Here is a 64,039-nt window from a genome sequence, read left to right as displayed (position 1 = left end):
TGTTTCTAGCTAAATTTTCTTAATTTAAATTGTCCCACCTATCTTTTGTCTCTGGGCTTTTACCTTTTTACATATTTTTCTTTACTAATAACTCCTTGGATTCCTGTGTAGCTCTGTGGCTGGCCCCTGGAGTCCTCCTCTCCTTCTCCTTTCATGCATCGATCTCTTTTCTCAAATTTCTTCTATTTATTCTCTCTGCCTGCCAACCCTACCTATTCTTTCTCCTGCCTAGATACCAACTGATTAGCTCTTTATAAGACCAATCATGTGTTTTAGATAGGTAAAATAACACAGGATCACAGAGTTAAGCAAATGCAACATAAAAGAATGCAACACATAATGCATCATTAAACAAATATTCCACAGCATAAACAAATGCACCATATCTTCAACTAATATTTTAAAACGATTCTCTGTGCCTAGTGGACATATGTCCACCTAGAAGTTTTAAATCAAACACTAAGAAACATAATAAGGCTTGAAAAAAGATTACTACCTGGATGTAGACATATTCATATAATCCCAAAACCTGTGCAATAATTTTGGGAAGAAGGTGAGCTCAAGGCAAGCCTGAACTACACAGTAAGATGTTACTTATCCCTGTGGGTCAGAAGCTCAAAGACACACATGAGAGAGTTGAAACTCAGAGAAGAATTGAGATCCACACTTAGGAATGGAGTAGAACAGCATAGATGTTTGAACCTCGTGGTCCCAGAGCAGGAACTTTTTCCTACAGCACCTATAAGACCATCATTCTCCTCAGGAGACTGTGGAGAAGGGTATGAGCAGGTAGGACCCCAGCCTTGCTACCCTGACTCCTTCTGCTGCCTCTCTGGCAATCACACAACCACTGTCTCTTCCCTTGGCCCTTTATTCATCATTTCCAGGTTCAGCAATCACATCCTGTGTGGATCCCAGTATCTTCGAAGTCTCCTCAGAACAGCTCAGCTCACTGCATGGAGATCAGAGACCAAATCAAGTGTCAGATATCCAGACTGATAACTTGGAAACTGACAAGTCTGAATTCACAACCAAAGGTAAGCTGAGCTGGCAGCTGGGGATGTGACTTCTAGTCACATAGATGGTGGTTCTTCACAGGTGATCCTCCACCTGTATGGGGACCTAAGACAGGCAACTTAAATGGAAGGTCGGAGAAGCCTTTGATTGATGTTAAGAGTCACAGGCTAGAAATGATGATAGCTAAAGCTGCATTTGGCACATGAAGAAACTGGAACCCATGAGGGGTCAGCAGTGAGCCTAGCCCAAATGACACCTACAGTTCAGCTCAAAATATGAGTGGGTTCTGAAATTCCAGTGCTCATGCAGGTCCTGAAGTTCCAAGAAGGTCTCTTCCCTTGAGATGGATCCCAAAGAAAGAGAATGCTCCTGTCTCAGCTTCAGCCTGACTTCCCTTATTTCAACTTATGCATGCTAAACCCTTGCCTCATTTTCTTCTCAATAATGAATGTAGCCACCTCTCTCCACTGTACAAGGTTTAGACAGAAAGGTTAACTTGTCCTAGCTCACAGAACATAGAGACAGCTTCAGGGCTAGAATCTAGAACAGTGGGAGCCTTAGAAACGACTTCTTCCTCCTTCATCGTGTTGCTAGTCTGTGAAAGTCCTGTCCACACCTAACCCTTGTCTTTCCCTTCCCTATCATTCTTCCCTCCCACATAGAGCCTTGAGAATGTTGACTACACAGTCAGAAGCCACTGCTCCTAGCTGTCACCTTGGCTCATGTAATGTGTGTCATAGACAAAGTCATTCCACAGACTCTGTCTCAGTTTTGATATCTGAGCATTGACTCTGCTCACCCTTTGTTTTGCTGCCAACTCAGCAACAGGTACTGGTCTCACATCTTCAAGCTGCACAAGAAGGCCCTGGCACAGGGGGCTTAGGGAAGACTCAACTGATGATATTGTAGCAGAGGTTACACTGTGCATGTCTCTCTCCCCACGAAGGTTCCTCCTATGCTATCATCAGTCTCTTCCTCTCATTTGTTTTCATCAGTATTCCCTTCTTCCAAGTTGTTCCATTAAAATAATTCTGCTCCACCTTGAACTTCCATGCTCATTTTCATCATGTATCAAACTGTGTTTCCAAGACCCTCAGCTTCTTCCCTAGGATGCCAATTACTAACTGTCAGCTATTATCTGAAATATTTACCTGAGCCCCTAAGAACTTTTTCAGAATCTCTGTGACTTATACATTATATCCACCTTGAAGTTGTAGATCAAACACTAAGACAAATCAAAAGGCTTCAAAAATAAGATGACTAACTGGCCGTGAACATACTCCTATAATCCCAGAACATGTGAAATTAATTTGGGAAGAATGTGAGCTCAGGGCAAGCCTGAACTACACAATAAGAGGCGACCTATCTCTGTGGGACAGAAGCTCAGAGACACACATGAGAGAGCTGAGACTCAGAGAAGAATGGAGACTCACACTTAGGACTAGAATAGATCATCATAAGTGTTTGAACTTCATGGTCCCAGAGCAGGACCTTTTCCTGCAGCACCTGTAAGAGCATCATTATCTGCAGGAGACTGTGGAGAAGGGTGTGAGGTTAAGCAGGTAGGACCCCAGCCTTGGTACCCTGATTCCTACTGCTGCTTCTCTGACAATCACACAACCACTGTCTCTTACCATGGCCCTCTATTCATCATTTTCAGGCTCAACAATCACACCCTATGTGTATCCCACTACCCGCCAAGTCTCCTCACAACAACTGAGCACACGCCTTGTGAATTTCAGACCAATGCTGATGTCAGGCCAAGTCTCCTCACAACAACTGAGCACACGCCTTGTGAATTTCAGACCAATGCTGATGTCAGGCCAAGTCTCCTCACAACAACTGAGCACACGCCTTGTGAATTTCAGACCAATGCTGATGTCAGGTAAGGAGCTTATTAAATGGGAACTTTATGAGTCTGGATTCACAACAAAAGGTAAGCAGAGCTGGCAGCTGGGGATGGGATTCTAGTCCACATAGATGGTGGTTCTTCACAGGTGAGGCTCCACCTGTATGGAGACTTGGGACAGGCAACTTAAATGGAAGGTCAGAGGAGTCTTGGAGTGATGTGAAGAGTCACAGGCTAGAAATGATGCCTCTGGGCTCTGCATTGCTGAAGTTGCATTTGACACATGAAGAAACTGGAACTCAAGGGGGTCAGCAATGAGCCTAGCCCAACTAGCACTGATAGTTCAGCTCAAAATATGAGTGGGTTTAGAAATGCCAGGGGTTATGCAGGTCCTGAAGTTCCCAGAAGATCTCTTCCCATGAGCTGGACTCCAAGGAGAGAAAAGGCTCCTGCCTCAGTCAGCTTCAGCCTGACTTCCCTTATTTCAACTTGCCCAGGCCACCCTTGCCTCTTCCTCAAGCATCAAAGTAGCCACCTCTTTCCAGTGCACAAGGTCTAGAGAGAGAGCTTAACTTGTCCAAGCTCACAGAACATAGAGACAGATGCAGGGCTAGAATCTAGAACAATGGGAGCCTGAGAAATGACTTCCTCCTCCTTCATCCTGCTGCTACTCTGTGAAAGTCATTGTACTCTGTGAAGTTTTATTTTAAAGAGGGCACCTGGAACCCATACAGGTCTGCAGTGAGTCTGGTCCAATGTCACTGGAGTTCAGCTCATAATATGAGTGGGTTCTGAAATCCCAGAATTCATGCAGGTCCTGAAGTTGCAGGAAGGTCTATTATGTTGAGATGATCCTGAGTAGAGGGTAGACTCCTGCCTCAGCTTCAGAAACTTTCCTCTACTCACTTTCCTTACTTCAAGGAAAGATGTGGTACACAGGCCACATCTTGCCCTCTCCTCCTTTCAAGCATCAACATAGCCACCACTCCCAACTGCACAACATATATATATAGAGAGAGAGAGATTAACTTGTCCTAGGTCACAGCACATAGAGATAGATAGAGGCATTGCTGGATTCTAGAACAGTAGGAGTCTGAGAAATCATTTCCTCCCCATTCATCCTGTTGCTGTTCTGTGATAATCCTGCCTACTCTGGTCCTTGTCTCTTCCTTCGAAGTCTATTTTCCCACCAAACATTAAATTGTAGGAGCCTGAGATCAAGAACAACCTGAACTATATTGTGTATCCTATTAAAATGTATTAATCCAGGAGTATTAGTTATTTATCATGTTATTTTAACAAAAGTAGTTTAAAATATAAAGGATTCCTTTTTCTCAGAGATTGAGAGTATAGTCCTTCAGGACTGAAATTCATTTACTACAAGAGACTGAATCAGCTGGTCCCATTGTATTTAATTGTGAAACAAAAAGAGTTAAATGCTGTTTCTCAGCTCGATATTCCTTTTTATTTGTCCAGGACTCCAGCCTGCTGTTTCTGATATGGGAACTGTCCAGCTTCTGTTTCTGATATGGGAACAGCAAGCTAGGCTTACACACAGGATGTGCCACCATGCCTCAACCTTGGTTTAGGAAGAGTGCAGGAGGACCTCATCAGCCTGGGCTGGGGCCAAGTCTAGAGATTTAGAAAGATACAGTCAGGGAAGGGTCAGGCAGACTCACTAGACTAGACATAAGCATAGGACGTGTGGGCCAAGATGAACGTGAAGGATGGATGTGGTGTAAGCAGCCACAGGTTGATGGGAGTTGCTGGGGTGGCTGTGCCAGGAATACACAGTGTCTCTGTACCACATGGCTGGGCTAGAGGATTCTTGGTGGAGAAGGGTCTGTGATCTAGTGAGTTCCAAAGGAAGGAAGAGGTACTAGGAGGAGGTCATGGTCCCTGGGAAGCAACTGCAGGCCTATTAGGAATTGGGAGGGGTACTCCAGAGAATACAGTTAGAATATCTATGTCTCCACACCACCAGTATAAGTTAAAATGTTCTTGGTGATCAGGTGGGTCCCATGAAGAGGCAGAGCGTCTAGAAGGAGATCAGCATCCCTAGGAAGCAGCTGTGGAGTGAGCAGAATGGTGGGGTGCTGTGTCTGGGAGTGCAGGTCTAGAATAAGTTTTATTTATTTGTTTAAAAAGTTTATATATCGATATACTGTAGCTTATAGTATCCATTCCCAACTCCTCTCTTCTCACTCTGCCAGGACACCCTCCCAACACATCTGCTGCCATTTTCAAGTCTTCTCCCTTTATTTTGTTTTGCATTGTATAGTTTTTGTTGTTGTCATTGTTGATTTGCTTGTTTTTTTATTGTTGTTGTTTTTTAAACCTCTCAATCTAATTAGTGCTGCCTGATAGAATAATGGCTGACCTTGTTGGGTTGGTCTTGCGTAAGTCATGTACAAACAACTATAGCTGTAGTGAATTCATGAACACAACAGCCATGTAACATCCAGAAAAACACATCTCACAGGAAACACTCCTTCCTGTCCTCCAGATCTTTCATTCTTTCTGCCACCTCTTTTACAGTGTTCCCAGAGCCTTGGTGACCCCACTTAGATATCCCACTTAGAGCCAAGCACACAACAGACACTTAAACAGCATTTTGAATATGGGTCTCTACATTAGTTGCTGTCCATTGCAGAGAGAAGCTTCTCTGGACAAGGTTGAAAGAAACATTAATCTATGGGAATAAACACAAACATTCAGAAGGCAGTTTAACAATATGTTCATTTAGCAAAACAACAGCAATATGCCCTCCCCTAGGACCCAGGACCTCTTGAGTCAGGGCCTTTAGACCACATTTACAGTACCAGGCATGAATTCCCTCCCAGGAAGTTCAAATCTAATCTGAAATTATTCAAATCAGCTTGGTGTGGTAGTGCATCCCAGCACTCGAGAAGCAGAGGCAGGTAGTTATCTGTGAGTCTGAGGCCAACCTGGTATACAAAGTGAGTTCCAGGACAGCCAGGGCTGTTACACAAAGAAATTCTGTCTCAAGAGAGAGACAGAGACAGAGAGACAGAGAAAGAAAGAAATTCCTCAAATCTAATCAGAAAGCAATTGGTTACACTATGACCTTCCTGCAACTGTTGCACCAGTGAGAGTGTCTTGCATGGCAGGTCATTATTGCAGAATTCAGGATTCCACCAGGTAATAACATTCATAGATTTTCTCAGTGGCTTCATAACACCTAGTACTATAAAAGCTACCCAGGATGGAAGAAGCTGAATGTCTGTTCCAACTTGTTTTCCCTACATCCTGTAACAAAAGTATGTTCTGTCTTCAGTAATAGGGTCTTAACTTGAGTTCTGGTAGACCACCAAGAGCAACAGCAACAGGCTTTGCTGGTTTTGGAGTCTCTGCATCCTCTCTGACTAGTAACTCTCAGGGGGGTACTCCATGCTCAGCACTGGGATTTCCCGTTAATAACTCATGTCTTCTGAGGAAAACACAGTGCACCCATTGCTCACTAGCCTACATTATTTAAATTATATTATGATTAGCTTACAAAGTGGTGTGTGTCCATACCATCTTCCAAACATTATTAGTTTTGGTTAACTCATCCCCACACACTCCTCTTCCCTGTTACACCATTTCTATCCTCACTTCAACCTTGAACCCCATTTTCATATCACAAGTGATCTCTGCCCACACCACTTAAGACCACTTCTCCTACCTGTCTCTTGGGCTCATTATAGTTTCCTGATCTCTAGAGACACTCCAAATAAATCTAACATGGTCCCACCTGTAGCATGAATCTTAGAAGGTCTTATTAATAAAATCAAACCTGAGCCAGGCATTGGGGTGAATTGGAAGATCAGAGAACCAGAACAAGCCACAGCTACCTCACCTCGCCAATTCCTCAGCTGGTCTTGTTTCCTCAGACTGGAGGCCTCTGAGTCCCCATCCAGAATGGGTCTCAGCTGAACTGTGCTGCTCAAAAGCCTGAATGCTTAACCAGCCAAATGCTTAACCAGGCCAAATGCTTCTAGTTTCTGGTCCTCACACCTTATATACCTTTCTGCTTTCTACCACCACTCCCTGGGGTTAAAGGCTCACTTTCTGGGATTAAAGGCATGTGTCACCATGCCTGGCCGGTTCCAATGTGGCCTTGAACTCACAGAGATCCAGAGGGATTTCTACCTCTGGAGTGCTAGGATTAAAGGTGTGAGTGCCATCATTTTCTAGCCTTTGTATCTAGTGGCTGTTCTGTCTCTGACCCCAGATAAGTTTATTAGGATGCACAATATTTTGGGGAACACAATACCACCACACCCACCTCTAGATGAAAAGCTACAGGCAATTAATAGATGATGAGAGAGAGAGACTCAGTCTTCTCTAGGGATGAGTCCCTCGTAGGTTATCCAACCCCAAGTGGTCAACAAGTCTAGCAGCACTAAATGGACTCAAGAGAATGTATGTATTTGTGCATGTGTGTATGTATTTATGCATGCATGTATGTATGTATGTATGTAACAATCAATAAAGAAGAAAAAGTAAACTTAGTGAGAAAGAGAGGACACGAAGTTAGAGGGGGTAGAGAAGTTAAAGAAGGGTGGAAATGATATAAATATAGTATGTATGTAGGAAATTCTCAAAAATTAACTCAAAGTAAACTTTAAAAAACAAATTAAACATATAAATCTAAATATAACAAGCTAGGGTCCACATATGACAGAGAAAATTTGGCATTTGTCTCCCTAGGCACAGGTTATCTCACTTAATAGGATATTTCCCATTTCTATCCATTTTCTGTAGATTTTTTTAATTCGTCTTTTCATTTTATGTATGTGTATGTTGTGGATACATATGTGTATATATATTTGCATATGTTGGGCATACATATGTTGTAAGTTGCACTTGTGTGTATATGTGGACACCCTGAATTGATGTTGAGAATTTTCCTCAGTTGCTCTTTCTTTATTCATTGAGGCAGAGTCTCCCATCATCCACATCCAGAGCTTGTCAATGGAGCAAGTCTAGCTAGAGATATTGCTCTGGGGATCCCTGTCTCGGCTTACTGAGCTTGAAGTGATGGAGGACCACAGTGTAAACACAGCATGTGCATGGTGTCCTGGGATCCAAATTCTAGTCCACATGCTTCTGCTGATAGCTCTTTAACTTCTGAACCATCTTGCTGCCCAGTTGCTTTTGAAGTGTGACAGAACTGAAGAGGATTTACATGTGTACCTGGTAACAGATACATTCCAGCTGGAAGGTGTTAGAGAGCATAGCCAAGGAAAAACTGAGCCATCCCTTTGCACCTAGGGCAGACATGGCCTGAGCCAGGTAGACCTTGGCCACAGACATGAGTGGCTAGCCTGCTACACTCAGATGTTGGATGTCGTCCTACAGAAGACAATGAAAGCAGATCTGTAGATCCTGATCTCAGAAGCAAGTTGGCCCCTGAAGCCAGTCTCTCAAGGGCTAATTGTGTGAACTGATGCTACACTTTGTATCCTAACCAAATTTTCTTCAGCACCTTGGCCAAGACAGAACAGGCAGCTGCCTTGTATTTTGGGCAACCAGAAGGTGCTGAGGTGTGAACTTGGATTATGGTCCATGGAGCATCCTCCTATCTGCCTTATATTGAGTTTCTTCCAAAGATGCTAAGATGAGATTTGTGATCAGGTCCATAAGTGAAGAGAGGACTCCTCAGATGCACTGGTTGGAGGAAGGGGGAGTAGGGAAGGAGAGAGGAAGCCAGCAAAGTGTGCGTGGTGAACGGTGGGGCAGGTTACATCAAGAGCAAGTGTGTTCGTGTTTTTTTCCATTGGCAGGACAGGAAACAGAGACTGGGAAACTTTTGTTATTCTTGTTGTTTGATTGATTGACAGATTGACTGACTGATTGATTAATTGATTGATTTATTGATTGATTGATTGATTGACAAATTGATGATTGTAGGTTAGGAAGTTTCCAAACTCACCATATGGAAAAGCTGGCTCTAAGCTCCTAATTCTCCTGCCTCTATCTTCTGAGTGATGAATTACAGGACTACACCACCATGCTCAGTGGTGTTTGGGTTTTTGTTGTATGTTTGTTTAGAACATGTATATTAAATTGTAGTTCTGGAGTCCAAATAGAGACTATGACTGCTCAGCTTAAGAAAAAAACATTATATAGGCAAGCGGGTACCTTCAAGAGAGAAAGGGAATCCCTTGCCTCAAAAGCTTGCCCATTCCTAAAAGAAAAGTATTAATCAATTAATAGGGGACCTGCCTCCATGACTCCAAACACTCACACTAGATCCTTTTCCCCATACTGCACACTGGCAAATGAGTTTCAGTGGGGACAAAAAAACATCCAAACAGTAGCCACAAATGAGGTTTCTTATTACCAATGACCTCTGGAAGGCAGTACAAAATAAGCCTGGGATTGCCAGTCCTGAAGACAGGGACAGGTCCATGTCCTGACTATAAACTCTAAGGCATCCCAAGACCATCCCAACAGACCACGAATCTCAGGACTTACAGAATGATGTTGTCAGCACTGCAATGGGGGGGGGGGTGTGTGCCAATGAGATATCTCAGCAGAAGACATTGACTCCATTGTCTGTAATCTCCACAGTACTTCATGGCCTTCTGCAGTAGAGACCACAGCCCCCAAATTACAGAAGGGAAGACTGAGCTCATTGGAGCTACTGGATCATACCATAGATTGAATGAGGACAAAGCTGTGTGTGAACTCACCCTTTATGCTCAGCCCTAAGAGCAGGTCAGGCACAGAGTAAGACATTTATAAATATCTGGTATGTGGATGAAGATCTTGCAGCTTATTATAGGGCAAGTAAAGACTTGAACTAGAACCTTCTACTCTAAAGCTCACATTCTTTGCACTGCACTGTGCAGAATGACCCAGTGCCCACAGGCAGTCTGTTGTACAGTGTAGGCAGATGCCTACGCATGTCCAGTTACTGAAGAATGAAAAGAAGGAGGAAAGAAAGGAATGGAAGAACAAACTACTGTGTCCACCTATGCTCCATCTTTCTCTTCCCTTGTTTAGGAATCATTTCAGAAGACCATCAGAGTGAAGGAAGAGGGAATCTTTACCACACAGAGTCCTTGGAAACAGAAGGTTTGCTCCAAAATTTCACACAGCTACTACTTCTACAAAAATCTTGCCCAAGAGGCTGGGAGACTTTGGTCAGGGAAAGCTGGCATCAATGTGTAGCAGAACAGAGAGGACATCTGATTGAGGTCCAAGACTTATTTCGCCCAAGCCCAGATACCCAGAAGAGACCTCAATTAGTTGTATTAGAAGGGGCTGCTGGGATTGAGGAGAGCGTGGGGGGAAGGCCAGCTCTACAGGAATCAATTCCGGCATGTCTTCTACTTCAGCTGCAGAGAGCTGGCCCAGTGCAAACAGCTGAGTCTGGCTGAGCTCATAGCAATAGACCAGACTGCACCCAGGTCTCCCATCAGGAAGATCCTGTCTCACCCTGAGAAGTTCCTCTTCATCTTGGATGGCATAGATGAGCCATCATGGGTGTTAGAGAAGCCAGATCCTCCACTCTGTGTGCACTGGAGCCAACCACAGCCCGTGCACACACTGCTGGGCAGTTTGCTTGGGAAATCCATCCTGCCTGGGGCTTCCTTGCTGCTCACAGTTAGGACCACAGCTCTCCAGAAGTTTATTCCTTCCTTGGGGCAGCCACGTTGGGTGGAAGTTCTGGGTTTCTCTGAATCTGGATGGAAGGAATATATCTACAAATATTTCACAAAGAAAAGAAAAGCAATTACAGCTTTTAGCTTGGTTGAATCAAACCCAGTGCTCTCAACACTGTGTATGGTGCCCTGGGTATCCTGGCTGGTCTGCACTTGCCTGAAGCAGCAGATGCAACAGAGAGGAAGCCTCTCACTGACCTCACAGACCACCACAGCTCTCTGCCTGAAATACTTTTTCCAGACTCTCCCAGATAGTGCCCTGGGAACCCAGCTCAGAGGACTCTGCTCATTGGCTGCTGAGGGAATCTGCAAAAGAAGGAGTCTGTTCTGTGAGAAAGATCTCCAGGAGCAAGGGTTATCTGAGGATGTCATTGCCCTTTCCTGAAGATTGGTGTCCTTCAAAAGCAACCCAGCTCTCCAAGATACAGCTTTGCCCATTTGTGTCTCCAGGAGTTCTTTGCAGCAATGTTTTGCATCTTGGGGAATAATGAGGAGAAATGTGGTGATATGGAAATCTACAGAATTGTGGAAACACTGATAGATGTGTATGGAAGTCAATACCTGTTTGAGGCACCCACCATACGCTTCTTATTTGGCCTTTTGAGTGAACAAGGGGTAGATGAAATGAGGAAGATCTTAACTACCCACTTGCGTCTGCACACCTTATGGGAAATTCTGGATAAAGCCAGGGCATTGCCCCATCACCAGCATCTCTATTCTCTGGGGTTGTTTCATTGTTTTTATGAGACTCAGAATGAAGAGTTCCTGACACAGGTGATGCACAATCTTCAAGAAAAAAAGGTGTGTGACCCAACAGATATGACACACCCAGTGTTCCAGACAAATGTGAAGCACCTGGTGGTCCAGACAGACATGGAGCTCATGGTGGTCACTTTCTGCATTAAGTACTGCCACCATGTGAAGAGGCTTCAGCTGAATTGGGATGGACATCGGGGACCAACCCTGACAGCTCCCAGAATGGTTCTGTGAGTATCCAGACACAGCCCTCTCTCCAGCTTCCCTGTGGATCCCATGAGCACACATGTTCTGAGCACCAGCAGCACTCTTAGCTGGTTCCAGGGCAGCAAGATACAGGTCACCAGTGACATCTAACTGCTGAATCTGACCACCTTTCTCTATTTGCCACTTTGTGCCTGACTATGCAATGAGGCTAGGAGCTTTTATCTCACCCTCTGCCTCGGTGAGGACCACCCAGGGTAAAATGGCCCACAGTGACTGATTCTCTCTTACCATGCTTTCTCTCTGAGAAACTGCTCATTCAGCTCCTGCAGGCACCATCCTCCTTCCCCTATGACTGTGACCTTGGCCATGAGGTCTTCACCCATCACCTCAGAATGCACATGTGTGAGAGTCCCTGTTTTCTCTGCCCAGATGATTTTCTTTTATGTGTCAATGAAGGCAGCATGGCCCTGGTACTCAGTCTGAAGATTTCCTGCCAATCCCAGCAACAAGAAAAGACTTCCCCTTCCAGGGTCCCTTTTCACTGTGCTGTATTGGTTACTCAGTATCAGGGTGTATCTATCTCCCCTCTAGATGGTTCACACCATCAATATTCAGTAAGCACTCATTTCATGGCAGGAGGAAAAATCCAGTTGCTGCTATTGGGGGCCTCAGAATTGGAGCTAAGGCAGTCAAGTACACTAATTACACAGGGTGTGACTCCTGCAATGATCAGGCACACACCAGGTATCAGGGAAGGGAATGCTCACTCAAGTGGACCAGAAAGGGAGAGATTCTCAGGCGAACAAATGTTTTTCTTTGAGTCTTCTGTTTTTACACATTGAAGCTTTTCTCTGGATAAACTGAGCTGGACTTACTGTCTAAGTTTGAAATCCCATCATTCAGAAGGCTAAAGCAGATTTCTAGAGTTCTGGCTTTGACACCAATCTGAACAACTCAGCAAAAGCCCACATGAAAAGTAAATGACTTAAAAGTAGTGGAACAGCTGTTAGAGAATGGGAAGGAGAGAGGAGAGAAAATGGGTCAGAGAGCACAGACGTGATCAAACTGTGTTACACACGTATGGGAAGTTGTCTCAATGACTCATTTTCTATGATTAGGATGACCTAATTGAACTGACGTTATTATTGTTGTTGTTATACTATATTATTAAACATACTTGTTGTAGAAGAGTGAGGATGTATCAATTATCCAAACAAAATAAATTAGTATCCTCCATTTATTAGAATTCATTTATTAGAATTCCATTTATCAGAGAGGACATCATTAAGAATTGGGTTAAATGAGCTTGGTCGTGCACACCTGTCATCCCAAACTCAGAAGGCTGAGGCAAGAAAGTCAGAAGTCCTGGTCCAGCCTGGGCTACATAGTGTGACACTGTCTCAAAATATTGTGGACTAAGGATGGAACTCATTGATAGAGAGATTGCCTAGTGTATTGGTTAATTTTTTGTTGCTGTGATAAAACACCATGGCCATGAGGGCATGGTCCAGAGGGATCAGGGTTCATCGTGGTAAAAGGGAAAGGATGTGACTGGAACCCAGCTGAGAGATCGTTCTTGAACCACAAGCAGGAAGCAGAAAGAGTGTACTGGGAATGGCTCAAGACTTTGCAATCTTAAAGTCTGCCCCCTGTAACATACTTCCTTCCACAAAGCCTCCTAGGCACTCTTAAATAGTACCACCAATCAAGGACAAAGCATTCAAATGCTGTGACTCTTGGTTATATCTCATTCAAAACACTTCATTTAGGAATCCCAAGATCCTATTTTCTACACAGCATGAAGTAAAGAATTGGGGAATACCTATTAATCTTTTTTTCTATATACTTTTCTACAATATAACTGAGAAACAATGTATCTGTTATCTTATATTCATGTTTATTTTCTTACAGAATTAATACCATTGTCTCCTGTTACTAAATGTCTAGTTACCATTCTGAATAATATTATGATATTCCCTATGAAGAATACCTTGGCCAATGGACTATTTCCCTGTTCTTAGTCATTTAAGGTTTTCACTAAGTGTCTATGGTTATAAACAAGTGAGCCTTAAAGGACCATGATGCAGATATTGCAAACAGAAGTGGTCTGATGTGGACCTTCAGAGGAATTCTAAGTAGGTACAGAGACAGGCCAGATAAGGAAAGAGAAACCAGGAACACCATCCTGCTTGCAAAGGACAGTGGCCTTAGGAGCCTGGGACAATCCCATGAAAGAGGGAGAAGCTTCAACCGCCAGTGAGAAAGTAAAGTTAAGAGGAAATGTCAGCCAGACAAGGCAGGGAGAGAAGCAGGAGGCCATCACTCACAAGGGAAACACTTCAGAGGTGGAGACTGGCCAAAGCCAAGGGAACGGAGAGGACCAGCCCAGGGAATTAAGGTATCAGAGGGAGCAGAGTGAGCAGCTTCTATGTATGAGACTCTTAATAGCATCTCAGGATTTTTGAATAGTACATGCTGAAACTCCATTTTCAGTCAGTGTAAATACTAGCCATGCATCAAAACTTTCAGGGCTGGAGGAGTGGTTCCATGGTTAAGACCAGTTGCTGGTCTTGTAGAGAATGTAGATCCATTCCCAACACCCACATCAGATGGCTCACAACCACCTTTAACTACCATCCCAGATGATCCAAAGCTCTGATTCTATCCTCTGCAGGCTTCTGCATGTATATAATGCACAGAGACAAGCAGGAATACCAATGTACACATAAAGTAAAAGATAAATAAAGTCTTTAAAAAAAACACTATCCTTCAATGTTTAGTATTTGGTTTCCTTGACATTCTTTGGTTTTGTAAAATTGGAAGTAAATAGCCACACTTTTTGTTTTAGTTCAAGGTGGCCACTGTTCAACTGTGTTTCTGGAGTTGTAGTTTTTCAAGTTTGTTGTTTTGTTTGTTTGTAGTGTTTGGAGTAGAATGTTGCACAGGCCAGGCTTGGAGTTGCTCCCAGCCCCTTCAGATTTATAGCTTAGGCTGCCCTAGAACTCACTATTTTCCTGACTTCATATGCTTGGTTTTTCACATTAAAGGAATGCACTACCATTCTGAGCTGATTTCTCTCTCTCTCTCTCTTCCTCCATTTTTTCTCATTCTCTCTCCCTTCTCTGCAGTCTTCTATTCTTGTAAAGATGTAGGGAACATGTGAACCAGCACATCTGGATTGGTTATAATCATGCTCAACATCCCATCACAGTCAGGCTAGCCATCTCTGATGAGCTCTCTTACAACCTCCCCTTTCCAGTTTTCCTTCATGAGACTCTAGAACTCTGTTCTAAAGGAAAGCAGGTACATTCACATCAAAAGGAAGAAGACTGTCTGAGTTACCAAGGGCCTCCTTTGTGCCAGGCTTTGTGATTAATACTGTAGATTAAAAATAAAAGATGCCAGCCACCAGTTCATACCATGTGGGACACCTATACTGAGTCAGAAACAGACACACAAAATGAGAACACAATGTGCTATGATAAGGATGTAGATGGGGAACCACCCAGGGGACAGGATCCAGATGTCAGAGCAAAGGAGCATGTAGAAGCTGGTGAATCCTGGGGATGGCATATTGAGTCCTGGTGCTCAGGCAGACAGAAATCTAATCTGCTGTGTATCTCACACCGTGCACACATGACTCACATCCCTCATTGCCTCCCCCACCCCATATCTCTCTCCTTCAGGTCCAGGTGGAACCCTATCACAGATACCAGTTGGAAGATTCTCTTCTCCACTCTTGAGTTCACAGGAAGCCTGGATGAGCTGGACCTAAGTGGAAATCCAATTAGCTACTTTGCACTATGGAGTCTTTGTAGGACCCTAAGATGCCCTGGATGTCACCTTAGGACATTATGGTGAGTCTGGTCTGGGTTCTCCCCTGAAGCAGAGAAGGATGGAATGGAGACCCTATACAAAACCTGAGTCTAGGGTGAGGATTGGTATTCACCAAATATTCACCAAACTGTCTTGACTATACCTGTGACATGCCAGATTGGCTATGATAAACAAATGGGATTCTGTTCTTGGGGATCATGAAGACTGATATTAATCAAGGATGTCACTGTCATCAGCCCAATGAGGACATCAGTGGAGCAAACCTACTACAGAAGTGACTACAGGAGAGGTGAAGAACACAGAGGAAGAGGCTAAATGAAGCAGGAGAGGAGAAAGCTCCAGGCCCAGGCAATGGCGTCTCCCCATTCCCTCCTGCTCTCTGCCCTTATAACCAGCCTTCTACTCTGTTTGTATGGACTCCATCATTACTAAGATTTCACATAACAAGTGAGATCATGCCCCAATCTATGGCTGGTGAATTTCTCTTTGGATAACTCTTGAATATAACAGGGAGCTGTCCTGGGCCTTGTGGAGCTCTGCCACGGCCAGTCACAGTAGAGCAGTGGTGCCCAACCTGTACTCCATTGCTCCTGCTGCTCAGCTGTGGGAAACATGGAATTATCCACCCAGACTAGAAAAGGCACTCCAGAGAGCTAAACACTGCTAACACAGCACACCAGGGCTCACAAAGGTAGATCTGAGCTGAGTTCCCAAGAGCAGTGAGCCCTGGAGAAGCTAATGGTGAGCATCTTCCATGCAGGCTTGTCAACTGTGGCCTCACATCCAAACACTGTGTGGACCTGGCCTCAGTGCTCAAGGCCAGCACCAGCCTGGCTGAGCTAGACCTGCAGCTGAATGACCTGGGAGACCATGGTGTGAGGCTGCTGTGTAAGGCACTCAGGAATCCTGCCTGCAAACTCAGAATCCTGTGGTAAGTAAAACCCTGAGATTCCCTCTGGGCAGGAGGCAGAGGAAAGGACATGGAGGTATGCAGAACACAAGATTATAGAAAAGAAAAGGGACAGATAATGCACAGTCAGCCTGGCTCCTGACCAGCTGTGCCACTTATACCTCATGACTTGAGCAAGTCACTGTCTTCTCTAAAACTCAGTTTCCTCATCTATCAAATGGAACGTCATATCCACCTTGTGAATTGTAATGACATAAAATGTACATATGTAAAAACAAAGATAATACCAGGTAGGTAGCTGGGCTGAGTGCAATCTTATATTAAGAAGACTATTATCCTAACAGACTCCAAGTTTTGCCTTACTCCAGAACAGGACTTCAATCATTTATTCATTCATGAATCTGTGCATGCATTCATATCAGGACCCCTGTGTGCCAAGTACTATTACAGGCCCTAAGAATACAATGACAAACACACATGGCTCTGTCCTCCTGAAGCTGTGTGGAAAGAGAGAGACACAGATCAACCACCAGCATATGACTCTGTACTGACAGGCTCTGCTGAAGGCTGTGGAGTCAACAGTATTGTGAGAATGTCATGTTGTGAGAGGTACCACTTTATTGAATGGCTCAGGATGATTTTCTGAGGCCTGAAAAAGAAGTAATACTTGGTTGGGCCCAAGCTGAGGCAAGACTCAGACAAAGGCAGAGTTGGGGAAAGGTCTAGAACAGAAAGAGGCTGGAGCCCTGGAGAGTCACTAGGTTTCATTACAGGAACCTGAGATAGTCCTCTGTACCAGAAATGGTGCTGTTTCCCCTGCACTACAGTTTCACACAAGCTCGAAAGCCTCAAACTACAGCCCTGGAGAACCTCGTCTTCCAATCAGCTCCTTCATGCTGTCTCTGAACTTCTCCCTATCCTGTTTTTCCACCTCCCCAGCACAGCCCACAGCCAGTTTCTAGAGGAACTTCCCAGAGTTTGCTGGCCGGTGCCCTTCATGGGCTCAGAGAACCATGGAGGCTCCCAATCCCTGTATCCAGAATCTTCTGGTTCTTCCAGCCAACAGAAGTCCAACAGGCATGTGCCCTGGGACTTCCCTCTGTTAGACCTTCAATTCTATTATTGTTGTTATTATTATGTTAATCTTGTTTATTTATATGTAGGTGGTTCTCAACTTTCCTAATGCTGTGACAATTTAATACAGCTCTTCATGTTTTGGTGACCCAAAAGTATAAAATTAATTTTCATTACTTCATAACTGTAATTGTGCTACTGTTAGGAATTGTAATGTAAATATCTGATATTTCCAATGTTCTTAGGCAAGCTCTGTGAGAGGGTCATTAGACACATTCCACACACACAAGTCACAACCCACAGGTTGAGAACCGCTAGTATTTGTGAGTCCGGTACCCTCAGAGACCAGAGGAGTCAAAATCTCCCAGAACTGGAGTTACAGGTGGATATGAGCTGCCTGAAGTTGGTTCTGGGAATTGAACTCAGGTCCCCTAGAAGAGCAGTATGTGCTCTTAACCGCTGAACCATCTCTCCAGCTCTCTGGTTTGAATGCACAGAAGCAGTTGGACAGTGAAGAGTTTTCTTTCCACTTCTCTGAGAGCTGAAACCGGCCCAGCTGTTGGCACCTTTGTTCCCCAGCCTGCTTTCAGCCATGACTGTTTCTCATAGGCTGAAGAGCCTGTTCAGAGCTGGCATCTGCTGCATGTGACACGGCACAACCTCTCAGGTGCAGGAACCTTTTCCCTCCTGTTCTTCACAATAGGCAGATGGGAGTGATATAGCTCTGGTTATGGACTGAGGATGTGAAAACCCAGAGAAGGTCACTACCCTAACACCAGAAATCCTGGAACTTGAGGATCACAAGAATGGGACCAGCAGACCTCTGGTTATAGCTGCTGTGTAAGGACAAGGCTTCTTCCCTTAGCACTAAAGGAAAGGAGGGGAGGTGAGCATGGAACCAAGGCTCTTTCCCTCAGAGTAAATATCCATGATCCCAGCACTATGTCTTTGCTTTGAAGAGCTGCCCATATATGAAGCATGGGAACATGGCCATGCCCTCCAGTTACTGAGACTGCTGATGGCTACTGTGCTGCCCTTTGCCAACATGAGTCTTCTCATCTATGGCCATGTTCCCTTCCCTGGGACAGTCTGTCTCCAATGACTGACCTGTGGGAGAGGGTTATAAATGACAAGGCCCTCATTTCAGCTCTGGAAAGTCCCAAAGGTCATCATCCTTACTTCAGATCTTCCTGCACAATGACCAACTGACCCGTCCCACAGGTCAGGTTATTGGGTGAGACCCGAGGAGGCACCTCCTGAAAGATCAATGGGGGCGAGAGAGAAAGGAGACCAGGCGCATAAAGAAAGACAGAGTCAGTCTGAGTCGCATCGAGGTCTCGTTTATTGACTGGGTGTTGAGGCTTATAAGCAGGGCTTCAGGCAGGGAGGGGGAGCAGGGGAAGCAAGGGGAGAAGAATGGAAAATTCCTAAGGGAGGGTGAGGTCAATTTGGTCCCAGGCCCCTGCAGCTGGCTGATTAGCACATACTCCAGGAAGTTTATCTAATCGTATATCCTGCAGTTAGGCCAGGAACCTCCTGCTTTTGTAAGGCTTGATAAAGCAAGGAAGGTCACACAAAGTTCAAGACACAGCTGTCCGGAGTCGGTCCCCAACAGTTCCCCCTCTTTTCTCAAAAATGGACCAAGTCCATGTGATCGGGGTGGCTAGGGTCCGAGAGAGTTCCTGTCTTAGGCTACACAGGGGGCTTCCCACGCTTGGCAGCATGCCTTGTTGAGCCGGTCTCGACGACCTCTGTATGCTGTTGTCTCCGGCGTGGGCCCTGTACTATTCCCGTCATTGAGTACCCTCTAGCAGGACCGTGGGGATGTTAGGGCCTTAGGACACTGAATCTGAGTCCTTGATGGGGCTCCTGGCCGGCCTCCTCAGAATCTACTCTGTGATAATGAATCGAGATGTGTCGTGGTAAGGCCGAATCAATCTGATTTTTGATAAACCGAGTCAACCACTGAAAGGCCCAGGGACCAAAGGTAATGAGAAGGAGAAAAACAATTAAGGGAGCTAGAATGGTAGGTAGCAAGGCAGAGAGCCAGGGGGACCCTTGCAGCCAATCTTCAAACCACCCATGCTGATTTTCAAACTCCCTTTTTCTTTGAGCCAGCCTTTCCCTTAATTTTTCCATCGATTCCCTGACAATACCAGTATGGTCAGCATAAAAGCAGCATTCTCCCTTCAAGGCTGCACATAATCCCCCCTCCTTTAAAAATAGTAAATCCAGACCTCTTCTGTTTTGTAACACAACCTCAGAGAGTGAGGTTAAAGATTTCTCCAGGGCAGAAATGGATCTTTCTATGGCCTCTAGATCAGTAGTCATAGCCATTTGTAACTGCATAAGGTGGTTGCTCTGCACGAGGGCAGTAGTTCCTGTACCAATTCCTGCAGCAATACCCCCAATACCTAACAAGAGGGCAATAGTCATAGACACAGGTTCTCGAGTGTATCTGCCTCTCTGCTCAAAGAATTCCATCACTGAGCTCTCTTGATGATAAGTGACATGAGGCCATAACTGGACTGTCACACAAAATTCATGGGAATCATTAAATATCTGAGCAGATATGCAAGGAGTCAATCCTGTGTTACAGGCCCAGTAGGACCCATTGGATGCTTCAAGATAATAGCTCCCTTTATAGGGTGTCAACGTTTGTTTACAGAGGTGGCTATGGGTCAATGAAATTTTGCCCAAACAGGAACCTCGTCCGGAGACCTCAGGGAGTGTTAGCTTATGTGGCTTAGTCTGACACCTATTGCTCGGGGATTGAGGTTATTGGCAGTAGACTGAAAGGCGATTCCTTCATAATAAGGGGGATTGGGGGAGTTTTGCACGGGTGCAACTCGGATTGGCTTATTTTTATCTCTGTTTTCTTTTAATTGGGTGAGGGTACGTAACCTTTGAATTTACTGGTTGGTGGTTACAATTATCACTTTGGGGGCAGTCCAGCACAAGTCCCAGGCTTTGTCCTTGAGCCACCATGGGGGCTGGCTGGCCAAGCACGTACTGTACATAACTCTAAATTGGTGAGGGTCCCCAGAGAGTAAACATCTGGCTGAACCTTGAGCAGTCAGAGTACGTGCAGAAAGGGAGCTACTACAAGGACTATGTCTTTTGTTCATGGCTCTCCCAGAAACTGCTTGCTCAAGTCTCAGGAAACTGAAATTGAGGCCTGATCTCTGAGAGAAGACTGAACAGCCTGTTATGGCATCTGCTTGGTCTTTTTATTCCCCCCTTGAGTTGTATATCATCTCCAATCATGGAGATGTTGCTTTTTTGGTAAAAGACTTTATCACCAGGGTAGTAGATCATATCGGAGACTAATTAGACCAGAACATAAGCGTTTTCCCATTATCAATGGCAAAGCGAGCTTCCCCTTATTCAGTTTTTGCCATCTGTAAGTGTGTCATGGGTTCAGAGGTGGATATTGGAATTCTAGCATCCTCAGTTTAGTGGTACCCAGACATGAATCATCATGTAGTTAAGACATCAGTGATATAAGAGCCAACAGTAATTAGCCCTAGCAGAAGCACAAGGGCCAAAAGTCTTGTGATGGCTGACAGAGTTCCTTATCCTCAAGGAACTTGGAACTTTATCTCAGGTTCCCTATGACAAGAAATTCCCTTTTGATCTAACATTCCAGGGTGGGGGGGAAACAAGGGCGATGTTTTCTCTTTTGTAATTACTTCCTGCTGACATTGGAACATTGTTGTCAGGGCCCTGGAAAGCCAGAATGTTAGTCAAAGACAAGAGGGAACGTTTTATGGACCAGCTGAAGAGATGGTATGCATATCGGCTGAATTGGTCCATATCAGCTTTCAGCAAGTTCAGGGCTCATAGTCATTTGCAGTAGGTTGTCACCAGCAAATGATGCTTGGATGTATCTGTCAGCCAAGTGGAAACCTGTTGAGATAGATATAAACTAGGAACAGGAGTTAAAACTTACGAACTTATTTGGAACTTTTAGACCCATAGTCTTAGTAATTGTAGTATTATCAATTTGCCCTGAAATCCATAGTGTCTTTTCTATCTAGAAAACCAAGTATAGATTGGACTGAAATTTCCTTGGCCCAATGAAAAGCATCTGTAAGTCTATATTCAGAACTTGTTTATCTTTTTTAAAGAGACTTATTAGCTTTAATTAATTAATCAATTGATCAATCAATTACTAAGCTGAGAAAGCTATAGCTAGTCCAGTCATCAATGTCATCAAAGATCTGAGAAGGATAAACTTTACCTGAGTGCAGACTTTTAAGTCTATTTAAAAAACAACAGAGACTATCCATTACCCAGACTGCCATCATCCCAGGCTCCTATAGTCTTCATAGTGTTGGCAGGACAGGTGTCAGGACAGCATCAGTCTTGGCTGCTGGGCCCATAATGTGAAATTCTCCCTGTGGAGGAGAAAGACTGACCTTATCTTGTCAGTGTCTCATAGGCCAGATCCCTGGCAGCAGGTGTTGAGTCAGAACGTCTTGCCCAGTGGTCGGTGTTGTCCACAATTCAGGTGGCATCTTCTTGTCATTGTTCCATATCTTTTTTGGAGACCTTGGGAGTCATTGCTAGGAGCTGGGGAGCTCGGAGTCTCTGTATGTTATAGTAAGCTTTTTATCAAATAATATAAATGCCATATTCATCAGATCTTTGACAGGTTTGAGGACCATTATCTATTAAATGTATCTGAGCCAAACAAATCTAGGCCTAATCTTGAAAATGTCTCTAAGTTTGGTAACAATAACCAGGCCAATTTGTTCTCCTATAGATATATTAGTCAAATATACCTCTTAGGTTTTTTTTATTTAAATAGAACAGTTTATGCTTTAAACTAGTATCTGAATAGCCAGATGACTAGTATTAACTTGTATTCCTTAACACAAAGGACATGCAAACTCAGACATTCAAAACCAAACATATATTTGGCCACATTTTTCATTCATACCTGTAGAGTAGACAGACATTTTTACAACTATAACCCTTTGGGGTCTCAATGTAACAGCAGAATAACAAGACAAAGAAATCTGAAACATGTTTTTTTTATATCTCAAGTCATTTTTTATAAAAACATTATATTTTATCTTAACCAACAATAATTTGAAACCAATTCTCTTAAATGATGGCAAGTATTTGTAACCCATTGAACTCAAATGACCAAAACCCATTGTTACATTGTTATGCCCAGTTCACCCCCAAAGAAGCCATTGGGAGACTTAGGTACAGAATGCAAAAAGCAAGGTTTATTCAGATGAAGTCAAAGTTTACAAGCTGCGGCAGGGGGCTCGTTCCAAATCTCTCACACACAGCAAGGAGATTGGAAGGAGCGCGCCCTTTCTTAGTGAGGCTAGTTCTTAAAGGTACAGACCACATAATTCATCTCTCACAGCCTGCCTCCCTTCTTTCTGGTTCACATCAGTAATTTTTCATGTTATCTTTATTTCTTGTTTGTTAAACAACCGTGTCTAGGAGTTTTACGAGCTGTCTCTGGGGTTCGAGAAGTTTGGGATGTTTTATGACCACTTAGTCTCTGTCAGATGGTCATATATTCTGACTCTGTGTTTTTCTAAGTTTCTGTAGCTGATAAAGCCACCTGGGAAAAAGGGGTCTAACTTCTTATCTACACTTAGGAATCCTGGTTTAGGCTCCTCTTTGTCTGTAGGGGATAGAGAAAGGGGAGTTATTGAGGTTTCACACCATGTAAATTTTTATTTTTCCTGTGGAAACAAAAGCATAATTTTCCCAGTATCTTGAACTCGTAATTTAACATTTCTTTTTAAGCAATATCAGGACAGAGAAGGGTTAACAACAGAAGCTGCTGGCCAGCAGAAGAGACTTTGAAGTTATCACAGTAAAGGAAGGGAGGGGGAGCAGTGGGCATAGAGCATGTCCTTGGCTGCCAGTGTTCCTGAAAAAAAAGTTTTTGTTAACTCCTCTGACTAAAGTCAGATTCTCTGTTCAGTGTTCACACAGTTTTTGTCAATTGCAGGCAGTCCCCATTGCCCTGTCCAGAGCTCCTGTCTTTGCCCGCCTGTACCGAGAGCACGCACCCCCACCCTCCTGAGAGCAGCCAGCTGGCTGCAGTCCTGATAGCAAGAGAGTTAGGGAGGGATGGAGGTGGCCTTTGTTATGTCTCTCTTTCCTCCTCTTTCTTTAGGAAAATAAGGGAGGTTAGCAGACAGAAACAAATAACATTTACACAGACAATCCAAGAACCGGAACATCAGCACTGAGATGATGGCCTCATTCACAGCCAGCAAGCCCCTCTTGCAGTATGCAAGCCCCATCTGGCAGGAGCTACCTGTTTATCTCAGTTCAATCGGGGAGTGGGGGTGGGGGAACCAGTTCCCTCTATTGTGGCTCACACATCCTTCCAGTGGGCTAGGCAAAGGTCTAGTAGAGAAGAAGGGAATGGTCCCATAGCGTCCGTCACAATCAAGTCAACAATGAGAACAATTAATACATTACACACAAGACCAAGGGCACACGAAAAAACTTTGCCCCAACAAAACAACCAACAAAGCTAAAAGAACAATGACAGCCTGATGTGCTCTGGGGGGGGGACCCTCCAGGCTCAATCACATCAAAAACAATCCAGAGTCGAGGATCTCTGTCCTTAATCAAACAGACATCAGGGTCTTCCACATCCCTGTCAGTCAGACATGCACCTTTTTTTTTTTCTTGGAAGAGAAGGAGAGAGTAAAGTAACAATGATCACAACAAAACATATAAAAAAAACCCACAAAATGGCTCTGACAATTTCCCGGGACAAAATACAAAGTGGCACTTCCTCCCACCATGGGGGAAGATACCCAAAGATGCTCCTAAACCAAATGGCCACCTCTGAGGTGGCCTTAGGGCTCTGGGACGTCTCCCTTCGCCGCCAGGTTCACTGTCCGGACACGTCTGCCCCAGTGAGAGCCTGCAAAGTACAAATCGATCGACCAGTACAAAACAAAAGTAACAAGACAGAGAGACACAGACAAGACAGAGAGCGCTCTTACCGGTAGATGTCAATAAACCTCTGGACCCTTGGGTGTTAGGCAGGGGGAGTTTGAGAGAAAATCCTCTGCAAGGGCTAGTAAATGTGAAACATGCCCATCTCCCTCTGCTTCCTTTAGAACATCTCTAATCACACCATAAAAACTAAAAAAGGCATTGGGGACATTTTCCCCATCTCTGAGTAATTTGTTAATATCTTTTCCAACCTTGTTCCAAGTCAAAGGGTGAATTCCTGGTCCATTAATCACTAACCAGGGACATTTCTCCTCCGCATATTGGAAGAATTTTATCAAATCCTTTTTTTTTAACTCTTATTTCTCTCTCCCTAAGATTACCTTTCATCTCCTTTAGAAAAACAGCCTCTTTAGATAAATTTTTGCCCATGATCGATGGGACGACACACTTACCTCAAGACTCCCGCGTTGCACGAGTGATGCGGTCCGGGCGTCTCTACCCTGATCCTCTCCGGGGCCCCTTCTGTTGTCCGTCGTCCGGCAGGTCACCGTGCCTTGAGCCCCACGTTGGGCGCCACTTGACCCGTCCCGCGGGCCAGGTTATTGGGTGAGACCCGAGGAGGCACCTCCTGAAAGATCAATTGGGGGCGAGAGAGAAAGGAGACCAGGCGCATAAAGAAAGACAGAGTCAGTCTGAGTCGCATTGAGGTCTTGTTTATTGACTGGGTGTTGAGGCTTATAAGCAGGGCTTCAGGCAGGGAGGGGGAGGAGGGGGAGCAGGGGAAGCAAGGGGAGAAGAATGAAAAATTCCTAAGGGAGGGTGAGGTTGCTTTGGTCCCAGGCCCCTGCAGCTGGCTGATTAACACGTACTCCAGGAAGTTGTACAGCCCACGGTTAGGCCAGGAACTTCCTGCTTTTGTAAGGCTTGATAAAGCAAGGAAGGTCACACAAAGTTCAAGACACAGCTGTCCGGAGTCGGTCCCCAACAACCAACCCCATTGACATTGTGTCATGTACACATCTCCCTCCACTCAGCCTGCTGCTCTCCATCCTTTGTCCTGGTTTTGGCTTAAGAATAAGCCTTAATAAGGCTCCTCTCTGGCTCCATCTACATACAACAGAGTCCAGGATCCTGGACCCTGAGGCCTCATGATCCTGTGGTGGATCTCAGAAGAAACATCCCCCTCTTGTGCTTACAGGCTGGACCAGGCCCCTCTCAGTGACCAGGTGATGATGAAGCTCAGGGCCCTGGAGGAAAAGAATCCACAGCTGCTCATCTCCAGCACATGGTAAGGGGTGGGCACAGAACTCCTATTGGTTAACCCAGGCACTATGTGGCTTCTGATGAGCTGAAAGGTGGGAAAAGTATCCTGAGGTGATGAGAAAGACAATCCAAGTCATGAAGAAACCAGGCAACCACAGAAACCAAAGTGAGGTAGGGGTGTGTGTGTGTGTGTGTGTGTGTGTGTGTGTGTGTGTGTTATGGTTGTATGAGTTTTAGAAATAGAATCATATAACGTGCCTTCTTAATTTCTTCAATAAGAATAAAAGAATATGAAAAGCTGAGTTAGTGGTGAGTCCTCTGACACAGCAAGTGTGATAATAGTAGATAAGAGCAGACAACAGTGAACCCAGACCACTGGACAATGAAAACAGTCACCACACGGAGGAGAGAAAGACACAGACAGAAAGAGTCTTAGGGGGAAAAACTACTATATGTATCACTGTCCCAACCCCAATACTCAGACACATGTGCATGCACACACAAACACAGAAACAGTGAGAGAGAGAGAGAGAGAGAGAGAGAGAGAGAGAGAGAGAGAGAGAGATTTTACTAAGGGATTGAGGGGAAGCCACAGGACAGGAAAGTCATCTTCCACTCCAGAGACTGTGCTGAAGCCCCATGTTCTCCCACTTTGGCACATTTCAGTTCATGACCATGAACTCCATCTGTTCTCAAGTTCCTAGCTGCTATGACACACTTGAATGGAGGGTATACTAAAGACTTAAGAGGGTCAGCCATTCATTGAACAGACATTCCCACAGACCTACTGTGCATCATTCACTATTTTGAGATCTGAGTGCACATCAGTGAGCAAGACAGGCACGGCCCAACATTTGTTATCTCAGTCCAGCAGGGAGGAGACACTTGTTATCCCACAGTCACATAATTGTACCTGGGAAACCATGAATGCAAGGTGATCTGTCTGACCTCATTGAAGGCTGGGGTGAGCTGAGGTGAACTCTCAAAGATGGGAAATGAGGGATGAGCCAAGAAGGAGAAAATTCCAGGCCAACATAGAGGTTCTAAGGAAGCAGAGAGAGCAGCTCCACTGGGGGACAGGAAACAATATGTGTGACCATCTGCTCCGCCTCACCATTACCTGGGAGCTCCACAGAAATGCAGGTTCTCAGGACCCACTCCATCCCTGCTGACTCAGAGTCTCCAGTGAGGCAACTTCCTTCAATGAACTTTCTGACTGAGCAGCCTGTCCAGACGACATTTTAACACAATGATTTGAGAGCCACTGGTCTAGATTTGAGCAGGAGAGGGTGACATAGATGGGCCTGGAGAGAGACAGGGGCCACAGCAAGAGCTATGACCCATGCTAAGAATCTTCTGCTTTTCCTCAGAGTAAATGAAAGGGATTCCAGCACCTCAGCCATGAAGGGGCATCTCCATCCACTTTTTATGGTCACCTACTATGTAGAAAATGAGCTAGAGCCTGGCAGTAGTTACACACCTTTAATCCCAACACTTGGGAGGTGGAGGCAGGTGGATCTCTGTGAGTTTGAGGCCTGCCTATTCTACAGAGGCGAGATCCAGGACAGGCATCAAAACTATTCAGAGAAACTCTGTCTCAAAAAACCAAAAGAAAGAAAGAAAGAAAGAAAGAAAGAAAGAAAGAAAGAAAGAAAGAAAGGAAGGAAGGAAGAAAGAAAGAAAGAAAGAAAGAAAGAAAGAAAGAAAGAAAGGAAGAAAGAAAGGAAGAAGGAAAGAGAAAGAAAGAAAGAAAGAAAGAAAGAAAGAAAGAAAGAAAGAAAGAAAGAAAGAAAGGAAGGAAGGAAAGGAAGAGGAAGGAAGGAAGGAAGGAAGGAAGGAAGGAAGGAAGGAAGAAAGGAAGAAAGGAAGAAAGGAAGAAAGGAAGAAAGGAAGAAAGAGAAAAAGAAAATGAGCTTGAAGGGACCAGATCAGAAGCAGGGATGCCTGTCAGAGGATGCTGCAGAGATTCAGGATAATGCTCGCTCCATACTGGGACAAGGATAGAATCTGTGGTGGAGAGTAGAGAACAGAAAGGAGAGAGATTTGGGAGGTACTGTCTAGGTGATTAGCATTCAGGGTGAGTGATTATTAGTTTGTTTGATGCAGCTATAACACAATGTCTGACGCTAGGCACTTAAGATAAAGAACTTAGATTATTTGTTGCAGTTCTGGATACAGGAAAGGGTGAGGGCATGGACCCTACATCTAGAGAAGCCCTTCTTCCTGTTCCATCTGACTTGCACAACTGGGAAGGCTGAGAGAGGACAAGGTGGCTTTTGTGACAAGTCCTGTCACGCCACAGGAATCTACTTCTGTGATGATGACACTAACCTCTTCATGAAAGCAGAGCCTTCATGACCTCATTGTGTCTTATCCTTCATCCCATCAGCACTGTGGCTTTGGGGATTAACTTTCTAATGAGTAAACATTGCAGAATACATTTAAATTAAAGCAAAGGAGGAATTGAGATGTTCCCAGTTCTGGGGTATGGACTCCCAGGAGGATGGGGGCATTCTTAGAGATACAGCCCTGAGAAGAAGCATGGGACTGAGCTCAAATTCAATTGGCTCAGATTTTATGAGGGAATATCATGTACACAGCCCTCACTTCCCTGGTTTTTCCTGACATCTGAGGGAAAGGACTTGTCTGTGTATAGGAAGCCACGTGTAATGGACCCTACTAAGAACCCAGATGGAGAAGAAATGGATGATAGCCTGAAATCATGTAAGCGTCAGAAACTACATTCAGGTATGTGAAGGGTTCAGACCCAGAGCACCATGATTACTAGATGAAGGGACATCTGTAGGGGGAAGTCATCATTTCTTTCTTTTTTAAATTTATTATTTTTTAGAATTTTAAACATGAATATGAGTACTCTATTTAGATCATTTCTACCCCTCTGTCTACCCACTCCAAGTCTCCTTGTGACCCACATACAAACTCTCTCTAATTCATAAATTATTCTTAAATAAATATTATTATTAAATATATGTGTGAATACATACATGCATGCATATGTATATATTAATACAGCCTGATGACCCCATTTGGTGTTGGGCATGTGTACATCTTTAAGGCTGACCATTTGGGATTGGATAACCTATTATGGAGTTCTTTCTGAAGAGGACTGATTTTGTTCCTCTCTAGCAGCTGTTATCTATAACTGGGGCCTTGTGAGATTCCACCCCCGCCCCATCCACATTATCGTGACAATTGGTATTGTCATTGTGCAGATCTTGTAGAGGTAGCAATATTGTTGTTATTTCATGGGTGCAACTCCCCCATCACATACAGAAGACATGATCTCAGGTGTGCTGGAAATCATTTCTATCCCCCTGTCTCTGACATGAAACAGTACAGTTCTCCACAAAGAGCTCCATCCCTTTAAAGATCTTCCTCAACTAGAACACAGAGTACTGCTTCCTTCTCTCCCAGCCTTGGGGGTTGGTGCTGCCCTTCTATCAAGTCTCTGGCTTACATCAGGCTCTGTACCAGGGCTTCCTGTCTTATTCTGACCTGATATGGCCTGGAACTCACCTCCCCATCTCTGATCATGCATCTTTTCAGTTAGGTTCTTTTCACAACCTACCCACTGGAGACATGTTAGGAAAATCAACACTTCTGGACCAATAGGAAATGAAACACAAGAGCTGGGTTGAGAGCAGATATACTGGGTGGTAGAGTTACTCAGAAGGCTTACTCAGTAGTAAGAAAACAATACAAAATATTAAATATATATGTGTATGTATATATGATGTATTATATGTGTATATGTATACACACACACACACACACACACACACACACACACACATACACATCATGCAGGTAAACTCAGAGACAGCAATAAAGTCTGTAGACATACTTCCTGGTTAAGGCATAGGCTAACTAACCTGGAAAATAGTTTAGCCTTGGGCTAGTACTAGGGAGGGCTGAAGAGAGACACACAATGATCACTTCCTGCCCTCTTCCAGAGGAGGGGTGCTCACAACCTGCGCCACCAGAGCCCTTCCACCCATCTTATCTTGACTCTCCAAGAGACAAACACCTGGAAACACTGGGGACTGAAGATGACTTCTGGGGCCCTACAGGGCCTGTGGCTACTGAGGTGGTTGACAGAGAGAGGAACCTGTACCGGTGAGTGAGCTCTGCCTGGCAAAGGCTGGCTTTCCCCAGTTCACTTTCCAGAAGGGATCCCCACAGATAGCATCTGTAGAGTCTCTGCTGTGTCTCCCCTTCCCCTTACTAACCAAGGAGGCAGGGCCAGGACTGGAATAAGAAGTTTGGGCTGTTATAAAAATAGGGGTTGTTATTATGAAATGTTTAAGCATTTAGAAAACTGGAGAGCACAAGGACTTCCCTGTCCAATTACTCAGCTCCAGCAACCATTTTTCCAAGTTTGTTTCAACTACTCACATTCCATCTTTTCTTTTCATCACTGTCACGATATTGTGAGTCTAGGACATCAGCTAACTTCACACACACACACACACACACACACACACACACACACACACACACACACATTTTACTATGCCTCCCCTGTAGTTAAGACAGGACCTTGTCTTTCATAACCAGCACACCATTACCATATCAACATAGGTGACATGAGTCCTTCATTCCATCTAATCAGTCTGTGCTCAACTTCACTCATTATCTGAATTGTTGTTTTTCTGCAGATTATTTTATTCATGATGTAAACAGCGTCAGTCCCCTCATTATATTCCAGTTCTCTTGTCTCTTAGATACTTTAAATATATACTTATGGAACATAAAGTTTGAAAACAAAAGATGTATGTAACTCAGTAGTAGAGCCTTTGGCTGATGTGCAAGGTCCTAGCTTGATCCACAGAACTTTACACACATGCACACACACACACACACACACACACACACACACACATACACTTCATCATCACAGGAATATCAAACTGTTCCAGTGTTGCAAGCCACAGGAAAATGTAGTGGAATCTAGCTACTATGACAAATGCTAGTATTTGGAAGATCAAGGACTTTTCCAGAGGTCAAGCCATAGCTTAAGGAGTCTTGGTGATATTTTAGCTTTTGTATATATATATTAGCTGGTTCCTGCAATGATTTTCTTATATGCTGTTTATGCTTCCAAGAACTCATAACAGTGTATTTATCTGAAATACTTCTCAAGCATCCTAGGCAAAAAAAAAAAAAAAAAAAAAAAAAAAAAAAAAAAAAAAAAAAAAACAGCAAATGGTCTCCTGAATTAAGGTAAACACCCTTCTGGAGACACTGCCTTGAAGACAAGGTGCATAGCCTTCGTTGTTGTGCAAATGAAGCTCAGACCCTCCTTCCTTTCATAGGCCAAATAGCAATCCAGAGCAATTGACTCAGAACAAGAGTGTTTTGCATACCAGGTACAATGAAGAATTGAGACAAAATTCCTAGCTCTGAGCTGAGTTGCCCCACCTGACCAGGAAGCAGTAAGGAAAAGTTTTTGCAGATTATAGGTGAATTGAGTCAGGTCAGGAGGGTAAGAGAAGAAGGAACATAATGGACAGAGGATCTGAGGATGAAGATGAGTTGAGAACCAAGGAGTTTACTTAGAACTAGGACAATAAGAGGACAGGAAGAAAGGGACAGAGAGGAGCTGAATGTGAGAACATAACTAAAGCTGTGTAGATAGAATTTTGTCTTAGAGGAATAAAGTGGACGGACATTAAGAGCACAGTGTACTTAGATGATTTTCCCACAGATTATTCCCGCCATTAGTAGTATCTCTTCTGGGCCCCTGGGAAGGAAACTAAGAGGCTGGACCTCAAAAGTTTCTGAAATTCCAGGTGTGTGTTACCTGTAGGTTTGTATTAGATCACTCAGTACTCACAGATCTGTAAGTTGTTGTCATTGCCCCTATGTTCAGATGAGAGAACAGATTTGTGGGTTAAATGACTTAGTCAGGGATCCACAGACAGACAGCAGAGGAACCAGAACTCAGAGCCATCTGGCTGAAGTCTGCTGTGTCCCCAGCCCTGCACTGGGTCTGCACCCAGCAGAGGAGCAGAGCTGGTGCTCACTGGTGTCTACCTCTCCCTCTTCCAGAGTTCAGTTCCCTGTGCCTGGTTCCTACCACTGTCCCAACACAGGACTCCACTTTGTGGTGACAAGGGCAGTGACCATTGAGATTGGATTCTGTGCCTGGAGCCAACACCTGGACAAGACTCACTTTCGGGACAGACACATGGTGGCTGGGCCTCTGTTTGACATCAAGGCTGAGCAGGGAGCTGTGACTGCTGTGTACCTCCCTCATTTTGTGGCTCTCCAAGGTAACCAAGGGAAGCATAAGGAGTAGAGTGGTACTAATGGGAGAATTTGATATGTCAAATCACAGTGTAGAAAGATGGTTGTTATTTATTAAGTGACACAATGTTATTTATTAAGTGGTTCTATGTTATTGATTAAGCAGTGCTGTTTACCATACAAGAGAAGCCATGAGGCACAACAAAACCCACTATAAGTTTATTAAGGGAATAGAGAACGGGTGTTGTGGTGGTATTGTGTTCCCCAAAATATTGTGTACCTTAATAAATTTATCTGGGGTCAGAGAACAGACAGCCACTAGATACAGAGGCTAGAAAATGGGGGCACTCACGCCTTTAATCCTAGCATTCCAGAGGGAGAAATCCATCTGAGATCTCTGTGAGTTCAAGGCCACGTTGGAAAGAGCCAGGCATGGTGACACATGCCTTTAATCCCAGGGAGTGAGTCTTTAATCTCAGGGAGTGATGGTAGAAGGCAGAAAGATATATAAGGCGTGAGGACCAGGAACTAGAAGCATTTGGCTGGTTAAGCTTTTGGCTGGTTAAGCTTCCAGGCTTTGGAGCAGCACAGACCAGCTGAGGATCCAGCAAGGTGAGGTAGCTGTGGCTTGTTCTGGTTCTCTGATCTTCCAGTTCACCCCAATACCTGCCTGGGTTTGATTTTATTAATAAGACCTTCTAAAATTCCCTCTACAGGGTGTGCATAGGCCTATGGAAAGATTGTGCAGGAAGAGAGAGAAGGAATAGGTGGAACCCACTTTTATAGGCCCTACTGCCCCCACACATGCACTGATGGGCCTACACAGCTACACCATGCACGAGCATAGATTACATGATCACACTGCATGCAAATTATGTGATCACAAAGCACATGGGCCCTATTTCATAGGACATAAGGCCATGGGATGACTAAGCATCATCTTGCCTGACTACTGGACAGCACATGTGTAGTCATATAGCTGGGGGAGTGGCTAGGCATTCTAACAATGGTGATGAGGAAAGATTTCATGGCATCCTTAACAGGGCACAGCAGGTTATGAAGGTGGACACTGAGATGTTTTGTCATCCCTTCTTGTCTGATACATCTTCTTTGAAGCACATGTCTCCCAGCCTTATGATTTTATTTATGTTTTACCTGAATGAGTCCCTGAGTAGAAAGTGATGTCCTCAGTACCAATAGTAGCTGGTGATTATTAAGTACTTTTTACCCAGCATGTCCCTCAGGGGCTCAGCAGGGAACTGAGGATACACTGAGAAATTTGAAGAGATGGTTGCAAAGTAAGCCTAAGGAAACTAACAAGGATCATTTGGTACCCGGGGTCTACCAACTCTGTAAGCCATTACACTGCTTCAGGCAGGGAGAAAATGATGTCACCAGATTCCATTTGAGAACTGGAGCAACAAAAGAGGGGTTTCCTAAGAAAAGAGGGGGGCTCATCCAGTGTACCAACCTCCATGATCTCTAAAGATTCCTTCAGAAGATTTTTTTATTTTTATTTATTCTTCTCTCTTTGAATACATCCAAACTGCAGCCTCTACTCTCTCCACTCCTTACAGTTCCCTCTCTCCTCCCCTCTCCCCAAGATCCACTCTTCCTCTGTGCCTTCAGAAAAGAGCCAGGGTCCAAGTGATATCAACCACACACAGCATAACAAGTTGCAACAAGACTAAGCCCAAGCCAGGCGGTGGTGGCGCACACCTTTAATCCCAGCACTCGGGAGGCAGAGCCAGGCGGATCTCTGTGAGTTCGAGGCCAGCCTGGTCTACAAAGCAAGTTCCAGGAAAGGCACAAAGCTACACAGAGAAACTCTGTCTCGGGGGGAAAAAAAAAGACTAAGCCCAGACCCTCATATCAAGGATAGATGAAGCAATCCAGTAGGAGAAAAATGGTCCTGAGAACAGAAAAGAGTCAGAGACAACCCCACTCTCACTAATAGGAGTCACACAAGAATACTAAGATTATCAACCACGGTATGTGACCAAAAAGAAGATGTTTTAATAAATACAGTGTTCTCAGTGAAAGATCTCATAAAGAAACCCATTACTATATGTCTGTACCCAGATCTCCTGAGGCTGAGACAGGAGAATTTAGAATTCAAGAGCAGCCTAGATTACACAGCCAGACTGTGCTTAAGAAAGGAAAAAGCAACACCAACAAGGAACCAGGTGTTGTGCAAGTGGCTAATGATCGAACTTCCTCTCCTGCTCCAAGGAGCACAGCAATAGGCCCTCCATGGAGACCAGGAGAATCCAGCACACAGCAGATAAAGATGGTGTTTGCTCATGGTGATGAAGATGAGGAGTAGGTCAAGAAGGGAAACTTGACAGGTGAAGAAGCCATAAAAACTAAAGAAGAAATACAGACTGATCCAGCTGATAGAGGAACCATGAATAGAAAACAAAGCATCCATCAGATTAAAAATATTCACATTTAATGTCAAGCCCATAAGAAGAAAACAAACGAAGATGAAGAAAACAAGCAGGACTCAGCTGAAAAGAACTCACAAAACAAATAAAAACAATAATCACACATGAGACCCTGACACAGGAGCACTGCTACCCGGATGATGCCTCCCCAGTGTGTCTAATGAGACCAGTCCAGCAGGTCCACACAGAGTTCCTGGTCTCCCCAACAACACTTGCCCAGTCACCACTCAAGCTTCTTCCCTACAGAACACCACCTTCCTGTATCTTACTCCCACTTTCAGATCAGAAAACTACACCATTGGAAAATTAAACATATGTGATCTGTTAAAGGTTATAGAAGGACAATATGTGAAGGACAGTCACAGGGACAGGTGGTGGCATACACCTGTGATCTCAGAGTTCTGATGCCTCAGGAAGTTTCTGATCTTAACAATGAAAACTCAAGCACTCGTCATTCCCCTCAAGTCTGGGAAGGTCATGACTAGTGTTTACCCTAGCAAGAAGGGAAATTGGAGAGGTACAGCATCTTCCAGGATTCTGTGAAAACTGGCACAGCACAAAGCATGGGTAAGTCCAGAATCTGGTGCTGGGGATGAAGCTGACTTAGGGAAAGTCAGAGTTTTAAGGCCCAGAACTGTCACACAGAGGGCACATTAGTGCTGTGTGGTTCCATGTGAAACTATTAGCCGGCATGTCATTGATGGAGATTCCACTGCCAGAGAAATTACATTGTCTCATTTCCTGGTGATTATTGATTCCAAAGCAATCACCTGAGAGAAATAAAAATGGTCTCTGCTAAACAACACACACTGCAACACCGTTTGTCACGGTGCAAGTTGGAAGCAAACTCGGTGCTGAAAGGTCAGACAAATACTGGACTGCAGAGTGGTGCATCCACAGCAGGAGTCCCATCAAGCTGACAAGTGACATTCGTCATCAGGATTCTACCATTGTCAACTTGACACCCAAGCACATCACTTAAATCCTAACTTTCCACCTCACATTTCCAAAGTTTCAGTTTTGTCTCATAATGCAAAATACAAACCAATTTCAAAGGCCTCCAGAGTCCCTGATAATTCCAGCAGTTTTAAGGTCCATAAAGTCTTCTTCTCAAAAGAGACTCAAGGCAATGTCTTAACTATGAGCACCTATAAAATAAAAACAAGTTACATACTCTCAATGTACGATGGTACAGAATAGGATATTGCCATGCCAAAATTTAAGAATCAGGGCGTACCAAGGAATGATCAGACACAGCAAGGCGAATCTCCATCAGCATAAACAACAAATCCTGCAGCTCCATGTCCAGCTATGCAGCTCGTGATGTCATTCGCTGGACTCCAAAGGGCATAGGTAGCTCCAACCCTCCATTTCTACCACATGAAACACACACAGCCTCTCCTTAGGCCATCTCTCTACTCTGTGCCTAAAACTTTATTTAGCAGAAAAAAAATGTGTTTCTGGCTTCTTTGTTATCCTAGGATGTCCATTCCACATTAGGCTTCATTTCAAAGGTCCATAGAATGAGCTCTCAGGATTCTTGCAGGATCTTTGACTCAGGCACATTGCCTGGCCTCAGCTGCTATCTGAAATTGTGCAGCATGACTCAGTGACCCCTCAATCCAGCATCTTTCATGCCTAAAATCTATAGTGATGACACTGCCAAGTTCTGTTGACAGTTTGAGATGTGGCCACCTTGGACCACAGCTGTATGATGTGCTGACCATGGGAAACACTTCCTTGCATTTGCATTTGGGGAACAGGGAACACCATCACTTTAGGCTTCCTGCCTTTAAATGAACGTGGATCTTCACAAGATGAGTCTGTGAAGAGTGAGATTTTTCCCTAAGGACCCTTTCCTGTTGTCACCTGCACTGCAGCCTTCCCCTCAGTGACGCTGCTCTCTCACAGCTACAGCGGGTTGTGTAGAATCATTCTGGGTGTTTTCTGTCCTGAAACTCCTCCTGCCAAATTAGTCCCTTGTGTTTAAATTCATCCTCATTCATATTCAGGGCACTAACACAATAAATCTAGATTCCTGACAAAACTGTTTTATGAATGGATCCTTTTACAGTTCCCAATGGAAACCTTGCTGCTCTCTGCAACCTCATGGACTGGCCTCCACTGTCTCTCTCAGGATTCTTGTCTTTCTGCTTCCACCCAAATGTCCCCATAAGCTCTGCTCTCAGAATGGAAGTGCTTTCCTAGTCTTAAGTACAAAACTCTTCACATTCTGGCCACAAAACAGTTCCAAAGGCTTAAGAACCAATTGACTGGATTTATTACTGCAAAAACATGGATCCTGATATCAATTTTATGTCCAGGTAGCTCACTTTACTTTACTTGTAGCTCAAACAAAATACCTGACCAAAGAAACTTAAGATAGAAAGGATTTATTTTCCTCACAGTCCAAAGGGACAGTTCATCATGACATGGAAGTCTGAGAACATGGAGCTTGTGGCACCTGGTAACTTGTGTCAAAAGAACGAACAGGGAACAGTGAATGCTTGTGCTCATGTGACCTTCTCCATTTTACACAGTCCTGGGTCCTAGTCCACAGAATGATGCTACACACAGAGGATAGGTCTTCCCTACTCAATTAACCCAATCAAGATAATCTCCTCCTATCATTCCCTGAGGTCTGTATACAAGATAATTCTAGATTTCATCTGGTTCGCATTCCATTTAACCTCTCCATGGATGCATCTGGCTTTCTCTTCAGTGGACAAAAGTACCCTTGGGTCTCTTTCATATCAGCAAAATTCTATTCTGATTCTAAGAATTTAGTGGACACTGCTGATCCAAAGATACTGAAGCTGGTGATGGCAGCACCTCTAAGAACCTGCTGATTGTGAAGTTTCTGACAGTAGCCTCTGAGGTTGTATTCTTTATAGCATCTGTGGATGAGACCATGAAGAGCCTCCATTCCACTGTAAATGCTCCCTCATCAGCTAGACAGGGCCAAGGGTAAACTGCCTCCAATGAGGATCAGTCTGCATGAGTCACAACTAGCAGCAGCTCACATTCACCCTCACTGGCATGTTGAATTGATGATGAGGAAACAGTTGATAGTTCTGTCGTGTTGTCACTGAAAGTTAATTAATAAAACTTAAATTTTCATCATAGTTTTTTCTCATAAACATCAAAAATAAATAAAACTAAATAGAAATCATAACCAAAGCAACTTATGAAAGAAAGATTTTATTGGGTCTTATAGCTTCAGAGGGTGAGTCCATGACCACCATGGCAGGGAGCATGGCAGAAAGCAGGCAGGCTTGGCACTGGAGCAGTAGCTGAGAGCTTACATCCTTATTGTCAAGGAGGAGAGAGAAAGGACATTGAAAACTGCACAAGCTTTTGAAACCTCTAAGCCCACCCCAGTGACATATCTCCTCCAACAAGGCCACACCTCCTACTCCTTCCCAAACAGTTCCACCAGCTATGGTGGCCATTCTCATTCAAACCACCACAGTCATTCTAAATCCTAGGGTGCTATTTTTCCAGCCAAGCATGGCTCAATGGAAGTATTAAATCTACATATTTGGATCTGTTTTTTTCACAGAGGGACAGGTAGACATCTCCTGGTTCCATGTAGCCCACTTTCAAGAACATGGGATGGTCCTAGAAACGCCCGACAGAGTGGAGCAGCACCACACAATCTTGAAAAACCCAAGCTTCTCCCCAATGGGAGTTCTACTGAGAATGATCCCGGCTGTCAGACACTTCATCCCAGTCACTTCCATCACATTGATCTACTATTACATCAATCTCAAGGAGGTCACCCTTCACCTCTACCTAATTCCCAATGACTGCACCATTCGGAAGGTGACACTGAGGATCAGGAAACTGGGGCCAGGGTGGGATGACAGGAAACTTGAGATGCAGCTAGTGAGTCCCTTGGAGATATTCTCCACTTGGAGTGGGGAATGCAGTTCTATAAAGAAAACACTGATGTTTATAATTCGGTCCTCTTCATGGCACCCTCACACCAGAATCTCCCCCAACTACCTTTAATGCCCCATTATCCCTGCACAGCCTTCTATGGCCTCTTTCTACCTATCAGGAAAATGGGAATACTCCATGCCCAACATGTAGCCAATTCAACTCCCTTCTTCTCTGGCAGGGACCCTGTTCCCACAATGAACATGACAGGAGCCAATAATTCAACAGTCTATGTGGCAGAACACAAAATGGAAGGGTGTCCAGGAGTTGTCACCACCCCACCCAACACAAATGTACTGATTGACCACCTCAGCTTATTTAGACATAGATGTTGTAGCCCAGAAATCTAGCTAAATTGCTGTCTGCAATGTTCCCTAGGCCATTGATGATGAAGAAATGAAGTTTCAGTTTGTTCGAATAAACAAGCCACCCCCACTAGACTCTCTTTATATTGGATCCCGCTACACAGTGTCTGCTTCTAAAAAGCTGGAAATCATCCCAATGGTGAGCATTCAGGTGTTTGCTACTCTTCAGGGTTAGATGCCAGGCTTGGGAAACTGTGGGGCAGGTTACAAGGCTTTGCAGCAAACTGAGATTGTGAAAAAAACAATTGGGGTTTGGAATGAGCAAGAATACATCCACGTTAGGTAGAAAGCAATTTAAGGGACCACACATGAATACAGAAGGCCTGGAGAAGTGAGGAATTAGATTCAATATGGCACAGAGAAGGGACCAGCCTAACATGGACAGCAAGCCCTGAAATAAGATGCCTGAGCAGGACTTTCAAGATGAGCTCTCACTCATTATGGTATGAATCTGAAATGTGTCCTACAGGTGTAAATGTGTAAACATGTGGTCCCCAGTTAGTGCTAGTATTTGGGGAGTTGTGGAAACAAATATGTGAGGCCTGGCCATCAGAAGCAGGCCACTAGTGTCAGGCTGTGAGGGTTATAGCCATGCTCTGCCCCGACCTCAGACTTGATGATCCTCTGTGATATACCAAACTGCCACAAGTTCCTGCCACAGAGAATGGAGCCCCAGCCTACATGCATTTCCCACCAAGAAACTAAACAACGTAAATCCTTACTAAAGTTGTTTCCCCTCAAGTATTTGTCAGAGTGATGAGAAAACAAACAGCATGATGGGGTCCCAGCTGGGCCCTTAACCTTCTGAGTAAAGATGTGTATTCAAAGGCTGTGAGTTACCTCAGTGTAAAAGACAGCCAGTGTCTAATGTGAAGTGCAAGATTATGAATGTATGGGGAGTGGGACAGCCCTCCTTTAAAGAATGAGTAGTTGATTCTCACACAGCAATTCATTCTCTCTTCAGGAACTAGAGCTCTGCTACCGGAGCCCTGGAGAATCCCAGCTCTTCTCTGAGATCTACGTTGGCCACATGGATTCAGGGATTAAGCTGCAAATCAAAGACAAGAAACATATGAATCTCATATGGGAGGCCTTGCTGAAACCAGGTAAAATTAGTTTAGGTCCAGATACCCCAAAGGCAGAAGAAAGGCAGTAAGTGGGGAGAGATCTATTGTCATTAATTCCTGGTGTCATGAAATAGCCAAATTAGTTATGTGGCTTTTGCTAGATCCAAAACAAGTGGTCTGACCACAGTTTAAACTATAATGCTATGTTAGCCACTGTTTCTAATTGTGAAAAAAGTATGTGAGAAAAACAACTTAAAAATAAAAAAATGTTAGCAAGATCTCCAAGGGTACCTGTCCCAAGGACTTTCATCCACTCCACATATTTTCATTCTCCATCCCCCACTTACCCCCTCCCTACACTACCAGTTTACCCAGGAAATCTCATCTATTTCCTCTTCCTAGGGCAATCCATGCATGTCCCTCTTAGTTACACAGCATCTCTGAGGTTGTGGATTGTAGCCTGATTATCCTTTGCTTTATGTCTAATATCCACTTATGAGTAAGTAGATACCATGTTTGTCTTTCTGAGTCTAGGTTACCTCACTCAGGATGATTTTTTTTCTTTTTTTTATTTAAAAAATGTTTTATTCATTTTACATACCAACTGCAAATCCCCCTCTCATCCCTCCTCCTGCTTCCCTCCCAAATGCACCCCCCTCAACCAACCCTATCCCCTCCTCCAAAAGGATAAGGCCTCCCATGGGGAATCAGCAAAGCCTGGCACATTCAGTTGAGGAAGGACCAAGCCCCTGCCCCCTGCATCAAGGCTGAGCAAGGCATCCCACCATAAGTGATGGGCTCCAAAAGCCAGCTCATGCACCAGGGATAGATCCTGACCCCACTGCCAGGGGCCCCTCAAACAGACCCAGCTACACAACTGTCTCCCATATGCAGAGGGCCTAGTCTGACCCCATGAAGGTTCCAAAGTTGTCAGTCTAAAATTTGTGAGTTCCTACAAGCTCGGTTCAGTTGTCTCTGTAGATTCTCCCAACATGTTCTTGACGCTCCCCACCTCTCCTCGCACTCATATAATCCCTCCTCCCTCTCTTCAACTGGACCCCTAAAGCTCGGCCTGGTGCTTGGTTGTGGATCTCTGCATCTGCTTCCACATAATGTTTTTTTCTAGTTCCATCCATTTGCATGCAAATTTCATGATGTCATTGCTTTTTACTGCTGAGTAATACTCCATTGTGTAAATGTACCACAATTTCTTTATCCATTCTTCAGTTGAGGGGCATCTAGGTTGTTTCCAGGTTCTGGCTATTACAAATAATGCTTCTATGAACATAGTTGAGCAAGTGACCTTGTGGTATGATTGAGCGTCCTTTGGTTATATGCTCAAGAGCGGTGTTGCTGAGTCTTGAGGTAGATTGATTCCTATTTTTTTGAGAAACCACCATACTGATTTCCAAAGTGGTTGTACAAGTTTGCACTCCCACCAGCAATAGAGGCGTGTTCTTCTTACTCTACATCCTCTCCAGCATAAGCTGTCATCAGTATTTTTGATCTTAGCCATTCTGATAAGTGTAAGATGGTATCTCAGAGTCATTTTGATTTGCATTTCCCTGATGACTAAGGATGTTGAGCAATTTCTTAAGTATCTTTTGGCCATTTGAGATTCTTCTGTTGAGAATTCTGTTTAGATCTATACCCTATTCTTTAACTGGATTATATGGTATTTTGATGTCTAATTTCTTGAGTTCTTCGTATATTTTAGAGATCAGCCCTATGTCAGATGTGGGATTGGTGAAGATCTTTTCTTATTCTGCAGGCTGTCATTTTGTTTTATTTACTGTGTCCTTTGCCTGACAGAAAAAATTCAGCTTCAAGAGGTTCTATTTATTAATTGTCTGTCTCAGTGTCTGTGCTACTAATATTACATTCAGGAATTAGTCTCCTGTGCCAGTGCTTTCAAGGCTACTTCCCACTTTCTCTTCCATCACGTTCAGTGTAACTAGATTTAGGTTGAGGTCTTTGATCCACTTGGACTTGAGTTTTGTGCATGGTGATAGATATCTATTTGCATTCTTTTGCATGTCGACATCCAGGTATGTGAGCACCATTTGTTGAAGATGCTTTCTTTTTTCCATTGTATAACTTTGGCTACTTTGTCAAAAATCGGGTGTTCATAGGTGTGTGGATTAATGTCTGAGTCTTCAATTTGATTCCATTGTTCCATGTGTCTGTTTTTATGCCAATACCAAGCTGTTTTTATTACTATAGCTCTATAGGAGAGCTTAAGGTCAGGGATGGTGATGCTTCCAAAAGTTCCTTTATTGTATGGGATTGTTTTGGCTACCCTGGGTTTTTTGTTTTTCCATGTGAAGCTGAATATTGTTCTTTTGAGGTCTGTGAAGAATTTTGTTGGGATTTTGATGGGTACTGATTTGAATCTGTATATTGATTTTGGTAAGATTGCCATTTTTACTATGTTAATCCTATCCATCCAAGAGCTTGGGAGACCTTTCCATTTTCTAATATTTTCTTTAGTTTCTTTCTTCAAATACTTAATGTTCTGGTCATACAGGTCTTCCACTTGTTTGGTTAGAATTACCCCAAGATATTTTATGTAATTTGTGGCTATTGTAAAGAGTAATATTTCTCTGATTTCTTTCTCAGCCCGTTTATCATTTGTATATAGGAGGGCTACTGATTTTTTAAGTTAATCTTGTATCCAACCACATTACTGAAGGAGTTTAACAGCTATAGGAGTTCCCTGGTACAATTTTTGGGTCACTCATGTATACTATCATATTGTCTGCAAATAGTGAAAGTTTGACTTCTTCCTTTCCAATTTGTATTCCCTTGATCTCCTTTTGTTGTCTTATTGCTCTAGCTAGAACTTCAAATACTATATTGAATAGACATGGAGAGAGTAGACAGTTTTGTCTTGTTTCTGATTTTAGTGGAATCATTTTGAGTTTCTCTCCATTTAGTTTGATGTTGGCTGTTGGCTTGCTGTATATTGATTGCCTTTATTATATTTATGTATGTTCCCTGTATTCCTGATCTCTCCAAGACCTTTTTCATGAAGAACTGTTGGATTTTGTCAAAGGCTTTTTCAGCATCTAATGAGATGATCATGTGGGTTTTTTTTTCTTTCTGTTTGATTATATGGTGAACTATATTGACAGATTTCTATATGTTGAATCATTCCTGCATCTCTGGGATGAAGCCTACTTGATCATGGTGAATGATTTTTTTTATGTTTTCTTGGATTTGATTTCCCAGTATTTTATTGAGTATTTTCCCATCAATGTTCTTGAGGAATATTGGTCTGTAATTCTTTTTCTTTGTTGCATCTTTGTGTGGCTGGGTATTAGGGCAACTGTAGCCTCATAAAAAGAGTTTGTCAATGTTCCTTCTGTTTCTGTTGTGTGGAACAATTTGAGGAGTAGTGGTATTAGCTCTTTGAAGCTGTGGTAGGATTCTGCGCTGAAACCATCTGGCCTTGGGTTTGTTTTTTGTTGTTGTTGTTGTTGTTGTTGTTGTTGTTGTTGTTTTGGTTGGGAGACTTTTAATAACTGCTTCTATTTCCTTGGAGGTTATAGGTCTATTTAAGTTGTTTATCTGGTCTTGATTTAATTTTAGTATGTGGTATCTATCAAGAAAACTGTCCACTTCTTTTAGATGTTCCAATTTTGTGGAATACAGGTTTTTTAAGTATGACCTAATGATTCTCTGGATTTCTTCAGTGTCTGTTTATTATGGTCCACTTTTCATTTCTGATTTTGTTAATTTGGATATTCTTTCTCTGCCTTTTGATTAGTTTGAATAAGGGTTTTTCTATCTTGTTGATTTTCTCAAAGAACCAACTCTTTGTTTCCTTGATTGTTTGTACTGTTCTCTTTGTTTCTATTTATTGATTTCAGCCCTTAATTTGATTATTTTCTGTAGTCTACTCCTCATGGGTGAGTTTGCTTCTTTTTGTTCTGGAGCTTTCAGGCATGCTGTTAAGTTGCTAGTGAGAGATCTCTCTGAATTCTTTATGTAGGCATTTAGTGCTATGGACTTCCATCTTAGCACTGCTTTCATAGTATCCTGTAGATGTAACCAACCGTCTTATTAAATAAGAAACACAGAGCCGATTCAGAGAAGAAAGCCAAGAGGTCAGAGCTAAGAGCCTCACCCTTCCTGATTCAGCGATCCTCTTCAGCCAAGAGAGCTCTCCGAAAAGGGGCCTACTTCCTGTGTGTATGTCTTTATATAGTCTAGCTGTTCTGCCTTCTCATTGGTTGTAAACCCAAACACATCACTGCCTGTATGTACAGCCCTCCAGGTCCTCTATGGTATTGAGATTAAAGGCATGTGTCTCCAATGTTGGCTGTATCCTTGAACACACAGAGATCTACCTAGCTCTGTCTACCAAGTGCTGGGATTAAAGGCATGCACCACCGCCGCCAGGCTCTTGCTATGGCTCTAATAGCTCTGACCCCTGGGCAACTTTATTTATTAACATATAATTAAAATCACATTTCAGTACAAGTAAAATACCACCACAGTGTCCCATAAGTTTGGGTATGTAGTGAGTGCCTTCATTTTCATTGAATTCTAGGAAGTCTTTAATTTCTTTATTTTTTCCTTGACCCAGTGGTGATTCAGTTGAACATTGTTCGGTTTCCATGAGTTTGTAGGCTTTCTGTAATTTGTGTTGTTGTTGTATTCTAACTTTAAACCATGGTGATCCAATAAGATACAGGGAGTTATTCCAATTTTGTTGTATCTGTTGGGATTTGCTTTGTGACTGAGTATGTGATTAATTTTGGAGAAGGTTCCATGGGGTGCTAAGAAGAAAATATATTCTTTTGTATTTGGGGTAAATGTTCTACAGATGTCTGTTAAGTTCATTTGAGTCATAATATCTGTTAGTTCCCTTATTTCTCTGTTAAGTTTCTGTCTGGAAGACCTGTCCATTGGTAAGAGTGGTGGTCTTGAAGTCTCTCACTATTAGTGTGTGGGGTTTGATGTGTGATTTAAGCTTTAGTAATGTTTCTTTTACAAATGTGGTTGTCCTTGTATTTGAGGCATAAATGTTCAAAAGTGAGACTTCATCTTGATGAATTTTTCCTGTGATGAATATGAAATGTCCTTCTCCATCTATTTTGATAAATTTTAGCTTGAAGTCTACTTTATTAGATATTAGGATAGCTACACCAGCTTGTTTCCTAGGTTCATTTGATTGGTAAATCTTTTCCCAATCCTTTACTCTGAGGTAATGTCTGTTTTTAAAGTTGAGGTGTGTTTCTTATATGCAACAGAAGGATGGATCCTGTTTTCATACCCATTCTGTTAGCCTGTGTCTTTTTATAGGCAAATTGAGTCCATTAATGTTAAGAGATATTAATGACCAGTGATTGTTAATTGTGGTGATATATTATGTGTACCCCAATAAAGCTTATCTGAGGATCAGAGGACAAAGCCAGTCACTAAATTATACATAGAGGTCAGGCAGTGGTAACATACACCTTTAATCCTATCACTTGGGATGCAGAGATCCATCTGGATCTCTGTGAGTTCAAGGCCTCATTGGGCTACATGAGAGAAACAGAACCAGGCAGTGGTGACACATGCCTTTAATCCCAGGAAGTAATGTGGCAGGACACAGAGAGGTATATAAGGCATGAAGAAACAGGAACTCTCTCTGGAGACTGACAATTTCCAAGAGGTAAGCTAGTAGCTGGCTTGTTCTGCTTCTCTGATTTTTCAGTGTTCACTCCAATATCTGGCTTCAGATTTTTTTATTAACAAGATCTTTTAAGATTCATGTTATATCTGGCACCCAACATTTGTGGCACAAATTCATGAAAAAGCTGCTTGCTTGTGGCCTTTTAGGTCCCAGCTCAGTCCTGAGCTGCACATGGCCAGAGTCTCCACCCTACGTGCGCCAGAGTCTCTTTGGCTTCTTCTCTCCTGGTGGGTTGTGGGCTCTCACTGGATTCTCATATTGGGCTTCTACCACACTAGGTAGCTACCTTGAAACCCACTTGGGCTTCTACTGTTCTACACAGTCAGTGGAGTTGGGGAGTTAATTAAAATTTCTTAAAGGAAGAAATTAGTTGAAAGAGAAATTTTTCCCACATTAAAAAATGGGAAACAGTTTTACAATGGAGGGATTTGGTCTCTGATAATATGATTGATGGTCTGAAAATGGAACAATTAAATGAGAGGATAATTAATGTTAATGGGATTTACATAACATCAATTATAAATACTATTTGTTTGATCATTTTTGTTTGATCATTAAAAAAGTTGGTTAATATGAGTGCCAAGCTGGGTGATGGTTGCACACACCTTTAATCTCAGCACTTATAGGCAGAGCCAGGTGGATCTCTGTGAGTTCAAGGCCAGCCTGGTCTACAGAGAGAGATCCAGGACAGGCACCAAAATTACATGGAGAAACCCTGTCTCGAAAAACCAAAAAAAAAAAAAAAAAGCCAAAATAAAAGTTTTAGAAAAACTTGATAAAACAGATCATAGAGAAATTCTGACCCAGACAGAGGAATTTAAAGGTGAACTAATCTCAGCGTTGCATTATACAGTTACAGAGAAATAGCCTAAGGCTTTTAAACAGCCAACCTTAATCTATCCAGTAACCTTACTGGAACTGCCAAATGCTCAAGACTGTGTACAAGCTGATTGGACTCCTGTGCAAATGTTAGATTTGAGGAGATTCAAAGAAGCTATAGTGTCATATGGTATGCATTCTCCATTCATGAAGCAAATGTTAAACTCGTGGTCAACTTGTAATAGAAGTATCCATCAATACTGGAAAGATGTGGTTACAGCCATTTTAGAGGCTAGTCCAAAATTGCAATGGAGGACCTGGTGGAAAGATGAGGCTAAGACCATTGAACAACAAAGTAGGGCTAGAGGTATGAAAATTTCCCAATATCAGCTTCTTGGAGAAGGCAATTGTGCTGGTATATAAAGACAATCTTTATATGATGACCTCACCCTGATTTTATACTGAATGATAGCCTTGAATGCTTGGGACAGAATTGAAGAAGTAGGAAAGAAAATTGAGTCATTTACAAAAGCTATACAGGGCCCAAAAGAAACTTTCACTAATTTCTTACAAAGGCTGTTTTAGCAGTAAATAAAATGATACCAAATTCAGAGGCTAGACAGATAATAATTGAATCTCTGGCTTTTGAAAATGCTAATGAACAATGTAAAAAGTTAATTAGGCTGTTAAAGTCAAGATCAGCACACTGAGAGGAATGGATCTGAGATACAATAAATATTGCATCTCAAGACCATAATGAAACTTAGATAAAAGAGGTGATTTCCAGAGGGTTGAAGAAGAATAGTAATGTCAGGTGTTTTAATTCAGTAAACAAGGTTACCTAAAAAGGAACTGTAAACAAGGTGTTCCTAGAAATAATGTTTTTTCAAGGAACAATGGCAACAGAGTGCCCCTCCCTTCTGGATTATGCAGAATGTAGCAAAGGCAAGCATTGGAGCAAGGAATGTAGATCAACAAGAGACAGACAGGGTAATCCCTTGCCTTAGCTGATGGGAAGTGCCCTAAGGGACCTCTCGCAGGCCCCCATGACAAATTCGGTTCAGTCCTTTCCTGCCATTGTAGAAGAAACTCCTTCTCAGAGCAATTAAAGAACTTAATATCTATTATAATAAACCATGCAGCTCTGGATAATAGAACAGCTTTAGAAAATAAAACAAAAACTTAAGGAGAAATTATAAATTAAAATTGATAAAAATTAGATTGGGAACCTCCACAATTTAGGGTTGGGGAAGGATTTTGTTTTTGTCTTTCAGGAGAAGGAAGGCTAAGGAATCTGAAGAACACTGGACAAATAAGGTATCTGAAAAAAAAGGACAAATCATCCAGAAAAAAAGGTCCCAAGGAAAGAATAAATTGGCCTATTGGTATATCACATATCTAACAGGATAAAGTTTCATAAGTCTTCCTAAATATTTGTTTCTGCTGTTCTCTACAGACAGATAATGCAAATGGTCTTCATGTAGTCCCAGTTCTATTAAAAATTAAAGCTGGCTTTAGAGTTGGAACATGGCTCTCTCCTTCTCTAAACCCAAGCATGCTTGTTAAAAGAAAATGCAAAAATGTCTGTATCATGTTGAGAGAGCAAGACAAACTCCATTTTAATGAAAACTTCATTTCTAACAATACTAAGATAAAAGCTAAACCAAGTTCCAGAGACATAAATACCCAGCTAAGACTCTGGTCAACCTCCCCACCCAGGTAAGATAGGCTGTGGGCCAAGAAATAGCCTTGAAACTAAAACAAAGGCTTAATCCATTAAAGCCTCCAAAAGTTCTGGAAGAGTCTCCAATAGTTCTGGGAGAATCTCCAATAGTCCTGGGACAGTCGCCAATAGTTCTGGGAGAGTCTCCAATAGTATTGTATCCTCTGTAGTTCTGCTCTTGGCTAACTGTTCTTGTTAACTAAAGTATGACCCTGGAATGCAAAGGCTTGTACCTCCTAGCTTGTGGTTTTTCCCTTTAAAAACCCTATACTTTGAGAGCTCAGGGCCATCCTCTTTTCACTTGGATAGCCAGTGTGTTGGACACGGACCAAGCCCGGGCTTGCTTGTTTTAATAAACCCCTTTGTACTTACATCAGATATTGGCTCTGTGGTGGTCTTGCTTGGGGGTCTCGTGATACGGGCACAACATTTGGGGGCTCGTCCTGGATCCCCTGCTATCCACAGACCCCAATCCAAGGGGTTTCTAACCAGCTGGTAAGTTTCTGTGTCTCTGTCTGTTCCTATCTCTGTGCTGGTTTGTACTTTCATTTTCTGGGGTTCGCTTGGTCTGTGATGTGATCTGGTAATGGACGGTGCATGTGGCAGGCAGCCAGCAGACATGCTGGAGAGCCAGGGTCCTAGGGTCCCAGGAGACATTCCGGGCCCTAGAGATGGGAATGTGGAAACCCCCCAATGGGGATGTGGAAGCTCCTGATGTCTGTTTGATTGAGGACAGGGAGCCTCACTTCTGGACAGTTTTTGGTGTGATTGAGTCTGGAGGGTAACTCCCCCCAGAGCACATCAGGCTGTCATTGTTCTTGAAGCCATGTTGGTCATCTCGTTGGGGCAAAGTTTTTCTGTGTGCCCTTGGTCTTGAGTGTAGTGTGTTTGTTGTTCTCATTGTTGACTGTGACGGACGCTATGGGACAGTCCCGCTCTTCTCCCCTAGACTTTTGCCTAGCCCACTGGAAGGATGTACGAGACATCGCTCATAATAGAGGGGTAGAAATTCACAAAAAAAGAAAGTTTGTCACCTTTTGCAGTGCAGAATGGCCCTTCCTTAATGTTGGCTGGCCTCTGGAGCAGTGGAGGAGTTGATGTTTTGGCTACATAATGGGCACCCAAACCAGATACCTTACATTGTTACCTGGTGAGGCCTCATAGAAGACCCCCATTGTGGGTTAAAGTTTTCCTTCCCCAACAGATCAAGGTGCTGGCTACAGAAAAGAGGCACCCACCAAGTGTGGGGGGTCCCTCTGCTCTGGTTTTTCAGGGTGGAAACACTGACCCTCCCCCTCCTTACCAAACCCCAGTTCCTGGACCTGAGCCAGTGGTCCAGGAAGAGCCTCCCATGGTTCCTACAGACCCTGTCTTAGGAGGAGGACTAGCAAGGGGTACTTGGAGACAGAGAGGGGAAAATCCTGATCCAGGAGCAGTTACCCCTCCCTTGAAAGCAGCTAGTCCCCCTGATAATGATGGGAATCAGCCCTTTTATTACTGGCCCTTTGCTACCAGCAATCTGTACAACTGGAAGTCTCAGAATGCCCCTTTTTCTGAAAATCCCCAGGACCTGATTAACCTTCGTGAAAAAACTGTCTTTTTTCCCATCAGCCCACAACTAATTTGGCTCTCATAGATGCTGCATTCCCCCTAACCCATCCTGAGTGGAATTACAATACAGAACAAGGTAAGGGGAAGCTCCTAGCCTATCGCCAGGCTCTATTGGCAGGTCTCAGAGCAGCTGCACATCAGCCTGCAAATTAGAGTAAGGTCTATGATGTTAGACAGGGCCAGGATGAAGGTCCAGCTGCATTTCTGGAGCGACTGCAGAAAGCTTTCAGGAGATACACCCCATATGATCCAGAGTCACAAGAAAATGCAGCCACCTTGATTTTGGCTTTCATTAATCAGGCAGCCCCAGATATTAAAAGAAAACTAAAGAAGGTAGAGTGCTTAAAAAAATAAAAAGCATTAGAGACTTAGCTACAGTGGCTACAAAAGTGTACAATGGAAGAGAACGTGTTTAAAAAGGCCAAAAGGTAACAGAAGACCCTGGCTGGGGAGGAATCAGTGTGCTTGTTGTAGAAAGGAAGGGCATTGGGCAAGAGAATGCCCTGAGAAAGTGATTAAGGGCAATGCCAAGGCCCTTAGTAAGAGGGATGTGGACAGTGATTAGGGGAGACAGGGTTCAGTCCACTCCCCAGTGGCTGTGGCTTTATTGATCAAGGATGCAGATAAATTGACTTTGGGACAAAAACCTCACCATAACTACCCCTCATGCTTTAGAGGGAGTTCCTCATTATCAGACTCTGTTGCTCAACCCTGCCAGAATAACATTCCAGGTGCCCACCGCCCTGAACCCAGCCTCCCTGCTACCAGACCCAGACTTAGAGGCATCCCTGCATGACTTCTCTGGAATTTTAGCCCAGGTACATTGTATCCAACCTGACCTGAAAGATACTCCCCTGCCTGATTCAGAAGTCACCTGGTACACCAATGGGAGCAGTTCTGTGCAAAATGGACAAAGGTATGCAGGGGTAGCAGTCACCACCTCAGAGGAGGTAATCTGGGCTGAACCAATGCCATTGGGCACCTCTGCTCAGAAAGTAGAGCTAGTGGCTTTGACAAAGGCCCTGGAACAAGGGCGAGGGAAAGGGGTTAATATCTACACTGACAGCTGTTATGCATTTACTACCACTCATGTACACAGAGCAATATATAAAGAAAGGGGACTGTTGACTGCAGAGGGTAAGACTACCAAAAATAAGAAAGAAATCCAAGCCTTTCTCAAAGCCCTATGGAGTCCTAAGAATGTGGCCATAATACATTGCCCAGGGCACCAAAAAGAAAATGGACCAATTCCAAAGAGCAATAATTTGGCAGATCGAACCTCCTAGGAGGTGGTACTTCAGAGTGGCCCAGTTCTGGCCCCTGATTTGCCTGAAACTCCTCAATACATTGAAGAGGACCTTGGCTGGATAAAGTCCCTTCCCATGGTGCAGTGCCTAGAGGGATGGTGGCAGTCAGCAGACAACAAGGTATTTGCCTGAATACCTGGGACAAAAGATGCTCAAAAAAATTCATTGTGCCTCCCATATGGGAGCCTGGAGAATGCAGGACTTACTGAGACAGTCCAGGGTAAAAATCAAAGATGGACACCAGAAGGTCACAGACATTGTTTCCAAATGTAAAGCCTGTCAACTAACCAATGCTGTTGCAAATTCAAAGAATCCTGGAACAAGACCTCGAGGAAAGAAACCTGGAGCCTACTGGGAGGTAGACTTCACTGAAATAAAGCCTGGAAAGTATGGATATAAATATGTTAGTGTTTATAGATACTTTTTCAGAACTGGTAGAAGCGTTTCCTACTAAGCACAAGATGGTGCAAATAGTGGCCAAGAAGCTTCTAGAAGACATCCTGCCCAGGTATGATTTTCTGCCATGATGGGGTGAGACAATGGACCAGCATTTGTGTCCAAGGTGAGTCAGAGTTTAGCTACTGCCCTGGGGAGCGATTGGAAATTACATGGTTCTAACAGACCCCAGAGTTCTGGACAGGTAGAACACATGAATAGAACTTTAAAAGAGACTCCTCCCCTTTGCCTTATATAGAGTAAGAAATTCTCCCTACCAAATAGGATTAACACCCTATGAAATCATGTTTGGTACACCACCCCCTATTATTCCCAGCCTGCAGACATGACTTCTGGCAGAACTGGATGATCAGGATCTCCTTGATGCCATACAAGGAGTCCAGTGGGCACACAAACAGAGCCCTTTATGAGTCTGGTATTCCTCCTGAACCCTACAGGTTCTGACTGGGTGATTGGGTCTATGTCAATAAGCATTACCAGGAAATGCTAGAACCCAGGTGGAAGGGGCCTTTTGTCATCCTGCTCACTACACCCACAGCCATCAAAATTAACAATGTACCTACCTGGATCCACTATACCCACACCAGGCCTGCAGACCCCTTCAACACAAGCTGCAGGCAATCCACATGTGCCTTGGAACCTGACCTGGAGGATCATGAATGCTAAGACAGGAGCTATTGTCAACAGCACCTCCTGAATACCTGGTTCCCTGACCTTTATGTAGATCTTTGTGACCTAGTGGGGGAAGACTGGACAGACCAGGGAGTGTTTCCAGGGTATGGTTGCAGGACTCCCAGGGAATAGGGAAAGTCCCCAAGGGGCAACAAACCCTCTGCAACAAAACTCTTGCACTCCCAGATTCCCAAAGTTATCTGAATCCCTACAATGATACATGGTGGGCTTGTTCCTCAAGTTTAACACTCTGCATTCATACCCAGGTTCTCCATAATATGAAAGGCTTCTGTATGATGGTACAGCTGGTCCCTAGGTTAATTTACCATACAGAAGAAGAGCTACTTTATAAGCTAGAAGTTACACCCCTAAAACATATTAAGAGAAAACCAGTGACAGCTGTCACACTAAGTATTCTGCTGGGGGCCAGCTTAGCTGGTTTAGGAACTGGAACAGCATCCCTGATCGTGCAAAGTCAGCATTATTCCAGTTTGCATGATGCCATATATATAGATATAGAGATTATAAAACTCCATCTCCCATCTTCAGGACTCCCTGACATCTTTAGCAGAGGCTGTAATGCAGAACAGATGGGGGTTGGAGCTGGTCTTCCTCCAACAGGGGGGATTGTGTACAGCACTGGGTGAGGAATGTTGTTTCTATGTAGACTATTCAGGAGTAGTAAAAGATACAATGGCCAAAGTGAGAGAGGGGCTGGCAAAGCAAAAAAGAGAATGGGAAACAAACCAGGGATGGTTTGAGTCATGGTTTAACACTTCTCTCTGGCTGACTACTACTATCTCCACTTTGTTGGGTCCTATTATTATATTACTATTACTTTTGGCCCCTGCATCCTAAATAGATTAGTGCGATTTACTAGAGAGAGACAGATGATCAAATCAAGAAAGGCTAAGCTGAGACCCATGATTGGGCTCTCATAGTTACAAAGAAGAGGAGGGAATGAGAGAGTTAGACAAACTCCATTTTAAAGAAAACTTCATTTCTAACAATACTAAGATAAAAGCTGAACCAAGTTCCAGAGACATAAACACCCAGCTAAGACTCTGGTCAAGGCGACCCCCAACCCTCCCAGGGAGGGTAGGCTGCAGGCCAAGAAATAGCCTTGAAACTCAAACAGGCTTAATCCATCAAACCCTCCAGTAGTTCTGGAAGAGTCTCTGATAATTCTTGGAGAGTCTCCAATAGTATTGTATCCTCTATAGTTCTGCTCTTGGCTGTTCTTGTTCTTGTTAACTAAAGTATGACCCTGGAATGCAAAGGCTTGTACCTCCTAGCTTGTAGTTTTTCCCTTTAAAAACCCTGCACTTGGAGAGCTCAGGGCCATCCTCCTTCACCTGGCTAGCCATTGTGTTGGACATGGACCAAGCCCGGGCTTGTTTGTTTTACTAAACCCCTTTGTACTTACATCAGATATTGGCTTTGTGGTGATCTTGCTTGGGGGTCTCAAGACAGGGGCACAACAATGTCGGAAGAGCCACCTGATATTGAACAAAAGAAAAACCAAAATTAAGGGACTATTCTATTGCCACTAATCTCATAATTCTTTGGTTTTATTTTGACTCTTTAAAACTTTTCTTAAGGTATGAATTTTATATCAAAATTTATAAGATTTATATATATATACATGTATATTAAACTTTTGTCATGATGTTAATAGTCATATAGAGTACTAACTAACTATAGAAAAAAAGGCTTCATCTAGCTTCCTGTACATGATTTTGCGTTTGAGTCTCTTATCAGTTTTCTGCAATGAACCATGATCACACCTAATGGCAACTTTGAAGTCTTCAAAGAGATGATGGGACCCCACAACGATGATTCTATCAGAACAATGATAATACCACTAAGATGACAACACCACCCAAAGATCAGTTTTGGACTACTACCTGCTCAGGACAATTTAGAGATGGCTAGCTGGGATGATCCAGCCTTACAGACTACTATAGTCAGGACTTGAGACAAGCCCTGCACTTTCCTATTACAAAGAGACTGATTATGCAGAGACTGGACAACAAATGATACAACTACCTCTCCCAGGACTTGACAATCAAGCCAAAAGTTTTCTTTTCAGGATCCCCTAAAGATATCTTCACCCCCAGAAAGCAGTAAGTAATTTTAAGAACATAATGCCCACATTCCCAAGAGGTAGAGTGGGTGGTTTTTGGTCATTCAATGGGTTATTGATAATTGTCATTGTTTAGGATGGTTGGTTACAAGTTGTTAATTGTTAATAGTCAGGAAAAAAAGCTAAACAAAGGAAATTGGATTTGGGGTTCTTGTTTGAGAAAAAAAGAGGATATAGATAAAAGTTAGATTATTGAATCTACTCTGAAAAGAAAAAAGGGGGGATATAAATATGATAAGACAAAAAGGTAGATTATTGAATCTACTTTTAGAAAGCAACCACTAGTTTTAAATATTTTACATCGGATTGGATTCTGGTATATTGTAAACAAATTATGTATATTGATACAAATTTGAGATTGATTTTGTTAGAAAATACTGTACATATATTTCTAATCTTATTCAAGGTATTGTACCTATACAGTTCATTTAACAATATAATACGAATTACTAGTCCTTGAAAGTTAATATTTCCAACTAATTAGGATATAAAGAAATGAAAGTTAGTAGTTAGTCATTACAATCAAACTTGTAGTCATGTTACATATGTTTTCAAAATCAAACAGAGATATGTTTTAGATACACAGGTCATCTTCAAACACTTCAGAGATCTGCAAAATATGACATTTAAGATGTTTTAATAACATAGATTTTTTTTTCTTTTTTTGTGACAATGAGACATGTCTGCTCCAGCACCAATATACTTCAGAGGAGATGATGGGCATTGAAGAAACTCCATATGGGGTTTACTTTCTTTGTGGCAAAAGTTAGCCATTGGTCAAGAAAATGCCCTTGCCTCAACTGCTGATAGTATGCTGTCCAAAATGGACAAGCAGCACACAAAAGAAAGAACTTGCCAAGACAAGGTAGGAAGGCCCTTTAGAAAATCCTACTTTACAGATGAGTCTGTCAGATATGCTAGGCCTGTAGGCCGAAGATGGATGCCCCAATGTTGCAGAGGAACCTTGGGTGACTGTCCAGGCAGTCAGCTGTTTCTGTCATTTCTCACATTTTTGGAAGTTGCTTGTTTCCTGCTTATTCAGTTAATATTATTTCCTTCTCAGATCTCTGAGGGAATTGAAGATTAGATAGTTATAGTTTTGCTTGTTAACAAATTCAGAAAAGAAACTCACTAAGAGGTATAAAGTATAAGATTGAAAGACATCAAAAGATATTTTGGTTGATAATACAAGTTATGATAAAGTGAATTAGGTACATTTTGAACTCACCAAAATAGGATCAATAATGCAACATTTTTGGGGTTGGGGATTTAGCTCAGTGGTAGAGCACTTGCCTAGCAAGCTCAAGACCCTGGGTTCAGTCCTCAGCTCTGAAAAAAAAAATGGAACATTTTCTCTGAATTTGTCAAATGTTTATGGATTGGACATTGTTAATGTAATTCTTGACTGTATATATTATATATACTTATTGTACTTATTATATATAGTTTTTCTTGTATTAGTTATAACCTTCTTTTATTATTTTAGACAAAAAGAGGAAATGTGGTGATATATTATGTACCCCAATAAAGCTTATCTGGAGGTCAGAGGACAAAGCCAGCCACTAAATTAGACATAGAGGTCAGGCAGTGGTGACATACACCTTCTGGATCTCTGTGAGTTCAAGTCCACTTTGGGCTACATGAGAGAAACAGAACCAGGCAGTGGTGACACATGCCTTTAATCCTAGGAAGTAATGTGGCAGGACACAGAGAGGTATATAAGGCATAAAGAAACAGGAACTCTCTCTCTCTGGAGACTGAGGATTTCCAAGAAGTAAGCTAGTGGCTGGCTTGTTCTGCTTCTCTGATCTTTCAGCATACACCCCAGTATCTGGCTCTGAGGGGGTTTTTTTATTAATAAGACCTCTTAAGATTTGTGTTATGCTTACTTCCTGCTATTTTTTGTTTTTGTTTTTGTTGTTGTTGGTGGTGGTGGTGGTGGTGGTAGTGGTGGTGGTGTGTGTGTGTGTGTTTTCCTCCTTTGGGATTTACAGGTGTGAGATTATCTATTGCCTGAGTTTTTGTGGGTGTGGCTAACTTCCTTGGGTTGGAGTTTTTCTTCTAGTACTTTCTGTAGGGCTGGATTTGTTGATAGGTATTATTTAAATCTGGTTTTGTCATGGAATATCTTGTTTTCTCCATCTATGGTAACTGAAAGTTTTGATGGGTATAGTAGTCTGGGTTGGCATCTATGGTCTCTTAGTGTCTGCAAAACATCTGTCCAGGACCTTCTGGTTTTCATAGTCTCCACTGAGAAGTCAGGTATTATTCTGATAGGTCTGCCTTTATATGTTACTTGGCCTTTTTCTTTTGAAGCTCTTAACATTCTTTCTTTATTCTGTGTGTTTAGTGTTGATTATTATTTGATGAGGGGACTTTTTTTTGTTCAGACTATTGGATGTTGTGTAAGCTTCTTTGTGTGGTGATATTGTGTCCCCCAATATATTGTTCACTTTATTAAACTTATCTGGGGTCAGAGAACAGAACAGCCACTAGATAGACATAGAGGCCAGAAAATGGTGGCACACACGCCTTTAATCCCAGCATTCTGGAGGCAGAGATCCATCTGGATCTCTGTGAGTTCAAAGCCACAATGAAAACAGCCAGGAGTGGTAACACATGCCTTTAATCCCAGGAAGTGATGACAAGAAGCAGAAAGGTATATAAGGCATGAAGACCAGGAACTAGAGCTGGTTAAGCTTTTAGACTTTTGAGTAGCAGTTCAGCTGAGATCCATTTGGATGAGGACACAAAGGCTTCCAGTCTGAGGAAACAAGATCAGCTGAGGTGAGATTCATGTTACATTCTTGTACCTTTATAGGCATGTCCCTCTTTAGGTTGGCAAAGTTTTCTTCTCTGATGTTGTTGAATATTTATTCTGTGCCTTTGAGTTGAAATTCTTCTCCATCTTCTATCCCTATTATTCTTAGGTTTGGTCTTTTCATGGTGTCTCAGATTTCTAGGGTATTTTGTGTTAAGAATTTGTTGGATTTAACATTTGCTTTGACCATTGAATCTATTTCCTCTATCGTATTTTTAACACCTGAGATTATGTCTTCCATCTCTTGCATTCTGTTGGTTATGCTTACATCTGTAGTTCCTGTTTGTTTACCCAGATTTTCCATTTCTAAAATTTCCTCAGTTTGTGTTTTCTTTATTGCTTCTATTTCAATTTTCAAATCTTGAACTGTTTCCTTCACCTGTTCAATTGTTTTTACTTGGGTTTCTTTAAGGAATTTATTGATTTCTTCCAATTTTTTGTTCATCTTTTCCTCCATTTCTTTAAGGGAATTTTTCATTTCCTCTTTAAGGACCTCTGTCATCTTCATAAAGTTATTTTTAATGTTGTTTTCTTCTGCTTCTTCTGCATTGGGATGTTCAGATCTTGCTGTTGTAGGACCACTGGGTTCTGGTGGTGCCATATTGCTCTTCAGGTTGTTGAAAGTATTCTTACACTGCCATTTACTCCTCTGAGTTTGGAACAATTATAGATACAGGTGTTGATTCTTCCTCCACTCTGTGTAGGTGGTGGTGCCTATATCTCCAGGGCCCCTCTTCCTCCAATTGGTACAGGTGGAACCTGTGCCTCTAGGGGGCCTCTAATGCCACTGGGGCTGGTGGTGGTGGGGCCTAGCCACAGGAGTCTTGCCTGCTGACCAGCTGCTGGGGCTCTTCCTCCAATTGGTGCAGGTGGGGGCTGTGGCTCCAGGGCCCTCTATATGTGGTAGTTCTGCCAATTTTTAAGAAGCCTCCACAATTATTTCCACAATGGCTGCACTAGCTTGAACTCTAACATGCTAGTGTATAAGTGTTTCTCTGTCCCCACATACTCCAGCATTCATTGACATTGCAGTTGTTTGTTTGTTTGTTTGTTTGTTTGTTTGTTTGTTTTTTGGGTTGGTTGGTTGGTTTTAGTTTTTTGAGACAGGGTTTCACTATGTGTATCCCTGGCTGACCTGGAACTCTCTCTGTAGATCAGGCTGGCCTCAAACTCACAGAAATTCACCTGCCTCTGCCTCCTAAATGCTGGGATTAAAGGAATGCACTACTACCACCTGGTATTCATTAACGTTTGTGTATCTTTGATATTGAACATCTCAAGGGATGAGATGGAATCATAAGTGATTTAAACTTGCATTTACCTAATATCTAAGTGTTTGCTAGCCATGTGTGTTTCTTCCTTTGAGAATTCTGTTACTTCTATGGCCAATCTTAGAACTTGGTTATTTTCTTGATGTTTAGATATTTTAGTTTCATGGGTATTCTATTTACAAATCTTCTGTCAGATCTTAGCTGGGAAATTGTTTCTCCCACTCTTGGCTGCATCTTCACTCAATTAAGTTTCCTTTGCTACACAGAATTTTTTAGTGTCCTGAGATCCAATCTATCAACAACTGGATTTATTTCTTATGCTACTAGAGTCTTATTCACACAATCCTGACTTACGTTCCTGTGTTGAAATGGTCTCTCTACTTTTTCTTCCACCAGGTTAAGAGTATTGGGTCCAACATTGAGGTCTTTGGTCATCTGGAGTTGATTTCTGAAGGAGAGGTATAGGCCCCTGCTTTAATCTTTCCATGTGTTCCTGTGTAGGTTTTTCAGTATCATTTGTTGAACAGGCTGTCTTTTCTCCAAAGTGTATTTTGGGTGCACTACCCCAAAGGCAGGGTAGTGGTTTGGGGGATTTTTTCTAGCTCATCTATTTGATTCCATTGCACATCTTTTTGCTATGGCTGTAGTATTAGTCTGAAATAAGGTGTGATGAATTTTTCCACAATATTGTTTTTGTTCAAAATTACCTTGGATATTTTCATCTTTGTGGTTCCAAATGTATTTCAGCATTTTTTCCCACTCTATTTGTGAAAAATGTCCCTGTCATCTCGATTGAGACTGCTTTGAGTATGCAGTGTGCTTTTAATAGGATGGCTATTTTCACATATTGATTCTTCCAAACAATGACCATGGCTGGGGTGTCTTAGCATCTTCTAAGGCCTTCCTTGATTTCTTTCCTCAATGTATATCTTTAAATTTTTCTTATAGAGTGCTTTCATTTCTGTGGGTAGATTTTTCTGTCCAAAATTTTGGGTTTTATTTCATTTATTTGGCTATTGTAGACTCATCCATATTTTCAAGCTGATATGAACATGAGAAAGCCAAATAGGAAATTTCTCAAGTGAAGCAACAATATAGTCTTAGTTTAGCACCCACAATGCCAAAATCAAGCTCCCCTAACCAGTACATCTGGGGAATGCTCAGCCCTTGTCAACTGTCAAACAGAAGTGGTTCCTGCTCCTGAGCTTCTACAAATAGGCTACACATGTGGTCAAAGAATAGGATTTGCTCAACCTTGCCTTGAGTGAGTCACAGGTGGAGAACTGACCTGCCCCAGCAACAGGGCAGGGTTTGAATCTCACTCAAGCACTTACTCGGCAGGCAATCTTGGAAAATGACTCAACTCATTTGAGTCTTACTTTTCTCACCCGTGAATTGAAGATCAGAATGAGTAACTTGTAGGATGATTGGAAAGGTTTAATGCTGTTCATACACATCTCATAGTGTGATCCTTAGCTGATGGTAGCAATGTTGCTATTTTTCTTTATATTAAGCCAACCTTTTCTACATGTTGATTATTTTTGTTGGGACTCATTAAGGTCTATTCCCTTCCATGTGGGAAAGGATGCAGATAGTGGAAAATTATAAGCATGGCCCTCTTATGGTCTTAATCTCAAACTTTGGTCTTTAAATTCAAGGTCACTCAGTCATTGTCTTCATTAGATACTTCAGTTTATCTACAAGTCAGGATGAACCAAGATGGTCCAGCTATCATGGAGTGTAAGGAATACCATCCTTCATTTATACAAATAGAACCAGGGCTTCCAATTGTACAAACTAGATCCTTCAGGTGACTTTGCTAAACTGTTAGAGCAGAGGGAATTTAGAGTTTTCTCAAACCCCTTGGGGCTTACACATGAGCTGAACTTTATTAACTCCCTTCACTTGTTGGTAAAGCCAACTCACTGTTCCCATGTGCTCAGTTTTACTCCATATTGGTTTGGCCATCAAATCAAGAATACACATTTGTGGTGTGTGAGTATACAAGGTCAAACAAGGACAAGAAAGTAGCTTTCTACCCAGAATCAAATGTCAAATGAATTAAGCCAGCAAGGGACTTGGTTAATTCTCTATAAGGAATTCAGTCTAGGATAAAACCGAGGCTGTGATCATTTGGGAGAAACATCTATTGCTCATTCACATGTCTTCTCTCTTTATGATGACAGACCTGGTGCCTAGATTCCCTGTGTGAGCAAGGAAATGTTCACCTTCCAGATTGTATCAGAATTTCTGTAGTTCATTCTCAAAATCTCAAGCATGTGTGGGAGTTTCATAGAGAGCGCAGGTGTTTGGTGACAGGCATCATTACAGATGCCTCATCTCTCCTTTCTTCTAGGGGACCTCAGACCTGCACCACCCATGATTCCTGCAGCCCACAAAGGTAACTAACAACTATATGAGGCCAAAGGAGCCAATAGTATTCTGCTGGTAGATGATCTAATCCTTGAGAGAAGGCCAGTGAGAAGGAGGGAGCCTCACTTTGCAAATCTCACCAGGACAGGTAGGAGAGGTGCATGCCGAGGGCAGAGTTCCTCTCATGTCCTTTGCTGCTCTTCATGTTGACAATAACTCCACTCATCTCCAACCTGAACACCCCACCATGAACCCCTCCTCATCATCAGGTAAATGGCCTCAGGAAGGGTACAGATTTTTTTTCAAATGACCTTCCAGAGGAAGTAGGAAGCCAGGGGTACAGATGAGATGCATGAAAAGAGCCATAAGTGGGCAGCCAGTAGGAGACCTGAGGAGCCTTTCTATGCTCAGTGCCAGTCTCACCTTCACCCCTAGAATCTCCTGCCTCGCTACACTTCCTGGACCAGCATCGGGAGCAGCTGGTGGCCCGAGTGACATCAGTGGACCCTCTCTTGGACAAGCTGCATGGTGTAGCGCTGAGTGAAGAGGAATATGAGGTAGTGCGGGCTGAGGCCACCAGCCAAGACAAGATGAGGAAGCTCTTCAGCCTCAGCAGGTCCTGGACCAGGGCCTGCAAAGACCAAGTCTACAAAGCTCTGAAGAAAACACATCCTTACCTGATCATGGACCTCCTTGAGAGGTCAGGCAGGATCTCTGTGGGATCCTGACATCTTAGCGGCTGAGAGGTGAGCACTCTCCCTTGTGTCCTGGCTCTGCCTGTCCTTCCTGTGGCCATTGGTTTCTCTGTCTATAAACCAGTGACCATGTGAGCTGCCTTTTTGATGGCACTGTTTCCAGGACACCTCTTAGGGACCCAGATGTCCCCTCTTGGCCTTCCCCAGCCTGTTCATGTGGGCTGAGTGTCTGTGGAAACCTCATTGGAGCCAGCAAATCTATGCGAGCCTTGTCCAGCATGCTCTTATGGCCTGAGTGATCAGCCTCATAAGCATCTGATCCACCATGTTACAAGCAGGATTGAGTACATGGGAATGGAGACAAAGAGATGACACTTTCCCCTGAAAAGTAAATGTCTTATGAATAAGAAAGGAAGAAGGTTTCTTAAACATTTCCCATGCCTTTTTCCCAAATGATTTTTACATAACTCTTGGTATGTAGATATATAGGTATATAAATCAAACATTTTTGCTGGAAATAAATCTTAAAGAAAGTTATATTAAAACAACTACTTGTTAAAGATGACAGCAAATTTGAAAACTAATGAGATGGATTATTTGTTTATTTTTGCATAAGAAATTAATCTTTATTGAATATTTGATGCTATAAGTGTTGAGAATCTTGAGTGTTTCTCACAGTTGATAGATATTTTACATTCCTGGTACTTTACACAGGTGTGCAGTGTACATGCTAGAAGCTGGTAGAAATTCTGCCCTGACTCCAAGCCAAAATTCACTTTGCATCTCTTTATGTAACTTAAGTCAGCAACTCAAAACACAAATTTTAAAACCAAATAGTTTCACAAAATACAATGCAAAGATAAACTAACATACTTACCTGCTAAAGAACAAAATTGGAGTTGGGAGGCGGTGATAGCGCACCTTTAATCCCAGCACTCAGGAGGCAGAGCTAGGAGGATCTCTGTGAGTTTGAGGCCAGCCTCGTCTTCAGAGTGTGTTCCAGGACAGGTTCCAAAACTACACAGAGAAACCCTGTCTCAGAAAAACAAAAAGAAAAAAGAAACAAAAATGGGAATATATATAAATGTGGTGGTAAATAAAGTTGCCTGGGGTCAGAGCTATTAGAGCCATAGCAAGTGCGTGGCAGTGGTGGTGTACGCCTTTAAGGACCTGGAGGGCAGTACATACAGGCAGTGACGAGGCAGTCACATGATTGGGTTTACAACCAATCAGAAGCCAGAACAGAGAGACTATAGAGACAGACACACAGGAAGGAGGGCTCCTCTTTCAGAGAGCTCTCTTGGCTGAGGAGGATCCCTGAATCAGGAAGGGTGAGGCTCTTGGCTCTGACCTCTTGGCTTTCTTCTCTGAATCGGCTCTGTGTTTTTTGTCTGATAAAACTGTTGGCTACATCTACACTGAATTACATCTACATATAAATCTTTACATTCCATAATTAAACCATCATGTTTCTATGAGAACAGAAAATCTCATATGTATGGGGAAAATCCTGTAATCACAGCAAACAACAGCCTAGACTCTGAGCCAAGATGTTTCAGGAGCATAGTTGGAGTTGTGTGGTGTGCGGGCTCAAGCAGTGAAAAGTACTCATGCTGTGTGCTCAGAACCACAGATGTGAAGAGTCACATGACACAACATGGTACACACTGCAGAATCATCTCAGAGTTAGTGCACGTTTGAATTAATCTTGGCCATTGCATTTGCCAAAGATTTTGCAACCCCCACATTTATTTCCCATCCCATGAGGAGGTGGGATTCACAACTTAAGAAAGTGAGGTGAATTGGTAGAATGAGTGGCGAACAGAAGGCTCCGTGGTTCAGAGCCCTTCCTGCTATTGCCAAGATCAGAGCACTGCTCCCTACACGATCATCAGGCAGCTCACACCTGTGAATCCAGCCTCATGGGACCCAACAGCCAATTTTGGACTACATGAGCACCAACACACAAGTGCACATTCAAATACACACACACACACACACACACACACACACACAAATAATTTCTTATTTTTATAAAGAATTTTATAAGTGGATTCCTCTCCACTGCTCACCCACCTACCACAGTGGCACTTGAGTCTTGCAAGGCTGTATACTTGTCCAGAGGGTATCCCTGGCAGTCTCTTCCCCCAGGCCACCCGGCTTTCCCTCTGCATCAAGCTTCTGCTCACCTCCCTGCCAGGCCCATGGCCAGAACCATTAGCCTGGCTTCTCGGTGCTTCCCATCTTTTCATTCCTCTGGACTCTGCAGATGCAAAGCACAAGCAATCTGGACAGTGGCCAAGAGTTTTGTTGCTTCAGTCAGATACTGGCACATTCACAGGGAAAAGAGTTAGAGAATAAAATATCTCATATGAATTTTCCTTCCAAGAAATGTTATGATGCCTTTTGTGTTGGACGTCTCAAGACGCGATCTGTGCAGGCTGCACAGCTGTTGTCATTTTACAAACACAGTGTGGTGTCACCAAGAGACTCCTGAACCTGCAGTAAGGTCCAGATCCTTTAGTAAGTCCTAAAGGGACAATAAGTGTTAGAAATGGAGATTTTAAAGTACACTTTTATCCAACATGAGCCAGTGATTAGGGAGAGCTGTGCTTTACACAATGAAAAGGAAGTTTATTGACAAGTTTACACCCTTTGTGTTATTGATAGTTAAACACAATTGTGACAGTAAACTTCTGAAAAGTGAACTTTAAAATGATTAAGGCTTCATCATTTTTACATGTCCTATAGTCAGTTTGCCTAAGGAAAACTTATTTGACATGAGGCTGTAAAATGCCTGATAGGGAAGCAGGCTTTTTTTT

General features: G+C 43.1%; 1 pseudogene; it reads left to right on the top strand.

Annotated features, from left to right (window-relative positions):
* Positions 1-5,237: 5,237 nt before the first annotated feature.
* On the top strand, positions 5,238-61,696 carry LOC131917009 (NACHT, LRR and PYD domains-containing protein 1a-like; annotated as a pseudogene).
* Positions 61,697-64,039: the final 2,343 nt, after the last annotated feature.

The sequence above is a fragment of the Peromyscus eremicus genome, chromosome 8a (assembly GCF_949786415.1).
Source record: "Peromyscus eremicus chromosome 8a, PerEre_H2_v1, whole genome shotgun sequence".
Classification (NCBI taxonomy): Eukaryota; Metazoa; Chordata; class Mammalia; order Rodentia; family Cricetidae; genus Peromyscus; species Peromyscus eremicus.
This window is presented reverse-complemented; position numbering and strand designations above follow the sequence as displayed.